Source organism: Lemur catta, chromosome 5, assembly GCF_020740605.2.
Source record: "Lemur catta isolate mLemCat1 chromosome 5, mLemCat1.pri, whole genome shotgun sequence".
Classification (NCBI taxonomy): Eukaryota; Metazoa; Chordata; class Mammalia; order Primates; family Lemuridae; genus Lemur; species Lemur catta.
The window spans coordinates 108371063-108443151 of NC_059132.1; the positions used below are offsets into that span (position 1 = coordinate 108371063).

The following is a 72089-nucleotide window of genomic DNA, read 5'->3' on the forward strand; positions in this document are numbered from 1 at the left end:
GGCCAAGCTGTAGTTTGAATTTCTTAGACTCTTTACATTTCTGACATGCTTCCAATATCATTACTTGGCAAGGCAAGTATCTCTTTAGGGAATCTTCCATACTTCCAAACATATGGTTCTGATTATCTGCAACCATCCCCTTCTCTGCTAACGTTTAAAGTATATGTGCATACAAAGGAAGAATTACATGTTTATTAGTAGTACTGGTATTTATTTGAGGATTCTGTAGAGAGTTTTTATCACAGAAATTTCTTATTTAATAGAATGCACTCAAATCATATATTTTTACTCAAATGCATAATATCTAGTCTATTTCCTCTATTGAGAGAAAGTTTTAAAATATTGCCTTAATATATATAATTTAAGCTATTGTGTAATCAACACTATTAAACCCAAAGACATTGAAATAATTAAATTACTTAAAATTATAATTCATCTTGAATATCTTACCTTTTTGAACAAATGTTTTTTGATTACACATTAACTGCTAAGACATGTGTGAGGAGCTGGGAATGTAACAAACACTAAAATGTATCTCCTACCATTAAGGAGTTTACACTTTTTTGAGTGAAAGGGACCGATGAACATAATACAGTTCAAGTATTTCAACAATAATGGGTAAGTTTAAGGTTATTTATAAATAGAAATTGTCCACAAACTTATTGCTTTTATTGTCAATCTGAAGACACCACAGAGTTAAAATAGGCTAGGTAAGAAGAAATCATCAGAAAATTTAAAAAAGAAAAATAAAAGAAGAGTAATTATATCACCATGATCTCTGACTTTGCAAAATGGGGAGACAGTGCCACAATTCACAGAGATATGGAACATAGGAGGAGAACCTGATTCCATGGGCAGTAATTAATAGAAGCAAGAAGGTCAGAGAGATAAATATAGAGGAATCTCAGGTACAAGAACTGGCCTTTAGCTACAGATTTGAGAATTATCTGCATTTAGATAAAACTGATGCCATGGGAATGAATGTGCATATTGAGGGAGACTGTATGTGTGAAGATAAGAGAGTCTGGTCAAAGCCCTAAAAGGCATCAACAGTAAGAAGTTGACACCAACAGGTTAACAGAAGAGGACATTGCAAAATGAAATCCGAAAAGACTAAAAAATTGGAGGGCAAAAAACAGAATGCAGGGGCATGAAATTCAAGGCAAGAAAATGTTTCAAGAGGTTAAGAGATAAAGAGGGTTAAGTGGTGAAGAAGTAAAAGATGACAAAGACCACAATGCGTCTGGGTATACTGGGACATTGCTGCATCAATACTGTTATTATCTTAAGAGAACTCTTAAAAGTTCAGGTGGTCCACTGGTGTCCATCACCCATTCATTCATCCATTCAAAGATATTTAAAGAGCCCTTTGTGTTTCAAGAAATGGAGTTCTTTAAAAAGGAAAGGTGGAGTCCTTCAGGTGCTTGAGATATAATGAAAACAAAACAAACCAAAAACTATGCCCTTGTGCAACATCCACTCTTGAAGTGGGGAAAACAGACAATAAACATAAGTGAAGAGAAAGGCACATTTCAATGTATTGAAGAATGAATGGGACATGATTAATCTGAAATAATGAATATACACAAACATTAAAATAAATTGCCTAATATATGACCAAGGGATTTCTTTCATTTTTATTTGCATTTATTTATTTATTTATTTTTTAGAGATGGGGGTCTCACCGTATCACCCAGGCTGGTCATGAACAACTGTCATCAAGAGATCCTCCCACCTCAGCCTCCTGAGTAGCTGGGACTCTAGGCATGAGCTATAGCACCTTGCTCATTTTTATTTTTTTTAATTCAAGAAAAGAGAAAACAGAAATGTTGACGCACCATTGAATTGACGCTAGTAGAGAAAGGGGAACTCTAAATAAGGGAAAAATCAAGCAGATAAATCCTGAAGTACTATTCAACGAAGAGGGAAAGGACTACATTTCAAAGTACCAATGGAGACAGAGTTAAGGCAAAAAAGTGACATTGCTAGCATGGAGAAAAGACGTGGAGTCCCAGATGTGTTGAAAGTAAGTAAAGGAAGTTCCACTTTATACTTTTCAGGTAAAGTAAGAGCTCTCCTGCTGACAGTGCAGGGTGGAGTAGAGCAAAAAGTCTCCTACTGACAATGAAGGTGGTGGTATAGAGATGAGGAGGTTAGAAGGGTGTGGAAATTCTTGAATTAGCTACAGTAGGGCATGAAAGAGAGAACAGACTAGATGAATATAATGTTATTTAAAATAAGCACATCAGGTATGTAGTTTAATTGAAATATACAGTTCTTTCATTTTAATATCTTTGACAAGTCTACAAACCTGCAGTCCTTGCTAGGATTCCTCTAAACTTCTAATTTAGGAATTTCTTTAAAATTGCAAAAACGTATACATTTTATATATATTCTTCAGGTGACTTCAAATGTGGTATGCAATTTAAGAATTGGAATGGCTTTCAGAAACAATCTGAAATACACGTATTGTAATATCTATGTTTTTTTGATAATACTGCAAGCAACTAATATTTATTTTGTGCTTAATATGTCAGCCATCATGCTAAATGCTTTACAAGCATTCCCTCACTTATTAATTAATTGTATAAATTGTTTTGAATCTTCCTTTTATTCATGCTCCGAAAGGTAAAACAATTTGTTTAAATTCACACAGTAAGTAGCAGTGCCAGATTCCAAACCCAATCTGATTAAATTCGGAGCCCACAGATTTTACCCACTACATCCTCATAAGTTATTAACAGAAATCCCTTTTTTTGTTTTGTTTTTAGTAGAGACAGCGTCTCGCTCTTGCCCAGGCTGGTCTCGAACTCCTGAGCTCCAGCGATCCACCCTCCTGGGCCTCCCAGCGTGCTGGGATGACAGGCGTGAGCCACCGCGCCCGGCCTAGAAATCACTTTTTAGAAAACGGACCAGAGATCGTTATACTCACCGCACACGCTGGAGGCTCAGAGCGAGGACTGCGGGAAGGCGGGTTCGAGGCGTCGTCTTTCCTGCACAGGCGGGTCTGAGGGTTGGCGCCACCCTGAGATGAGTCCGCTTGCCGCTTCTGCTTCCGCTTCCGGGGCAGCAGGGGAACCGCTTCTGCTTCCGGGATCCCCACCCACTACCCAGGAAGGCGTGCTCTTTAACGACATGGTGTACCGTTAATAGCATCAGGGGGGAATGGAGTTTCCTTGATGAAGCTCCAAGAGAGCCGTACCGTGTGATGCGGGAGAACTGTGCACTTACAGCCTCGCCAGGTCGTTGGTGTGGAGCGGGGCGTGCGCAGGCACCTTGGGTGCGGTGTTTCAGTAGAAAGTGCCGCAGCCAGGGCCGTACCCAGAATGCTCCTCCCTGCGGGATGCGTGTCCTGGTCCTGAAAAACGTTTGTACCTGGCTGAGCGCCAAGAAACGCTGTCTGGGCAGAAATGGTAGGTTTGTGAGGTAAAGGAGAATCAATTCCGGTTTAGTGCGAACTTGCACCGACACCAGAAGGAACACAATGGGGAAGGCAAAGTGGACAGGGCCTTGGGAAAGGGCTGCAGTTTCCAGGTGTCAGAAAGGCCTTTCCCCTGTGTTGGAGAAGGACAGGCCACTACCAACTAGGGAAGCCACGCAGCAGCCCTGAATCTGGGGAGACCTTTCACGGTGGAAAAAGTCATTACAAGTACAGTGAATTTGGAAAAGCTTTTCAGCCACGAATACAAACTTATTCAACATCAGGGAATTCACAATGGAGAAAAGGCTGTAGGAGTGGCAAATGTGGGAAATTCTTTAGTCAAAGTTCCAGCCTCATTCATCACTGGAGAATGGACTTATGAGTGTTAGCGAATGTGGAAATTTTCTTTAGCGCAAGCTCTGGCCTCATTCAATACCAAAGAATTCGCTTTAGATCCAGGCCTCACATGTATGATGAATGTGGGAAATCCTTTAGCCAGGGCTCTATCCTTAGTAATCACCAGACAGTTCACACTGGAGCAAGGCCTTATCAGTGTGGTAAATAAGGGAAATGTTTTCAACAAAGCCTTGGCCTCATTCAACACTGGAGTTCACGCTGGAGAAAGTCCTCCATGTTCGGTAGGAAAGACTTTGTGAGGAAGCCGTCTACCTGACTTGAACCCCATACATCTAACATCCATGGTGGAGAGATTCCCCATAAGTTCCAGGTAGGTGGGAAGCTTTAAGGAGCTGCATTGTACTTTCTAACCTGTGCAAGCCAGGGCCCTTGCCAGATTAGGTCACTGCCATTTCACCTCTACCACCTGACAGGTCCCCACAGTATATATTTGTCACCCCAGTGTAATAAAAGAAGGTAGATGTTTCTGCTCTCCCAGTCTCTGGAGAAAATCATGAATAGTGTGAGCTCTTAGGAGGTGTCGTTCCTTCCTCTCTGACTAGCTAGGGCATGATCCTGACCCATGTTGTCCAAGAAGATCTAGTCTGGGTATTACTGGCAACTTGCAAAGAATTTTACCTTCTTCAAGTTGTGATTTAATTTGCATTATGGCCAAAGGCCACCAGGGAAAGAACATTACACTTTGTGGTCTGATTTGTGGCCTGAATGCCAGAATATTTTTGTGAGACCAGAGGTCATCTTGAGGAAAGGGAAGTTGTTGTGACAACCTGCAGTGCTTTGGGGGAGAAGGATGAATTGGTTCCCTTTTTCCCAGAGGTTGTCACATAATTCCCAGCACTGTTGAGGAGAAGCTGTTTCCCAGACACTGCACAGGAATCATGTGCCCCATGTACAAAATTTAGTTTGCTGGTGTCACTTGTGGTAAGACTACATACAGGGACCAGGCTGAAACCTGGGTTAGTACAGAAACACTGGGTGTGATTAATAGGGTCTTGAGAAGACTGCACCAAAGTAGAGAAAATGTACCTCTTCTGCAACTGTGTCCGCAGGTGTTCTGATGACTATGGCTGTGTGGGATGAGTGGGTACACTCCATACTGGTGTTTTTCCTGGAGTTGACGTCATTGTCAGAGCAAATGAGGTTTTATTTACAACTGTAGTGACCTCAAGGCCATTGCTGCACAGTCAATAAATGAAAATAGAGAAATGGGAGCTCTCGTAATCCAGGGATGTGGCTTTTGTCACCCCATTAGCATTTCTGTTGACTCATACAGAAAGGTTGTTTATTGCTTGCCAATATTTCCTGCCACTGATGGAGAGCTGAACTCCACCTCCAAGGCATGGTGGAGTTAATGTAGGGTTGCCAAACCTTATAGTTTTCTAAAAAAGTAGATCTAGACTTTTATTTAAACCATTTTTAAAAATTGCATTGATGTATAATTGATATACTATAAACTACACATAAGTGAAGTGTACAATTGGGTTAGTTTTGACATACATATAAACCTATGGAACTATCATAATCATGTTAACAAATATATCCATCACCCCTGTATTTACCTTTTGTCCTTTTATAATCTTTCCCTGCCCTCACTGGCCTTCCAGGCAACCATTGATTTACTGTCTTTTAACATTGGAATCATAAAATGTTTTCTTTTTTTAGTATTCTGGTTTTCTTCATGCTGCATAATTATTTTAAGATTTATAAATCTTAAAATGTTGCTTATGTGAATAGCTTGTTCTTTTATTGCTGAGAGTATTCTGTTTTATGGATATATCACCATTTGTTTATCCATTCATCTGTCAGTGGACATTTAGGCTGTTTCTCTTTGGGGGCTATGACAAATAAAACTGCATATTTAAAGTGTACAATTTGATGTTTTGATATATTCTTAAATTCTTCAAACCAAAAGTTTCTTCTTGGCCTTATAAATATAAATTTATTTATATAAGGACATAGTCTACCTTTTGTAAAGGATATTTTCATATGTATACACAAATGGAGAGGAATGTATTATGAAGCTCTATGAACCCTTCCGCAATCTTCCATCATCATCTGTCATTTCTTGGCCATTCTTGTTTCATCTGCCTCCACCATATTACCAGGTTATTTTACTTACAATCCCAGATATCATGCCTTTTAATGCATAACCTTTTCAGAACGCACTTCTACGATATAAGTGCTCTTTCATAACTCTAATAACTACCACACAAAATAAAAATATTTTAAAATATTAAAACTGGGTAAGGCAAATGAGCAGGCAACTAACCAAATTTTAAAAAATAACCAATAAGCATATGAAAAATCTTCAAACTCACTAGCAGTAAAGATATACAAATTCAAATGGAAACAACTATTTAATTTTTTTATCCACATGTGGCAAAGATTTAAAAGAGTGAAAGTATTACATAGTTAGAAGGGATATAGTTACTCTCAACCTGTTGGTGGGAGTTTACATTGGTATCACATATTTGGAAGGTAATCTGGCATATCCTTCTAACTTAGAAATTTAACCTTTAGGAATTTAACCTAAGGAAATAATTAGAAAAGTTTTTAAAAGTGTAAAAATGTAAATACACAATATCAAAAAAATAGGATATTAGTAAATTAACTTATCAAAGTTTGGCATATCCCTTCCAGGAAAAAAAATTGTCATTTAAAGTCAAGTGTGGTTACGTACCTGTAGTCCCAGCACTTTGGGAGGCTGAGGCACGAGGATGCCCTGAGCCCAGGAGTTCAAGTCCAGCCTGGGCAACAGAGCAATACCCCCATCTTTAAAAAAATTTAAAAAATAAAATAATACCATTAATAGGACAGCAAATACATTCCAATTCCTGTGCCAATTTTTATTTTTTTAATTTATTTTTTTTTTTTTTTGAGACAGAGTCTTGTTCTGTAGCCCGCGCAAGAGTGCCATGGCGTCAGCCTAGCTCATAGCAATATCAAACTCCTGGGATCAAGCAATCCTCCTGCCTTAGCCCCCCAAGTAGCTAGGACTACAGACATGTGCTACCAGGCCCAGCTAATTTTTTTTTTTTCTATTTTAGTTGCCCAGCTAATTTCTTTCTATTTTTAGTAGAGATAGGGGTCTCACTTTTGCTGAGGCTGGTCTCGAACTCCTGATGTCAAGTGATCCTCCAGCCTCGGCCTCTTACTGTGCCAAATTTTTAAAAATCTTATGAATAACTTCACTTGCCATGGACAAAAATGATAAAATAAGTAAAATATGTATGTTGTACTATGAATCACATTGTTATATAAATACAATTTATTTGTATGTTTAAATGTGAACATTTTGTTTCATATTATTAGCCAAGTCATGTATATTTTGGCAATCACAGTATAATTCAATCAATATTTAGTCAATTATATTTTACTTTCTATTTTTTAATTGACATATTATAATTGTACATAATTATAGGATACAATTTGAGGTTACAATACATGTATATGTTGTATAATCAAATTAGGGTAGTTAGCATGTCTATCACCTCATATATTTTTAATTTTTTGTGGTGAAAAATTCAAAAACCTCTCTTCTAGCTATTTGGTAATATATGGCACCTTACTGCTAACCATAGTCACCCTACTGTGCAGTAAAACACCACAACTTGTTCCTCCTATCTTATTGTAACTTTATACCTGTTGATCGACCTCTCCCCATCCTCCTTCCTCTCCAATTCCCTCCCCAGTTTCTTTGGTAACCACTGTTCTCTCTACTTCTTTGAGATCAATTTTTTTTTTTTTTTTTAGATTCCAGCTTATGAGTGAGATCATGTGGTATTTGTCTTTCTGTGTCTGGCTTATTTTACTTAATACAATGTCCTCCAGGTTCATCAATGTTGTTACAAGTGACAGGATTTCATTCTTTTTCCATGTCTTAATAGTATTCCATTGTGTATATATACCACATTTTCATTATCCATTCATCTGTTGTCAGACACTTAGGTTGATTCCATATCTTGGCTTTGTGAATAGTGCTGCAATGAGCGCAGGAGTGCATACATCTCTTCTGCATACTAATTTCAATTCCTTTGGGTATATACCCAGCAGTGGGATTGTTGGATCATATGGTAGACAGTTATAATATTAATAGAACAAGACATTTGAAATATAATATTATTATGTTTACAAAAATATGATCAAAAAAGAATTTCCAAATGTATATGTACCGAAATATTTATAAGACTATAATTGCTAAAAATAACAATAATAATAATAATGAAGACAATACAGTGTCTGTAATGTGAAGTTACAAGAAGAGCATTTTCTGGTATTATTCTGCAACTAATCCATTATACCTTAGCCTATTAAACTTTAATTATGATGGGCTGGGCACAGTGGTTCACACTTACAATCCCAATGATTTGGGAGACTGAGGCAGGAGGATCACAGCCCAGAAGTTCAAGGCTGCAGGGAGCTATGATTGCTCTAAAAAGTATATATTAATATATATTATTATGGGTAAACTATGCTTATGTAGGCCCAAAATATCATGAGATGATGAGACATCATGTCGACAACTTACTCTCAAATGGTTCTGGAGAAAAAACATTTCCTATACTATCTTTTTAAAACGTTTCTCTAAGTTTGAGATCATTTAAAAATAAAAAATAATTTTAAAAATCTAACCAGGTGAATTCGTAAATCACATGTGTAGCATTACAGCTAATTAGCACAATTCACAGATTACATCTCTTTGCTTAATTTCATTTGTAACAGACCGAAGTATATTTTTTAACTCTACACCTTGTTATTACATTTTCACCTTCAAAGAATGAACAAATTCAGTGTTTCATAGGCTCACATATCTTTACCAGATGTAAATGTAACTATATACTCATTATGAATCCATTTATCCAATCTTACATTCTTGAAGGGCAAATGTAGAATTTGTTAGAAATTAAAAAATAAAAATGGATATGCAGTTTACTAAAAATATTTTACATTTGCCATTTGCTTTGTGCATTTTACTCAAAATGTAAATTTCTAAAAAGGAAGAGAGGCAGAAGTATTAAGAGTGAAATTCTATGGTGTGTGATGATTAGCAAATACATTTGCCATTTCTAGTGTAGTTGTGTGGTTTTTGAAACTGAATGAAATTTGCAAAAAACTAACTTTAAAAATCAAGTTATTAAATCACAACTTTTCTTTATATGCCTGGCTGAAATCTAGAATTGTTTTGCCTACTGGACTTTACAGTCTGGAAATTATATCAAAAAAGAGGTTAGTTTAGCATGAGAATTTATTGAACCCATGCTGGCTCCTAGTGGTGACCACCTTGTCCCACTAAGCTCAAAAATAATTGGTTCAATATTCAAGCATGAAATGATGCTGCAGATGGATGTCAAAGTCACCCCACTACAACTTCTGGAATTTATCTATGCTAACCTCTTCCCCAGGCCCACTCCCCCCACCATCTTGACTTGTTTTTTGAAAACATAGCCATTTATACATTTCTGGTCTCTGACACCTGTCACATTCTTCTCCGAGTTTGTTCATAGCAGCTCTTCAATCACAAAAGAAAATGCTTAGTCATCAAAGAATGTTATTTGTACTCATTCTAAAAGTATCCAGATGATCTCTTTCAATCTAAACCCCTTGTGATCTTCAGACCAAGTTTGCATTGTTCTTTCTAGTTCAAATAATGTCCTCCTGGATAAACAAGACTACAAATAAAATAGCAATGTGGAAGCTATGGCTACTCAAGTATTCCCTATCATCCCTTACATCAGCTACTCTATCCCCTCCCTATCCTCATAGAGATATAGATACTTTGTTCCACATATTTTAAAGAGCATTTTTATCACTGTCCCCATGATTTAGAAATCTCAATTCATTGGAAGCTTTCACCTTCATAAATTCTTCAGATCTTGTGGGGTTTTTTTTTCATTCTTCTACCGATCTTCCCATAGCCATCTCTTTCATACTCCCTTCTCGATTTCAGTGTCACTTCCTCAGAGACCACCCTTCACACTGGATCTCATGGAATCCTCCCTCCTCCATCCATGTCACCCCAGTTCTGGTGATTTTTGTATTATTTATCACTACCTGCAATAATTATTTTTTCTGTTTCCTTCAGCTTGAAAGTGAGTGCCATGAGGTAGGAAAGCTACTGTAACCCTAGGTGCTATACTGACCCAGTCACATAGTACTGCGGTCCCCACCCCCCAGGCTGTGGACCAGTACCAGTCCGTAGCCTGTTAGGAACCGGGCCGCACAGCAGGAGGTGAGTGACAGCTGAGGAAGCAAAGCTTCGTCTGTATTTACGGCTGCTCCCCATTGCTCACATCACCACATAAGCTCCACCTGTCAGATCAGTGGTGGTATTAGATTCTCATAAGAGCATGAAGCCTACTGTAAACCGCACACACCCGGGATTTAGGTTGCATGCTTCTTATGAGAATCTAATGCCTGATGATGTGAAGTAGAGCTGAAGCAGTGATGCTAGTGTTAAGGAGCGACTACAGATACCCACTATCATTAGCAGAAAGGTTTGCACAATGAATGTAATGTGCTTGAGTCCTCCCAAAACCATCCCCCCCAGCCCAGTCTGTGGAAAAACTGTCTTCCACGAAGCCAGTCCCTGGTGTCAAAAAGGCTGGGGACTGCTGACATAGTAGATACCAAATAAATGCCTGTTGAATACAGTGCTGGTATTCCAAACATTAACTGCTACAGCACAGACATTCAACAAGCTGACTAGATGCTGGCTAGGAACAATGGGAGGTGCCCTACTGGGGTATACAGATGGAGAAATAGTCTTGATTAAATGAATAAGTGAGTCGGAACATATGTCATCTGCCTCCTGTCCAGGACTTATTCTTGCTTTCTCTATTGCCTTGTTTAGAACACTCTTCAAATTCTTATCTATAATAGTAATCATTTTTAGCTGGGAAGCTGAACTTTATTACTGCAAACCTCACAAATATTTTAATAGTATTTCTTTATATTGATCCCTAGTCATGATTTCTTTCTCATGTTTTCTCTGAACTTTCTTAGTTTTGACAGTCTAACTTTAGTCCCCACATTTCTCTCTTTGGCCAGTAGGAATACTGATACGCCAAAATTATTTTAAATCTTGGTGTACAAATCGGTTATTTCTTTTGGATTAGAATTTAACACAGAGTCATACTTTTGCTTCATCTGTCTTCAAACACTGAAAACTGACAATAATGTAAATCAAGTATTTTTCACATGCTTTGTTCTTTCTGTTGAAAGCAGACAGAATATACCACCCCATGACTATAAAGCTTTCACTCTGTGCCAAGTGTCACTCACCTGCTCTACTCAGATTCACCAGATAAGAAGTTGTTTAAAGTCAAAACTTAATTCTTCTCTTCTTTGATTCCTGCCACTAAGCACTGTACCATGACTGTAAGTGGAATCATTAAGTTAAATTGAATTAATATACATCTGATTTATCCAAGCTACATTTCAATATGTACATTCACATTTTTCTTTATCCTTTTTTGTTGGCCCGAACAAATTCTCCTTTAGATTTTTGGAATTCATTTGTGCATATGCTTTCTACTACCCTGTCCCTGCTTTCAGATCTATTTCTTTAATATTTCTGTTTCAGATGGCCTTACCCTATCACATTCCAGTTCTGACTGCCATCTCACTAATTCACAGTAATAATTGAGATCATGTTTACCTATTTATGGTAAAATTTAAAACTCATGTTATTCATTACTCATACTCACATTATATAACCGTTTTTCCTTTGCTTTCATTTGAAAGTTACCAGGAAACCTTTCCGTAGTATCTGGGTTTTAATTTTATCTAGTTATTTTTCTCTTCCTCTAAACATTTTGCTAAAATCCAGTCTCTTGAAAGAGTTCGACCTTTGCCAGGAACTCACTGAGATCAACTAACATTTGGCGATCTTCCTAGTCCTGTACTAAGTACTTGCACATACATCTTGTCTTTAATCCTCATGTGGACATTGCTATTATCTCCTTCTCAAATTTTATGTAACTGACCAGAAAAATTAGGCAACTTGCTTCTGGCCACACAGCTGGTAATTGGTAAGCTGGGACCATGTTCCCCGCCTTTCTATAAATACTAAGGAAGACTTCCCTTCCCATTCTTTGTTCTAAAACTCAATGCAGGAAAATCTTGTTACTCAGCACCACCTAAACATACAGTTACTTAACATCCAAGATTTTATTCCTACTATAAAATTCTGAAATTTGCTTAAATATATCAAAGATTTCTTCTAGAAATATTATTCATTCCAAGACAAGTCAGAAAAAGTTGGTAGTAGACAATGAGCATCATAAAATTTCATAGACTGTCAAATATGTAGCAGAGTAACACAGTGCCAAGACACAGAGTGGTGTCATGTCGGGCTGCTCTGCCATTTACTAATGGTGAGAAGTCAGGCAATTTATTAAATATCTCTGAGCTTCAATTTCCTCTTTTGTAAATCAGAAGAATTAACAGTTCCAACCTCACAGCATCATTCTAGGGAATAAATGAGATGTGTGTAAACCTCTAGGTATAATGCCTGTAACTAATTAAGCCCTTAATAAATGTTAACTATTATTATTATCATCATCATCACTATCATCATTATCACTATTTTGGAGACTCCAGAAAAGTAATATATATCTATTTAACAATGTCACACTACAGTAACCCTGAAAATCCCAATACCTCTTCCAGAGATCTCTGGGCAACATTTAGTACCCATAAATTCTGCTATTATTCCCTTCACAAAGACAGCTGTGTAGTAGAAAATGTACTCCCTAGGAACAGTTAATCTAGCCTCTAGGTATGACCCAATCGATAATAACTGTGTGACATAAGAAAAGACACTTAACCTTAATTGCTTTAATCTCCTCATCTATAAAATAAAGGAATTGGAACAAATCATAAAAAGCAAAGTCTCCATCCAGACTAAAGTTCTGAGATTCCCTTTTGGCCAGCTCTGTCTTATGATAAATAATTAACATCTATGGTAGCAAAGAATAAATTATTCTCCAATTCCAGTTCACTAAATTTATTTCTAGCTCTCTGGGGAAATTATTACACTCCAAAAATAACAAGACACAAGCACAGCAGTTCCACTGTCTAGTAGAAATTAATTAACTAATGACCTGGAAAAAAATCAATGTAAAGCCAAATAGACATACTATGGTAGCACATTCTTTGGAATAAGTATAGTCACCTGCCACTATTACTTCATTCGTCCTGAATAAATCCCTACAAAGTCTCTACATGGCATATAGCAGAAACATTTTTGTCTTAGAGCAAAAAACTTATAGAAAACAAGGACTTTGTACATTTTGCCTAAAGTTACTCTTAACATTGAGGAGAGATCTAGAAGAAGAAACTGGATTTGTGAGCTTCCAGTTCAGTGTATCTGAGGATGAGAAATAGTGAGATAAACAGATGGGGAATAAGGAAGGAGATGGTTTTTTCCTTCCTTTATTCATGTCTGAACTGCCTCCAAAACACAGATTAGGCCAATTCCCAAAAGGTCTAGTCTTGAAAAAAATATTTAGTAATAGTGCTATTCTCTCCACACAATGAAACTGTGCAAAAACTGAATTTTCCTTCATGGTAGGGCACTGGGAAGATAACTGGGAAGATACCTGATCTTATCTCACTATCAAGCAAGTTTCGTGCCATTGTTACGGTTACTAAACGCTGCCTTTCCGGCACAACCACTCTGCCCCAGAGCAGAGGGACACCTTGATTCCTGCGCAAGGCGCTGAAATGCCTGTTCATGGTGTCAACGGAAAAAAAACCAAACTCTGTAAAATAATTTTAAAGAGATTTATTCTGAGCCAAATTTAGGACCATGACCTGGAGCCATGCCCAAGAAGCCTTGAGCAAGTGGCCTCGCTGTGGCCCGGTCACAGTTTGGTTTTATACATTTCAGGGAGACAGGTGTTACAGGGAAAGTCATAAATCAACACATGGGAGGCATACATTGGTCTGGCACGAAAATGTGGGCTATCTCGAAGGGTAGGGGGCTTACAGGTTATAGGTGGGTTTAGAGATTCTTTGACTTGTAATTGGTTAAAGACATGAAGCTTTGTCTAGAGGCTTGGAATGTTCTAACATCAAGAGCTGTTTATCAGAGACAAGCCACCAGACATGTATTTATTATGTAAAACGAGGACCTGCAGGTTTGTCTTACATACTCTTAGGCCTGTTAATGGGTTACAAAGGATGTCCCCAAGAAGGGAGGGGGGCATGATGAGGCATGTCTGACCTCCCTCCTCATGGCAGGCAATTTAGTTTTAGGATAGTCCCTTGGCCAAGAGGAGGTCCATTCAGTCAGCCGGCAGGGGCGGGGGGCGGGGGGGGGGGTGGTGGTGAGCCTTACGATTTTATTTTAGTTCACAATGGAAACTTGTGCAAATGTTTTCTTTCTTCCTTCCTTCCTTCCCTCCTTTCGCTCTTACTCTGTCTTTCTCCTTCTGTCCTTCCTCTCTTGGTCTTGGTCCCCACCTGCCCTCCCTCCCCACCCACTCTTTGTAAGCCAGACTATTGCCCCTCTCTAATTCCACAAGATACCTAAATTACTCACACAGTTACGGTTAAACCCATAAAGCCTATCAGTAGAAATTTTTGTATCATTAACTTGTGCAGTTATTTACACAGCACATAATAAGGTCTCATTTTGGTTCAAAAAGCTGACAGTGATTAGGAAAACTTAATGCCAAAGCTGAGTGCAAGCAAGCCAGCATATTTACATAAAAATCTTAAAAAGACAATTTCAGTACCAGGAATCAATTGAAAAGCCTGATAATTTGAGTTATCTTAACATGTCCAAATATTTCTTTTAATTTTTTAAAAGTAGGATTTTTTGTTTTAAAAAAGAGGATCTGGAAATACACACTTGCCCTGACTTCCTCAATTATATGTGATCTATTGTGTGTTAGTCAAAGAGCAAATGAAAGGCTAAAAGGCTGCTCTGATCAGGTACAGCTCCAGAAGTTTCAGCATGTTCCAAGATTAATGAGAGAATGCTCATAAAATGTACTCAATAAACTGTAAAGCACTTAACTAATACCACTTATTATTCTCCAGTCATCTTGAGAAAACCAGTTCATAAATATAAGATAGTTCCAGGTCAATGATAATAACTTGCATAAATTCTCTGTTATCCTAAAAGTTAACCTAGCTGTCCCCATTTGAAATAAATTAATAGGCCTCTGACATGAAAAGGATCAGTTCAGGTTCCATATCCTAATATACATTATTTGTTACTGTTATCTGATCCAAAATAACAGAGACATACATTGCAAATTTCATACTATTAGCAAATGTTATAGCCAGCCTTCATAATATTTTCTAATGATTTTATTAATAAGTATGTTGTTGAAAGGTTACATGGGCCTGGCGTGGTGGCTCATGCCTATAATCCCAGCACTTTCAGAGGCCAAGGTGAGAGGATTGTTTGAGCCCAGGAGTTCAAGACAAGCCTGGGCAACATAATGAGACCTTGTCTCTATAAAAAATGGAAAGAGTGGCCCAGCATGATGGCATGTGCCTGTAATCCCAGCTACTCAGGAGAATCACTTGAGCCCAGGAGTTCAAGGCTGCAGTGGGCTATGATCATGCCACTGCATTCCAGCCTGTGTGACAGAGTGAGACTCTGTCTCTAAAAAAAAAGAAAAAAAAAGGAAGGTGGGGGAAATACATGGATTTTTACCAATATTTCAAGAGCAGAGAGGATATGGTGTGTGGGATGGGCAGGTGTGAACACAGCAACCTGTGTTCTTAGCTCTGCCCTCCTCTATCCCATTATCCACCTGAGCCAGTGTTCAAGGAGCTCTGAGAGTCTAGTCCTGCACCCTCACACACAAGAGTAAAGGGGAAAGTGGGGAAAAAAGAGAAGGAGGAGGTAGGAGGGGGCCTGGGTAAGGAAGGCCAAGCAGCTTTCTCAGCCCTAATGTTATAGATGAGAAGGTGAGGATTTGATTTTGTGAATGCCCACATAGTTCCTTCACATTGGCCTCAACTAGAGCAAATTCTCCTGACTTGCACATCACAGCTCCTAGAAATTTCTGAATCCAGTTTTCTCCTGCGTGTTTTAACTTTCAGAACCAAAAATATATTCACTGGTTAATGTTTTGGGACCTTAATTTATAAAGGCTATTAAATAGACTACCTTAAAAACCCCCAGAATTTATGAAACATAGAAAAAACATACGAAAAGGGTCTCATCAAAGTCTAGGCACTGGGCTTCTGAAAATTGTCATCTCCTGGTACCAGGTACTGAAGAGTAGGGTCTAGTTTTACAAAAAATTCTCAAATCACTAATGACACATGAGTAACATACTCACAATCTGGACTTTAAGTGTTTCCTCCACAGAAAACTTTGGTCATTCACATGAGTATATAGAGGTTTAGGTTGGTTTTGCTGGGACCCTCCCAAGAAGTCTTCCTGTCTGATAAGACCTCCTATTGGATAATCAAAGAATGAATAAAGTTGTTCTCTCCACTGTGCATGGGAAGCTCTAAAAAGTACATGGAATCCTTTAAGTGCAAAAAACTTGCATTTTGTCCTCCCCATCATACTATGAAATTTGGAAAGACTAATCTGATTACCCATCTCTGACCAAGATTGTTAAATTGCCAAACATAAAAAAGGGCCAGCCCTAAAGGATTTTCTAGAATACAACCCAAAAGTTCAGAAAGAATAAACAACCTTCCAAAGATGGAACAGTTCAGCCAAGTACAAAGAAGTTTCCTTCCCAAAATTTAAAAACCAAATGTACAAGCTAACATTCAGTATTATATAGTACATATTTTTTTCGTTATTATGAAGAGTATAACAAACTCGAAAACAGAAAATGCAGATGTGAATAGGGGATTGTCATCAGAGGTTTCACTGATGTTCTTCCCCTTGATTCTGTCCTGACAAGTCGTTCTTGTGGTTGGCATCACGATGGAGCTTTCCCTTCCCTTGATGTTCTCACCAGAGCCTCTTGAATTTCTTTGCTTCTTCCCAATCTCTCAGATTCTATAATAATAAAGCAGGCTAAATGCAGTTGCTCTGGTTCCTATCCCCCTAACTGCAATTCATTCTTCAAGCACAATGAAGATAATTTTTCAAACCCCCAAATCTGAGATATCTCTCTAGTTTTTAAAGCCTTTCAGTAACTTCCTGTTGTGTGAAGATGAAATCTGAGATCCATTTCATGGCTTACAATGTTCTTAGAGGTCTGGCACTTGCCTTTTTCTCCAGCCTCATCTTCTGCCATTTCCTCACCCCCACCAAGATCTTAAGCTCTAGCCTTTCTTTTAATTGTTCAAATACACAGTGTTCTCCATTTCTTCCAGGCCCTAGGATCTTCAGGTCCCCCTGTTTGCATTACCCTTTCTCCCTCTGCCCCTCTATTCTAATCCTAAACACCTTTCTGGTTTCAGGAGAAGTAACACTTTGTACAGGAGACTCGCCTCTCCCGCCTGCTGTGTGACGTCCCTCTGACAGGAGCTCACGTGCCTCTGCTTGCGCCCAAACTGTTGTCTGCCTCCCCAGCCAGTTTACAAGCTCCACGGGGGTAGGCCCATTTGTTTTGTTTACTGCATGTTCTCATGTTCTAGTGCAGAACGTATCTTTGATGACCAAGAATCATTTGTTGAATAAGTTGTACAAATTATATAGACAGAACACAGTAAGTAGGAGTTACTTTAGAATAGTTGGTTACAACTGATAGATACCAGCCAATATTGAAACACCTGTAAGAGATAAATTTCTTTTTCTCTCCTTCCTGTCATAGATTACTGCCGCATGACCAGTGGCAGCTGTAACCCTGACCATCCAATTCTACTCGCATTTCCCTTGCCTTCCAGCTCTTGCCATTCATAGGAATGCCTTGTCAATTTCAGGCCAGAAGCCTGGCTCAATGCTTAATGCATCTATCAGTTTCCATCAATAAACAGACTTCTGTTTCCAAATTACTAAATCTATGTGTTATGGGCTGAATTGTGTTCCCTCCCAATTCATGTGTTGAAGCCCTAACCCCCAATACCTGAGAATGTGACTGTATTTGAAGTTAGGGCCTTTAAAGAGGCAATTAAGTTAAAATGGGGTCATTAAGGTGGGCCCTAATCCAATATGGCGGGTCTCCTTATAAGAAGAGGGAATTTGGACTCATAGGGAGACACCAGGGGGACACATGCCCAGAGCAAAGACCATGTGGGGACCCAGTGAGAAGGTGGCCATCTGCAAGCCAAAGGGAGAGGCCTGAAGAAACCAAATCTGCCAACACCTTGATCTTGGACTCCTAGACTCTAGAACTGTTGTCCTAGACTCTAAAACTTCTGTTGTTTAAGCCACCAGGTTGGCAGTATTTTGTTACAGCATCCCTAGCAAACCAATACACCATGAAAAGTTGGAAGTATCTATGTTCTAGAGTTGAAAATCTATCTTTGCCATCATTCTTTCTCCAGTTTCAACTAAGTTTTTATCTCTAAGTCCAGAAATAAATATGAACACAAAGGAAGAACCCTAATAAGAATAAACTCATTGATGTGTGTCAGGCACCATTCTGGGTGCTTTGAGGACTGTCAATTTATTCTCCATTTAACAGCTCAGAAAACAGGGACAGGATCAGAGAGGTTGATAACCCCTCCCAGATCATGAAATTAGCAAAGGGAAGAGATTGCATTTGAATATAGATCTAAGAGAGCTGAATATAAAAGAAAGCAAAGTTTCTTCATCTGCAAAATGGGGATAATAATACCTTACAGAGTTGGTAAAAGGATTAAATGAGATAACATACCAAATAAGATCATAGTAGATACTCAAAAATAGTCAGCTCCTTCTAGCAAAGACAGGACAAGAACACAAAAACTTCAGTAATGACAGAAACTGCCTTCAGCAGTGTTTTCATCTTCAAAAATGAAAAAGCCTATTTTTGTATTGATTTATATGTAATCATTTAAAAATTGAGTAAACATATCTGTCAGGTGAGTGATCTGCCTCTCTCTGAGCCTGGGCCTGTGAGTAAGTGCAACTTGGACAGTCTGTGCTCACCACTGGGCATGAGATAGAGGAGAAATCAGGTTAAGACTGGGCTGTTGTAACAGGTCAGAACTGAGCCAACAGACACTGGTGTGTGTGAAAATATTTATTTAATCAAAGAATACTGATTTCAATTCAAGTCTATTTTTGACTGGTATTTCTTAAACAAATTACTATTCAGATATGGCTAAAGTACTGCTCAGCCACAATTATCTAAAAATAAAAAGTCTAATTTAAAAAAAAAGAAGTACTACTCAGGAGTCCTCCACACCTTGAGACAAAGCCTCCTCCTTCAATTTTCTAGATAAGTGACCTTGGCCAAATTCCCCAAACTCCCCAAGCCTGTTTTCCTCATCTGTAAAATGACCACAATAATAACAACCTCACAATTTGGTTGTAAATAATAAATTCAATTATATATGTATGGTGCTTAATGATAATAGCATTTATATAACATTTGTGATGTGCCAGTCATTAGTCTAAGCACTTGACTTGTATTTATTTAACTTAGTATAGTCTTCACAACAACTTTATAAAATAGATACTGTCATTATCCTCATTTTACTGATGAGGAAGCTCAGATTCAGAGAAATTAAGTAACTTGCCCAAGGTCACACAGCTAGAAGGTGATAGAGCTGGATTCAGATCCATGCAGTCTGATTCCAGGGGCTGTGCTTGTATCATTAAGTGATATCTGCTCCTGAGTAAATGTTCAGTACTCAATACTTGTAGTTGCATTAAGTGAATAATCATCCCTTTTAATTTTACATCATTCTATTTGTTTCCATTTTAAGAGAACTTTGTTCAAAAAGCTAAATCAAATACAGCTCTTTATACGCCAGGAAGCCACAAGTCAGTAATAATATACCCCACCCTCCAAGCCTTCAGGCCTTGGCCATGTGATAGCTGCTCCCCTAAGCATCCTTCTCCTCCCACTTTCTTCACCTGTTTTCCTGCTCAGCTGTCAAATCTACCATGGAAACACCAATCACAGTGACACAGCTCACTACTTGTGAGTGTCTTCAAAGAGGGCTATCTTTTCCTCTGGCTATCTTCCAGCATCTGGTGCAGAACCACCCAAAGTGTGTGTTCAATACATATAGAATGAAGAAAAGTACAGATAAATATGAGATATGTGTTCAAGAAGAGATGGAAAATTTTAACAAGATGGTGAGATTTCCAATATACTGCTATTATCTTTTTATGCAACAGTGAGATTAGAAGAAATACATGATATGGTATTTTTTAGTAAGAATGATCTGATATTTTATATTAGAAGTACATTTTGACTTAAAAATATCTGCAGGACATTATATATAATATGTTCTAAAGCCAAAAAGACACTCTTTACCCAGTAAACACATCCCTCTCCTCTTGTGATTTTTGATACACATTTCTCAGCTTCTATGTTTATAGAATTATTCAATTTCATTTACATTAGCTATATATTTCTATCATAACAATGATTTTTGTTATTAAAACAGAATTCTTAGCTAAAACTAAATTAAATCTGAGACAAATCATTTTTACATAATTTTGTGAAAACATTCTTATTCATAGGTTATACAGGTTGAGTGTCCCTTATCCAAATGCTTGAGACCAGAAGTGTTCTGGATTTAAGAATATTTTTGGACTTTGGAATATTTGCATATACATAAGGAGATATCTTTGGGATAGGACCCAACTCTGAACACAAAATTTACTTATGCTTTATTATACACTTTATACACATAACCTAAAGATAATTTTATACAATATTTTTAATGATTCTGAGCAAAAAACGAAGTTTGTATTAACTATTTATGTGTGGAATTTTCCACTTTTTGTGTTGATGCTCAAAAAGTTTTGGATCTTGGAGCATTTTCATATTTCAGATTTTTGAATTAGGGATCCCCAATCTGTACCTGACACACGCTTCCTAGTGTGTAAAGAGGGGCCACAAGAATGCCTCATATGCAATGCCCTGAAGTTTAGATTTAGGATTTTAAACATGAGAATATGTAAACATGATCAAATCTGTATTTTAGAACTTTTCCTGGGAAAAGTGTAGAAACTGAATTGGATTTAAGAAATTTGGGGATAGTTAAGTGAAATAAGTCAGGCACGGAAAGATAAATATCACATGTTCTTACTTACATGTTGGAGCCAAAAATTAGAGCTCATAGAAGAGAGGATTTTTTTTTAAGAGATAGGGTCTCACTCTGTTGTCCAGGCTGGAGTACAGTGACAGGATCATAGTTCACTGCAGCCTTGAACTCCTGGGCTCAAGTGATCCTCCCACCTTGGCCTCCTAAAGTGCTAGGATTACAGGTATGAGCCACCATATCCTGCCTAGAAAAGAGGATAACCCTATCCCTAACCCTCAACATAAAGGAATAAATGTTTGGGGTGACAGATATGATAATTACCTTGATTTGATCATTATACATTGTATACATGTATTGATATATCACTCCGTATCCCATAAATGTGCATAAGTATTATATGTCAACTAAAAGGGAACAAAAAACCCTCCTTACAAAAAAAGAGAAGAGAAATTTGAGAGCAAAGAAATAATTCAGGAGGCTAACTGCTGTTGCTATGACAGGAAAATATAAAGGTCTGAACAAAGCCAGTGACGGTGGAAATTGAGAGGAAGGAAAAGGATCAAAGAGTACTAGCCATGCCCTAGACCCCAGTCCTTCCTATGTTCTGAAAAAGCTGTTCCTCACATTTTTCTATATCTTATATGTATTATTTATTAATATTTCAGCAGCAATAAGCTGTAACTAATATTTATTGTGTTATTACTCTGTGCCAGGCACTGTAGTAGTGCTTTATATGCTTTACCTAATTTAATTTTCACCAAATTTTTATAGAAACTGTTACTTTATAGTAAGAAATCTGTGGCAGAGAGAGTTAAAGCCACTTGGCCAAGGTCACACAGCTGGTCAGTAGCAGAGACAAGATCCAAAGTCACGCTGATGCTCTCGCGCCTCACCCACCCACCCCCAAACTGCTTCCCGTTCTTCTAGTTCTCACCCTCCTTGACTCCTGGCCTTTTAATCTGAGTCAATCCTCCTGTCCTATCTTAAAAGAAAAACTTATTTGCCCTCTAATTTTTCCAACTACTCTCCACTCTGTTTCTTTCCACGTACTGTTGGTCTGGAGTCCAGGGCAGTATCTATCTTCTCACCAGCCGTTTTCTCCTTACATGTCACCCATTTGGTTTCTGTGCCTTCCAAATTTACCCATCCTAATTGCTGTCCTGATAAATTCAAAGTATTTGTCCACCCTTATTTCCCTTGTACTCATCAGAGCACTACGCATTGTTAACCACTCCTTTCTTCTTGAAACTATTTCTCCGCGTAAGAGCTACAACACTCTGCTCTCCCAACACACTCCCTCGTCCTGCCAGCAGTTCTTTTCTGTCTCTTTTGCCAGTTCCTTCCTGACGAAGGAACTGTTCCTTTTGTGCATGCCGTTAGAGGGGCTGGGGTTTTGTTTGTTCCTCTTCTTTCTTTCTTTCTTTCTTTCTTTCTTTCTTTCTTTCTTTCTTTCTTTCTTTCTTTCTTTCTTTCTTTCTTTCTTTTCTTTCTTTCTTTTTTTTTTTGTGTGTGTGTGTGTGTCCTCTGCTGTTCTCTTTCAGTGTGATACCTCAATTTACTCTTCACAACACAATTTTAATTATCATGACAGAATATAAATGCTTATCTTCCTAGCTCAATTTCTCAACATTTTTTTTCAAGATCTAATTTCAAATAAACTTTAAAGGCTTTGCTGACTGGCTTACCAACAACATATATTTTACACAGCCTCCCCAAACACCCTTTCTTTGCTGGGCCAGTCACCTGCCCCAGTGTCTCCTTCTGCAAGCAGGTGGACAAGATAATGCAAAGGAGTCATTCTGCTGTTAGTCTAGGTCTTTTGCCCAGCTTCCATTTCCCCCAAGTGCTTAGATTTCTTTGTTCAAGGAAATAAATGCCAACCAGTTAAGCTTATAGAATTAAAATTGAAGCCTGCAGCTGATCCAATGAGAAAAAGAGACTAGGTCAGAGGAAGAACCCTCAGCACACAGCCAGTACTCCAGTTCCTGGAGGGCGAGGAACCTCTGTACCAAACTTAACTCCAAGCCTCCAAAGCGAGTATGACTCAACGAGTAAGCATTCTGTTGAACCAACAATTTGCCAAGCTACCAGCAACTCGAAGTCCTGTGCAAGTAGATGATGACAGTTCTCGCGGGGGCACTCTCAAGATGACACACCATTGACACTGATCAGAAACACCAGTGCCAAAGGGATTCTTAAAGTCCCAGCCTCGAAATGATACGATTCAGGGTTTTCGAGTCAGAGCACAGTCCACTCTTCATCTCCAATATCGGTACAAGTTGGTCAAAAACAAAACTAAGTAAAAAACAATAGTGTTAACTACCTCTGCTCCCCACCCGCACTCCAGTGGTCACCAGATGGGAACTCACACGAAACTTTGGAGACAAAAGAGCAACATCCCTAAATTTTTTTTCTCTTCTTGGGGAGGGTGGGGGGCGGGCGGGAGGAGGTATCCCAGCTCCCAAGCCTCTGCTCTGCTTTCCTTCTGTGGGCTTTGTCTCGAGGACACCGAAGGAAACTCTTTTTTGGAAATCAGCTGTCTGCTTTGCTTCTGTCGGCTCGCTGCCAGCCGCAGCCGGAGGCTCAGGAGAGGCTCCGACCCGGGCTGGGCTGGGAGCCTCCGAGGCAAAGATCGCGAAGCTTGGCGGCCCAGAGCACTCAGGGGCAGGTGACACAGCCGTGGCTTCCCCGGCGCTGGCTTGACAGTTTCATCCCCGCCCACTGGCGGGCGAGCGCGGGGCCGGGGTGCACGCGCGCTCAGGGGGCCATAAAAGCCGCGGCCGCGCGGAGACGCGGAGCTCGCCCACCGCCCGCCCGCCGCAGCCGCAGCCGCAGCCACCATGCACGTCAACGGCAAAGTGGCGCTGGTGACCGGCGCGGCGCAGGGCATCGGCAGAGCCTTCGCGGAGGCGCTGCTGCACAAGGGCGCCAAGGTAAGCGCGGGGCCAGGCGCGGAGACTTCTGCCCACCCGCCCTGAGACTCGCCCGCGCCAGGGGCTCTCGGGGAGAGCGGGGCCGCGCCCCGCGTGCCCACCTGCCGCCTCCAGAACCTGCGAGGCCGTGGCCCCTGAGCAGACCTCGACGGCGGCTGCGGAGAACCCAACTCTAATTGCTGCCTGCCAGGTCCAAGAGGGGAGCCCCTTGTCTGTTTATTGTTTGTCCGTCTGTCTGTTGCGTGAGGCTCAGCCTGGATTCCTCCTCTCTTGTCTATAGGTAGCGCTGGTGGATTGGAATCTGGAAGCAGGTGTGAAGTGTAAAGCTGCCCTGGATGAGCAGTTTGAACCTCAGAAGACACTGTTCATCCAGTGCGATGTGGCTGACCAGGAACAGCTGAGAGGTAAGACAAGGAGCGTGTCCTGAGCGAGCAAGGACCTGAAGGCTGCCCTGGCCAGACTGCCAGCCTCCGGCGGCTCGGCTCCCTCCTGCAGAGCAGCTACCTTGAAGCTGCAAAAGAGAGTTTGGACTGTTAACGTTTCCTACTGACAGCCGAGAGCCACAAAAACTAAGGAAAGGCAAGACTGCTTGAGAAATCCTTTCAGTCATTTGGCAGCACATAATGTAATCAAAATTCCTTTGTGTATTCAAAGACAGTGCTGCTACAGTAATCATTAAGTGATTGAAATTTCAGACGGAACTTGGAAAGTTAAAGTAGGCTAAGGGACTCAGCAAACAACTTCTCCCAGAAAGCTGGAGTCCAATGACAATCAAATGTGGCAGTGTTTTCCTTTTAAACTTTTTGGAATACAAGTTTAAGGATCATCATCGCTGAAGCACTATGTTTTTAACACATTTTCTCTGGCTTTTTCCCTAGAGATGGTACTTTAATAATAATAATAATAATAATCACTGTGCAATGTTAGAGGTGCAGAAGAAACGTCTCAATGAGCCTTTCCTCAATGCTTTCTTGTTTCTGCCTTACTTACTTAAAACAATCCAATCTACTTGTGAAATATCAAGAACAATATAGACATAGACAATAAGAGCTTTGATTGTATAGAGGCCCAAGAGACTTGCATGAACAAATAATTTCAGGGAAAAAATAGAAATGTAAAATGTTTGTATTTCACAAAGTTTTGTTTAAAGAGACTGAGTAAATTGTTAGGGACATTTTTAATCAAGGGGTCAGATAACTTTCATGAAGTTCACTCTAGTACTCCTGTTCTTAAAGGGACACTGAGGTATAAATTTATTTTAAAATATAAAAATAGTCTGTAAGAGAATGAAAATGGACTGGTGTATTAGCAGGGAGCATACCTACAGTTAAGAGAAATTGTTTTAAAGAAAATTATATAATTAAATCTGAAAATGCTAATAAAGACCTGTAACAAAGATTACAAGCATGAGTAGAGCCAATGTGTAAACACAGTGCTAATGCAACGTATTTTGCCAGAGGATAATTTTGTTGATTGCATGTGATATTTTGGATCAAGGATAGAGTCAGGTCAAATCTCAACATCCATGCTGATGGAATAAGGAAAAGTATAGATAATCTGAAAGCCATTTTTCTCTTAATTTATGTAGTTTCACATGTGACATTTAACCTCAATTGTTTTGCTTCCAGTATTTAAAATTAGTACCTTGGATGTAAACACATTCCTTAAGGATAAGTGATTGTGGAGGAGGAAACTCAGACACATAATGAGTGACCAGGGGAAGGCACGTTGGTCATGAGAAATCCACATGTTGTCTGGAAATCACCATTTATTTGCATCTAAGGAAAACGTGGCACTGATTTTTCCAATTTCAGGATTTAATGTTGTCTATGACTTTATAAACTTTAGACACATTGAAATAATAAAAATACAAAGGTGAAAAGGTTCTTGGAGATGATCTAGACATAACTCATTTTACAAATGAACAAATTGCAGCCCAGAGAGTTTAGATAAATTATAAAGAGTACTACAGCATATAAATATTAGCAAGAGCTAGATTGTAAATCACCTGAGCCCAGAACTCAGTAGGCTGTCAGGAAGAACATGGTGTATTATATATTGGTAAGGACAGAGTATGCAGGAATGCAGTGGAGAACAGCATGAGGAAAGAAAATTAAAGAAGCAATTAGACATACATATTTAACAACCTAATTTCCCATGAGGTGGGGACTGTTTCTGTGGAGTTATGAAGAGTAGAACATACTTAGAAGGGAAGGAAAAAAACAAAAAATTAGTTTCCTGGAGGACCTTTTCTGGAAACAACTTTAGATCTTAAGAAACAATTTAAAAATTCCATGAAAAAGTAAACAGTTTTTATGCTGTTGTTTCCTATTCTAGTATAGTAAGTGTAAAGGATGCATATTAGAAAGTCTTGATAATGTTTTTAGTGATTAACTTGCATAGTAATTTATCCATTTGGGAAATGATTAATCCATGTCTTCCCTAATATGTTTAGTGGTTGTTAATAATTCTATGAGTTTATTTCAATCAAAATAAAGTTTATGTTGATCTATGTTTTTTCAAAGATCTCATATGCTGACCTGGAGATCTGAGAATACATTTCTGTCTTATGGAAAAAGAACCACAATTGTTACCTATAATCTAAAGTAATAGAACTAGAATGAATGGTCAAAGGCCCAACAAAACATGGTAAATCAATAGAACAATGTAAACGGCTGTTTTTAAAAATGAGTCTGTCAATATTAAGGTGGTAAAACCTAGTTTACACTGGCTAAGGAGAGTTTGCAGGGACTGGGTATGTGGTTGGACATTCAGGCCTCAAAATCCATGCAGACTTTATCCTGGTTGAACATAGTTTTACACCAATTAGCAATACAAAGTACTAAGAATAGTTAGATGGAGGAAAAAATCATCAAATAAAATCAACTGAATGAAAAGTAGACCTTTATTTAGTACGATATGGAAACTCTCTGAAATGCTCATAATGGATCTGAGTATACAAGAAAACTTGTGTTAATATAACACTTTATGAAGATAATATAGCTTATTACAAAAGGCTGTTTGTCATAGTCTAAGCTACAGAACTTCTTAGGGTCAGAGAGATGCTACCCAAACTGACTTCAAAGAGCTCTTAGGTTGGGATGCTCAGTTCTCTAAAATTTATCCCCTAAAGTTACTGATTATAGAACTTAAATGTGCATACAAATCATTTAAGACTATATTAAAGTTAAGATTCTAATTCAGTAGGTCTGGGGTGTCTGCAGGATTCCGCGTTTCTAACAAGCTCCAAGGTAAGGCTGATTGATGCTGCTCCTCCAGAAACCACACGGTGAGAAGTGAGGAATTAAGTCACAGCCCGTGGGTGTAACTTTCACATGAGGGTAGATAAATAAAAATCCATGTCATGGCATAGGATGTGATTTAAAATGTTTACATGGAAAATAAGAATGTATCTATAATGCCTTTCTTTTTTAATTAGATACTTTCAGAAAAGTTGTAGACCACTTTGGAAGATTGGACATTTTGGTCAATAATGCTGGAGTGAATAATGAGAAAAATTGGGAAAAAACTCTCCAAATTAATTTGGTAAGCTATCATAGTCCTGTTTATTGGCTAAAATTATTTAATAGCATGATGTTTATAAAGCAAAAAAGAGTCTTACATTCACAGAAACAAAACAATGACCTATAATACAGAAAAAGTACAGTTACAGAACACTAGAAAAAAACATTTCCTTTTACAAATAGGAAGACATTTAATTATGAAAGTATATGTCTTAAAATATTAAAAGGAAATATGAAAAAGACACAACTGGTTGCTTGCCTCAGAGGCTGGCAAACTGTAACCCGCAGGCCCCATGGCCTACCACCTGTTTTTGTATGACCTGAAAGCTGAAAATGGCTTTTACATTTTTAAATGGTTGAGAAATGCAAAAGAAGAATAATATGAAAAGTATGAACATAAGCAATTCAACTTCCAGTATCTATAAAGCTTTACTGGAACACAGCCACAGCCATTTATTTATATGTCGTCAATGGCTGTTTTCATGCTACAACAGTGGAACTCAGTAGTTGTGACAGAGACTCTATGTCACACAGTGACTAAAATATTTACAATCCGGCCCTTTACAGAAAAAGCTTGCAAACCCCTGATTTATTTATTTAAAAAATAAATCTTAATTAAATTCCAGGAATATTACAGAAAACAAAGGGAAAATGGAACTTTGCAATCAGTAAGATTTTTATCCTGAATGTCAAGGTGTGTGTATATATAATTTCCACGATGTTTGATGACTATTTAGCTCTTGCTTAAAAAGGTAAACTTAAGAAATAAAATTTTCTGTTTTATCCATTATACCACGAGTTTGTTGATTTTATCATTTTATAAAGGCTCTTGATGTAAGATATTGGGGTTTAGTGAAACTCAAACCTTAGCTAAAGCAAAATGTGAGATGGGCTGTGACAGGTCACCCTGCCCTTGTTAAGGCCATTACTAGCCTTGCGGAGCAGGCGAGTGTGGAGTATAATGGGGCTACTGTGTGTGTGTATAAAAGTGTGGGGAGTGGCCTCCTACTTCAAGATTTCCTCCAAGGAGATTATAAACTCCTGAAAAACAGAAACAGTGTTGTGTTTTTCTTCATTCCTCTCACTAATCAACACAATATCTTAAAGATACTACTTAGTCCATAATTTTCTGGCATAAATTCAAATTCCCATGAGTAATTACTTAACTGCAATAATAACTTGGTAGAGGTAATAAAAATTATGCTGCCTCATGAAAGAGCTTAATCTGTAAGCTTCACCTTGATAAGCACACAGAATTGCTCCCTAAACTTGACAGATGCCTAAAATCCTTTAATCAACGATGGTGCTATATTAGAGTACAAACACCCCTCCTTAAATTTTCTTTTAAAATTTTCTTCTAAAAATTTACTTCCAATATTCCAGGTCCATTATATTTGAAAATAACTTGAAACTAGCATCATATTTGAAACTGGCCATTGTATTTAAAATAACTTGAAACTGGCAAGTTTTCCTTAAAATCCTTCTGAGCTTCTAATTTATGTATACATATATAAAGTATATGTAATATGCATATAGTATGTAGTAAAATAAATGAAATATTTTCTGTAAATAATACTTAACATCTCTTGGCTAAATCTTTGTTATGGTACATGAATGTTTAAGATACCATTGAATTTTCTTACTTAATACCTAATTGAATATTTGTGTCTCTGTGCTTAAAAATGATAATTAGCTTATAATTTTCATTTCTTTTAATGTTCCTGTTTGGTTTGGATGTCAATTATACCTTAGCTTACTTTTATCTCCCTGATCTGTAAGTTTCTGAACAGAAGGTATTCATATCTCAAATGACAAATAGCAGTTTGCCTACCTCTTTCAGTAATTCTGTAGCTTTGGAATCTATATATTACAAACCTTTTAATATTCAGAGCATAAATTGGTAGTGATTATAATTTATTGATCTTTTGATCTGATTTTTGAAAAGTTATACTCCTGCTTACCACCTGTGATGTGTTTGACCTATTCTATATTTGCATATATAAAACTGGTACCCCATCATTTTCTTTTGATTCACATTTACCTAGGTATATCTTTTTCCATTTACTTACTTTGAAAATGTAAGTAACCTTTTATGTTAAATTTGTCTCTCTTCATGATGGTATATTGTGAGAATTTATTTTTAAAATCACATTTGGGATGTGATTTTTATATTTGTGAAATTAAGCCATTTATATTTATTTTTACTCTTCTATTTTATACTTTAATATTTGATGTTTTCTTTTTGTTTTGATTCTTTTTCCATTCCTTACCAAAATGCATTGGAAAGCTTTAATGTTCTTCTGCTGGTAAGAAAACCATACATTTTATATTTAACCTTTGGTGATTACCTCTGACTTATTAAGAACCATACTTCATTACATCCTTTGGCCACCTGATAACACAGTAATTTTGAGTATATAGCCAACAGAAAACTGCAGGAATTTTTAAGAATATGTTTTTATAGACTTATGCTACTTTCCAAAAGCACATAAAGTCATGAGAATTTATTTGAATCAGGCTATCCCAGAGAAAAGGCACAAATTGCATAGCAGCCTTCTGCCTTTGGCATTGCTGCTGATGTTTTAATTCTTTCATTAGTACTATCTACAGATATTTTTATAAGTAAAGGTTACTAGGATATAATTCCTATACTCAATGTATTCATAATGGACACTTCCTGTATCTATTCTTTGAGAAATTAGCTGTTAGAATCAGTATGCACTGATTAGAGTGAATATAAAGAAACACGAAAGTAGTGAAGCAGTTATTACAAAGGTATAGGATTCGAATTATCTGTCTTCTTCTAGCTGAGAGAGCATATTTGCTTTTATGTAGCCTGTGTGAATAAACACCTGCTCCAAGCTGGAAAGTACCTACATCATATGCAAATAGGAAATTCTGGAAGACCAGGGGAATTTTACCGTGACCCCTTTGGTTACAACTAGCTCTCCTGGATCCCTCTCCATTGAAATTTAGCCAGTCTTTTTTTTTCCCCCCTTGGGACTGTGATGACATATGCTACTTCTTAGGTTAACTTCAGGGATTAATGACATTTGTTTAATTTTTTATAGAATGATGCATAACCTTTGTTACTCATCTATAACTTTAAAGTGTGTTACTTTCCCTCCTACCTACACCCATTGCAAGGGTAGATTAGAGTCTGACCAATCATTGTCCCTTCCAACTTGATTATCTCTGTTAGTACAGCACAAATATTTGTAGGTAGTCTATATAACTTTTTTTAGACTCTGCTTTGACTGTAAGTTGGCTCCTTGGATCTTACACAATTATATGTTTGTTCTTTTATATGTTTCTCCATTTACTGCCCAGGCGAGAGAGTAACTACTTTGTTAGAGGACTTCACCACATATCTCTCCCTCTTCTGAAATCTTATACAACATATCCATGCCATTCTCAAAGAACTTACCAGTTTTTCAATTTTATTAGAATTATTTTTATACATATGTAATTTATGTTAGTAAACTATACATTCTTTTAAGGCAAAAATATTGTGTTCTTACAGAGTAGATGTTAATTAATATTTATTGGATAAACTGCCAATACGTGATTTTTGCATACATAGGTATTCATTTCCATGTTTTAGTACAATGTTTAGATGATTTGCTGCCAACAGTATCATCCTTATCAGAATAAGGAAGAGGTAAGTTTGGTAACTTACCTTTTGCTTTTCCCCCTTAGCAAACTCACCTCTTCCTTATTCTTCACTATGCTGAGCTCATCATTCTTCCCACACAAGAGATACACGAAACCCCTTCCCAGCCTTTTGTTTCCATTAGGCTCTTCCACACTTCCTCTTTAGTCTGAAGCCAACAACAGCAGCAGCAGCATTATTTATATATGCTCAGAAGTCAAAGGAATGTTCAGGAAAGAATGAGTTTTTGCAAAACTATCAAAGGTCACTCTGGCAATTGGGCAGAGGTTGACTTGACTTTGAATATTATTCCAAGTTAAGTCCACCTTAACTTTTTGGGTAATTCTGCAGTGTACTTCTTTAACTTTTTGAAGCTTTAATAAACCTAAATAATTCATCCCCACTGAGGTGGGACTCATAATCTAATTTAGACATACAACTAACATGTACTGAATCCCTTAGCATATTCAAATAAAAATTAAACAAAACAGATGGCTATTGCTGGTGATTTTTTTTCCAGAAATACATTTGTTGCCTAAAGATTTGCACTGGAAGAGGTATATATGCATTTTGAATTAGTCCAAATTAGAATTTAGTCTTAAATCTACAGTTTATGAACTGTTTTTTAATTTCTCTGATATTGAATTTCACAGTTTGTGAAAGAGAGAAGGTAAACTCCCTACCTCTAAGGACCATTAAGCTTAAATAAACCATAGTTTAATCTAGGTTTTGATACTCTGGAAAGGAAATGCAATTTATTGAATGAATTTATTGAATTGAATGCAATTTATTGAATGAGTATTCATTCAATAAATTGCATTTCCTTTCCAGAGTATCAAAACCTACATTTTCTCACTATCTTATTTTTATATGTGGTGAGTTCCTCTGCCTTCCTCTATCTCTAAAGAAGCGGAGGACATGGACAGAGACATGGAGGGGAATTTTGGACAGTTGTTTTAAGTTATTGAATGCTTTAATTAGTGAAAAAAATTAAGATTTAGAATACAACCCAATTACAATTTCAGTATTAAATATAAAAGTCATCTCTTTGTAACCAAAAATATGGAGTATGCATGTTAATTAGATCATTTTGCCAATAATTGGATTTTTTAGTTCTCTATGTGAAATTATACATAGAATAAATAAATATGTCTGTGATCTAGGGTAAGGAAGAGATTCTTATAGTAGAGCAGAGAGGTGAGAAATATCATCTCTGCACAGCCAGAGCAAAGACCTTGTCTTGTACATTGAGTCTGTGAACGCTTTCCTTTGAAAAGCTACTCAGTTCTTAACCTAATAATAATCCTTTACCCTTCTCCACCAAAGACCTAGAAATAAATCTTGCTTTTTAAAAAAATTAAAAATAACACTTAAACATTCCCAAGTTTTCTATCTGGCTACATCTTATAGATGTTGAAAACACAAAAGCGGAGTGTCAGCAAAGCTGTAAATACCTGAGAATAAAAGCATAGCGCCAATACGCATACACAGAAATTCTGTTCAGACATGCTGGAGGCTTGGGCAGAAACTAACAGAATCTAATTGACTTCAGTAATTTCAGCCATCTACATTTTTTCCTTCTTATATAAACAATTAATGTTTTGTTTTTCGTTTTTAAGGGGGATCATGGGAGATTTTATTCATTCTCCCTAAGCCTACTTAATATCAAACTGACACATGGCTTAAGTGAATACAATCTTCAATTTACTTTTTTCTTCTGGAACTACTATTAGGTAGGAGAGGCATCTCTGAATGCTTGTCAAGAAAACTCCAGAAGGGCTTTTTAAGATAAAACAAAGGTACACACCAGTGTGTGCCTTCAGTTTCAGATTCATTACTTAGTGTAGCATTTTCTGGGCAGCATTGTAAAGCATGAAAAAAGTAGGAATTAAGATGTCAAAAGGGAATTTTCACTTTTTGTAAGTCTGAGCTGGAAAGGAGGAGTTCTTAAATCTAAAAGGAAAAAGTAAGGCTTCAAGTACCAACTTCATCTCACAGGTTGTTTTTGGTTATGGTGGATTCTTAAATGTTAGAGTAAAAACAGGAAAAGTGTCTATACATGGAGGTAAGTAGCAAAAGAGTAAACTCTGGAAAGGATAGCTGTAAGCAGTGATGAATAAAATTAAGTGATAGACCATTATGTCCAAGTCACTGAAAATCCCCACTCAAACTGGATGAAACAGTTACGTGATTTCACACAACACAGAGCTCAGGATCACCTGGTACTGCAGTTCATGGATATCATATGGGCCCAGGTCTCTTTGTCTCTCCCACCTGCATCCTTTACGTTGACCTCACCTTCAGGACGCTAGCAAACGTGAGTTGTCCGTTCCAGTCATGGCACCCGTACGCACAATGAAAAGGGGGAAATGTAACCATTTCTCTGTGGCTTTCTTAAGAGCAAGTAAAAGTTTCTCAGCAGTATGCCACCTCCCAGCTCCGGCTTAATGCCCCTCAAGTCTCACTGACCAGTACTGGGTCACACGCTGGCGCCTAAACCAGCCACTGTCAAAGAGAATGGGATTTCCATGCTGTAATTAGATCAATCAGTGTCTAGTCTACATCTGGAGATATCACCTTCCTCTGTATTACACAGAAAGTGGTAGATACAAAGTAAAATAGAATTTTTATTGGAAAGAAAAAAGGAGAAAACTGTAGGAAATCAGGATACCCACTATTCTATATTCCAAGGTCTAAGCGAATTAAACAGAGCAGATAACTGTGAAATACTTGGACATGAGAACCATGTGCTAAGAAGAAGGTTAAATAAATTTTGTATCCAATATTTAGAAAGCAAAAAGCATGTATAGAATTATTGAAGATGCTGAGAATTGAATTAAAATGCCAAAACACTATTGGAATACAAACTATATTGTAAAATCTTGTATTGGACAACTAAGTGAAGTGAGGTGTTGCAGAGATATGATAAGCTCTGCAACTGTTAGGCAAGCAAAAGAGAATCCAGGGTCAGTGACCAGCTTTTAAAAAAAAGAAAAAGCCTTTTGAAAACTTTTCATTGATAATATTTGCAGAAATCTCCCTATGTGTCTGGAATAATAATAAAAACTTTGGTATGTGAAGGGTAATAGCTATGTTGCTTTTCTCATTTATGCCTCTGGATTAGGTTTCTGTTATCAGCGGAACCTATCTTGGTTTGGATTACATGAGCAAGCAAAATGGAGGTGAAGGCGGCATCATTATCAATATGTCATCTTTAGCAGGTAAAGGCAATTATTATGTTAATAGTTAACACTTTCTTAGTGGTAATTTGGACCACAAAAATAAATCTATTTATCGTCAACTCAGGTTTGAAATCGAAATTTTGTTTGATTTTTTTTTAATACTGCTCTGGAATTTTCAATTGCATAATATCAAAAGTTTGAACTGTATGTTTATTTCTATTATTTTAAATTAAGGTTTTTTAAGTTATCTTACTGCAGTACTACTTTAAAAATTTATATATATTTTCCCAAAGTTACCGTTTTTTTAGAGATTTGTTATGAAACTCCTAGGCAATCATGCATGTGAAAGCCCCTTTGACAGAGTAAAAAGTACTAAAGTGAAGTGAAGATATCTCTACTCGCATATGATTTTAGTAAGACTGTGTAATTTTAAAATATGACATATATAGTAGTTGGGATATGCTAAACTAATCAATAAGCCCAAACATGTCATGGCTTACATATAGCATAAGCTTCTTCCTCACTCGTGTTACCAACCCAGGGCAGGGTCCTTGTCGCAAGCCACTCTTCTGTGTGCAGTCATTTGGAAAACCTGGCTGACAGAAGGTTTCCCACCTTCAACATGGAGTTTCCAAGGTTACTCTGGAACTGGTGGACTCCTTTCTCTCTAGCAGGAAGAGAAAAAGAACATGGAGGAGGCCTGACTCCCAGCCAAGTAATGGCAGACCTCACTTCTGTTTACAATCCTGTAGAGAACTTGATCTGTTGTTTCACCTAACTACAAGAAAGTCTGGGGATTTAGTCTGGCTTTGTGCCTAAGGGAAGAGTGGATTTCAGTGGATAGCTAATCATCTTTGTCACACCTTGCAATCGTAAACTATGTTTTATTCAGAATGATATGATTTCATATCAGCTGATATCTCACTCCTCAATAAGTAGCTATAAACCTCTGAAAGATGTTTTTAGAGCAACTTAGTCAAGTGACTTTACTTCTTAAAACTCTAGGAAGAAACCATCAATGGTTCTTGAACAGTTCTACTGAAATTAAGAAGTTTAATAAGAAGCCATCTGATCAAGCAAGTCTTAACTATCCATGTCCAAAAATAGAGAGACTTTCTTAAATTACCTGGTTGGTTTTTTTTAATAGGGTGATTTCAGAATAGAAATTCACCCCTCACTCCATCTTCTTTCTACCTCCTAGCTCCATATTTGGGGAGTGAGGTTTGAAGGTACCTGTGACTGAACCAGTGGTCTGATTCTCAGCATTTTTCTCATTCCTCTAGGAATTATTGTCACTCTATCCTTAAACCATGATAAAGCTGCCCCCAGTGGAGATTTAGAAATCTTCTTTAGAAGTTTTCAAAAATAGACTAGCATCTCATTTTCTGGGTTGCTTAAAGTCAAAATAGCATCCCTAAAACCTAATTCTACAAATCGTTCAGGGTAATCTGGTTGTTTTTCCTAATATGACATCTACCTATAAATTAGAACACTTCAATTCTAAGGATACAATGAACAATGAGAACATGGGCTATGCTTGAAGGAGATGTGGGCTCCAACGAGGGCCAAATTTTAGGTTCTGAGAGGCTGAAACCCTAAAGGCAAATTGGCAAAGTTAAATATAATAAAATAATAAGAAAAAATATGTAAATGGATGGGGAATTAACAAGAAACACTGAATATTTACCTAAAAGTTTAAATATAAATAAAAATCCTGGGCTGTGATCGTGAGATAATTCTGTGGATTCTCACTAAAGCTAAGAGGGCCAACAAAGCTTGGAGAACCCAGAACGCTATGCAGGGAGCCCTGGCCTTTGTATCCTGGGGGCTCTGATTTCAGGCTTTGGAAGGCCGGACAGCCTCAGGGTTGGATCAATTTAGGGCTCTGGGAGAGATTCTGTACCACAAGGGGGGGGGGGCTTGCTTGCCCCAAAGAGAACAATTAAAGAAATACAATGTAGCACTACTGCCTTTTAGCCAATTAAAATATTTAAATACATAATAACAGCATTTATTGAGCACTTACTGTTTGCCTGATACAATTTTAAACACAGTGTATGCATTATCTCATTTAATCCTGACAACAACCCTGTGAGGTTGATTCTATAATATCCATTTTGAAGAAGAGGAAACTAATGCAGGAGAGTAGAAGCATTTTGGCCGAGCTTTTACACACCCAGTGAGCAGCAGAGCTGGCATTCACAAGCAAATCGCCGGATACAAGTCTCCTTAAGTTTTACCACCAGATTATCTACCTTTTCTATCTATGAGCTTATCTGTAAATCTCCCTCTCTATCCACGTTGACCTCAGCCTAACAGGAAAGTAAAAGAATCTGAACTCCTGTGACTTGAATAAACATCACGATTTGCTATTCTCTTCAGGCCTCATGGGCACCACTTTAATCTCAAGGTTACATTACTAAACCTTCAGTGAAATCTTGAGCTTTTGCCCCCATTTGGCCCTTATTGTAAAGTCCTGAAAATATCTGGGGAGCTTACCAGAGTCACAAATCAAAACAGGCCATTGAGAGGAGCAATTTAAGGCTTATAATGTAATGTCCACTTCACTTCCTTGACTAAGAGCTTGCTTTGTCACACTACTCGCCCGTAGGTATTAATTCTCTTCTTACCTAGATATGGCATTAGGAATCACGCGTGGGGTGTCCTCTCTTCATGCAGATAAAACAATGAATTGATATCAATTCAGTGATAAGATTGTTTTGGTTTTAAATGAATTTTCTGGCACTGTTACAATGTAATAACTATCATCCCATCATTCCAAAAGTGCTTCTCCCTCTGATTTTCCTCCCAATATACAAAGCAGCCCCATTTTAAATGGTTAAGTAGCTTAAGTGTGTCTTTGTCCACTCTGCTTGGTTTGTCACCTTCTCTATTTTCGGAGGTTGTTCTCGGCACCCTGACTTCATAATGCCAGCCTCACACCTGGTACGTTCATACGGCTTCCTTGTTGCCACTGGGCAATATGGACAGTCCCTGCTATCTCGCCTCCCACCCAGGGCTATCATTAATATGCCTTCATCTCACAAAAAGTCTTAAAATGAATTGCCTTGTATTTTATCCACTGACCAAGAGCTTCCATTCTTCCTATAAAATTAGTTTGATAAAAAAAATTCAGGCTATTGTAATAATGGTAGAAGGTAAAAGAGGAACCCTCAGTCAAAAACTGTATGCCCTTGAGGCATAGCATGTAGGAAAAGGTCAGAGGACCTAAAAAATCTTTGAGGATTTATCAAAGTTGAAGTACGTGTGATGTTTGTTTCCCCTGTGTTTTCCAAACCTTCCTTCCTCACAGACTTTTTTGCTCTATTTTCCCCCTAATTCTCACTCTATTGAAGGAATAGCTGTGGGTAATATTCAAATATTAATATTCAGCTCAACCAGGGTCTGTCCTCATGATCTCTTGCATGGATTAAGTGGAGTCCTTCACTGTCATAGCAAAAGCTCAAGTTGGCACACTGGTTTGGGCAGAGAAGTTAATGAATAGTGACCACTGATGCAGACAGAGTATCAAATGCAATTAATAGGTTTAATAAACAGAGGAGTAAAGTGGAGAATGATTCCCCCGTGTACTGAGGGATGGGTGTGCTCCAGTCTGGAGCTCCAGAAGTTGTTCTGATCATTTTTAAACACATGGACTCATCTGTACAAGTTTTTGTTTATAAACATAATGTACAAACATGTACTCATTTCATCACATCTATCCTTAACTATTAAAAAAAAAGTTGGAGAAGAATAACAGAAGAACGAAGTCTGGTTTAAAGCAGATAATTAAACAGCTGTGTTCCCATAAGACATCCCCTGAGAGTCAAACGCACTTCTTACATATTTAGTTACTTCCAACTGTGGGAAAGGAAAAGGAATTGTCACAGGAAAAGGAATATGCCTACTGATCCTGCTCCCAGGTCTCAGTGTTCACTCAGGATTTTCTGTGCCTCAGGAGCAAGTCACTCAGTGGCACTTTGTGAAAGATACCATGAGTGTCTTACTTACTCAGAATGTAACATTAAAGTCTCAAGAAAATGCTTGAAAATCATAGAATATTTTTAGCATGTCTTAAATAACAGCCTAATGACATATCTACTTGTGCTGTCAGTTTTATATAAAATAATATAATTGCTTGTAGTTTGTTAAAGTAGAAGTGCTAAAATTACCACTTTAAGTAACAAATTCAAGTTAAACATATGTTGAGCATTTGCAGAAATAAAATGGAGATATAAAAATAACTGGGCAAACTTTCTACCTTAAGAGATACATCCGTGTCTCTTATCAAGAGGGCAGAACCAAATAATTACCATGGCATGGACCATTTAAACATAAGCATAACATTTAAGTTGTGAGGCCTTGGGACTCCAACAGCCTGAAGAATGGACTAGAATATCCGGAAATTTCAAATGAGATAAACTTTCTTTCTTCTCCAGGCCATGCGTAGTAAAATCACGTTACCACCCTCTACAGCTGCTCTTGAGATAAGGAAGGAGCCTACCACATATTTAGCAACTGCCAAGTTCCAGGCATTGTGGTAAACTATTGGCTGTCTGATCTCCCCATTTAACTTTTACGAGTCCCTGCAATAGAGGTCAATTTAATTGTCTCCGATTTATAGTTGAACAACTAATCACATACAGGCTACTTAAAAAATGTAGGCATTAGCAATGGTAATGAAAGCTATTTTATTTTGTTCTATTTTAGCCTATGTCATGAAATGGAGGAACCGTTCCTAAGTTGCTTGGATCTTAATTGCTCAGATGCTCACTGTCATGAGTACGTGAGCCACCCTTCCTGCTTAGTCCTGGCAAAGTTCTCTCTGCCAGTCCATGGAGACAGGTGTCCATTTTGTTGTCTTTTGGCTTAAAATAATCAGGAAGACATGTATTAGAAGTAATCAGTAGGAATGGTTAAATATTTATAAATGAGCCTTTTTGAGGAATAGATCAAAGATCAAGGGTTTCTCAGCATGGGAATGAGAGGGCTAGCAGGAAATGAATAGTCTTCTAGGACAGTGCTTCTGAAGTTTTAATGGGCCTGGGGACTTCGTCAGATGTAGAATCTGATTCAGTGAGTGGGTCCTGAAACTCTGCTCCCAGGTCACGCTGGCCCTGGGACCACGCTTTAGGAAGCCAGCCGCTAGTGTGCAGACACTCTTTGCGTGGGCAATGAAGCTCATCCCAGGTTCCTCGGACCACAGCGTGGGCAGTGAGGGAGCTTCCAGAAAGGGTGATTTTGGTGGAACACTAGGAGCAACTTTCTGAGAATTAATCACTGGAAAGTGCTGTTGGATTTAGCTTTCTGGAAAGACTTTTACTGTAGAAGATGTGGTGGTTTTATGAAAGCTTATGTCCCTTTTTAATGTCGTGTCACACTTTAAAGCATAACTTAATGACAGACACAAGAACGAGGGAAAAAGCAGCATCAGATAAGGTGTTCCCTTCTGTGGAACACCATGTCATGAGGAAGTGCACGAGTCACGTCGGGCAGCTTCATACATGAACACAGATAAATAGATCCTCACTAGTTCCCCTTTTTCCTCATATTAGAGAAGTGGTGGTTAGAGACAGACAGACGGGTAGGCAGTGTCTTTTTTGGTTGCAAAGAAAATGCGAAAGAAAAGATTTGGATCCCGGCATTTTAGCGCAGCTGTTGAGTTCCAGGTTACCCTACGAGCATCAGCTTCCGTAGAGTCACAATTCATTTTCCAAAGCTGAATTTTTTTAGCATTTTTATATAGTCCATTTTGTACGGTTTCTATCTTTCTAGAAGCAAATATGTTTGTGGATTCAGTACACTTGCCATGTCCGAGAAGATCTCCATTTTGCACCCGATCTTTTTTGAGTTTTTACCTTCTACATGATGTAGGGATTAAAACTGGCTCTTGTAAATATGGGTAAAAAGAATAATTAAGGATAGAAGAACTAATGTGGAAGTGGAATTTAAATTTTATTTTTCTAAATGACTTTATTTGTTCTATGAGGATATATGTAATTTTTAGGTATTTTAAATGTTTTATAAATATATATGTAATTATCTAATCAGTTGGTTGTTGTTAAGTGTTATTATGCTGAGTGGTTTTAGAAAATATTTCTTTGTTTTGTGGGTAAAATTTCTCTCCTACTGATTTTTTTTTTTTTTCCAAATTTACAGTAAGGACAGACAAACTCTCTACTAATCAGATTTGCCATATTTTGAAAAGAGCTATTTTGCATCTCTTTAAGTAAATTTGCATAATGGTGGGCCTACAATTAGTATTGAAAAATACTATTCTTTGCTTTTTTCATACAAGGTGTCCATTTTTAAGCACAAACAAGACATTTCTCACAACGTCAAACAAAACAGCATTTCTTTAGAGACTATTCTCAAGGTCACAATGCTTTGTTTTATTGTCGTTCTTAAATCCCTTAACATTGTGATGAAATAATAACCTTGTACTTTAAGGAATTAATTTGCAAGATGTTTTTGAAAACTCATATTCATTCCAGCAACTGGTCCTATAGTTATTATACTGGCAAAACGCCCTGTGAATTGGAATGAAGTGGTGTGACTATTCAACCAGTGAATTTCCACCCTCCCTGACACCAGGGGGCCTCCCATTGGTTTTACGCATTTCAATTGAGTATGTTTAAAATATTCCTTAATTATATTTTGCACTTAAAAGGCACTAAGCACATAGTTCTTACATGAATACACTTCTGTAAATCCTTTTGATTTAGGATTAGCAGTAGTCCAGAGTTTGCCAAGGTTTGTTCAGAGTTTGCCAAGCTTCAGAAATCAAACCAAGTTAGGACACTGTACCAGATTTGTGGCATTTTAGTGCAACTGATACATTTTCATTAAAAAATATAATGTGCATGAACAGGTACATAAATTGATAAAATAATAATTTGAGATGTTTCATCTGAAGGGAAAATGTTTAACTTTATATTTACATAAAAATAATAGCAAATAGTAGTGTTTATTATGTGCAAGGCACCATTTTAAGTCATTGACATACATTAGTTCATTTAAGACATGGTAGCTACTCTTACTACCCTAGTTCACAGAAGAAAACACTGCAGCACACAGCAGTTCCTCTCTAAAGGGGACGTAGCTCACAGGGCAGGATTTAGGATTTGGCTCAGCTAGCGTCACACCGAAAGTCCAAACCACTATGCTGTAATCCCTCTCAGTAAATTGGTTTAAAAGGATTAAAAGAACATTGTTTTAAATAGACTTCATTTTATACAGCAGTTTTAGGTGCACAGAAAAATGAAGGGAAAAGTATAGAGAATTCCCGTATATCACTGCCCCATACAAGAATAGTCTCCTCACTCTCAGCACCCGCATAGGAGTGGCACATTTGTTACAACTGATGAGCCCACACTGGCACATCATTGTCACCCAAAGTTCAAGGTTTGCATGAGGGTTCACTCTTGGTAGTGTACATTCTATAGGTTTGGACAAATGTAGAATGATATACATCCACCACCATAGTATCATACAGAATAGTTTCACTGCCCTAAAAGTGTTCTGTGCTCACCTGTTCATCCCTCCCTCCCGCTAGCCCATGGCAACCACTGATCTTTCTACTGTCTCCATAGTTTTGCCTTTTCCTCAGTGTCATAAAGTTGGAATCATATGGTCATAAAGTATGAGGCTTTTCATATTGGCTCATTCACTTGGTAATATGCATTTACGTTTCCCCCATGTATTTTCATGGCTTGATAGCTCACTTTTTTAAAATGCTGAATAATACTCCATTGTCTGAATGTACCACAGTTCATTTATCCATTCACCTACTGAAGCACATCTTGGTTGCTTCCAGTGAAGAAAGCTGCTATAAACATCCATGCGCAAGTTTTTGTGTAGACAAGTTTTCAGTTCCTTTGGCTAAATGCCAAGGAACTGGATTGTATCATAAGAGTGTATTTACTTTTTTAAGAAACTGCCAACTTGTCTTCCAAGGTGGCTGTACCATTTTGCACTCCCACCAACAATGAATGAGAGTTCCTGTTGCTGTACATCTTCACCAGCATTCGGTATCTTCAGTACTTAGATTTTGGCCATTCTAATTGTTGTATGGTGGAATCTCACTGTTGTCCTAATTTGCAATTCTCTAATGACATATAATGTTGAACATATTTTCTTTTTTTTTTTTTTTTTTTTTTGAGACAGAGTCTCACTTTGTTGCCCGGGCTAGAGTGAGTGCCGTGGCATCAGCCTAGCTCACAGCAACCTCAGACTCCTGGGCTTAAGCGATCCTACTGCCTCAGCCTCCCGAGTAGCTGGGACTACAGGCATGAGCCACCATGCCCGGCTAATTTTTTTTTTTTTTTGTATATATATTTTTAGTTGGCCAGATAATTTCTTTCTATTTTTTAGTAGAGACGGGGTCTCACTCTTGCTCAGGCTGGTAAACATATTTTCATATGCTTATGTGCCATATGTGTATCTTCTTTGCTAAGGTGACTTTTGCCCATTTTTTAATTGAGTTGTTTATTTACTTTTTGTTGGGTTTTAAGGTTTTTTTATATTTTGGATTACAGTCCTTTACTGGATATTTCTTTTGCAAGTATTTTCTTCTCAGTCTTTGGCATGTCTTCCTATTCTCTTGATAAAAGGGAAAACCACATTTTTATGTGGTTAAATAGTAGGAGAGGTAACTTTTTAGTAAAATGGCGGTCCTCCCACTGGTTATATGCATTTCAATTTACTATATTTAAAAGATATTTTCATCATACTTTACATTTAATGGTGCTAAACACACATTTCTGAAATGAATTCACTCCTATAAAATCTTTGGAATTAGCATATTCTGTAAAGAAAAAAAAACTATTAGGAAATATGACAAAAAATAGTTCAAAGCGCCCTCTCTAGAGTTCAAGGCAGGGGACGGGTCCTTGATGGAGATCCAAAGTTTAAGTTTGAGAAGAAAGAGAGAGTGTGTATGTAGTGTATGTGTGTGCATGCATGTGTGTATATGTGTATATATATGTGTGTGACACAAAGAGGGAGAAATTGAGAGAATGAATTTTCACCCATGGGAGTGGATAAAACTACCTAGGGAAAAAGTGTACATAGAAAAACAAAGAGGGCCAGGGACAGCTCTGGAGTTTTCCGGCAGGTTTATAAGTCAGGTCAAGGAGGATCAAGCAGGGAACCCGGAGAAGCAGCTGCCAGCGAGTATGAGGTAGAAGGAGAGCAGCCCAAAGAAGGAAGTGTTTCCGGGAGAGCATGTCTGACTATGTCAGTTGCTGCTGAGGAAGGGATGGAGCCAGATGAAGCACAGAGACTTAGCCTTAGCAAGATGCTGCTCCCTGGCCAGCACCATGAGAGGTGTGCCTGGAGTAGTCCGGGGAAAGCCTAATCAGAATGAGTTCTGGAACAAATGGGAGGTAAGGACAGTGGAGACAATGAATATAATGACTCTTTTGTGGACTTTTTATCTTAAAGAAAAATGAGGTGGTAGCTAGAGAAAGGAATGAAGCCAAAAGAGATATTTTTAGAGAGGTGATATTGAGACTCATTCATATCTCAAAGAGTGATTATCATTTGATTCTGCACTTGATACCAGTGACCACTTTAAAATACTTCATCATTAATTTTTATGACACAACACTTGGCTTGTTTTCTTTCTACTTCTGCTGGTTCCTTCTTCTCAGTCACTTTGCTCAGTTGTCTCTTGAACCAGAGATGGCTGTCATGTACAGTTGTATAGGTTGTAGACTGTAGAAACCTTGGAGGGCATAATTTGCAACAACTACCATATGAGTGGTATCTCCAGAGTCATGCCAGGCACCTGCAGTCCTATCCTATGTTTTGACTCTGATCACCAGCCTCAGAACACAATTTTTATTTGAAACACATAGAAACAACATTATATGTTGGTGTTGTGAGTCTGTAGCAAGTAGTAGAAGTACGGTTAACCAACACTGACGCTAAACCACAATAGCAATAATAGTGTATTTGCAAAGGAAAAGTGGATCTTGAGATACAATAGAAAATGTTAGATTTCTGAAAAATATCCATCTCCAACTAAAATCATTGTCAAAAAGAAAAAAAAAAAAAGCCAAAACACAATAGCTTTTCTCCCTCCATTTAGCCTCCATTTTCAAAGTAGCAAACTTACAAAGTCAATTTCTACATCCACAGTCAATTGGCAAGCTGGGGAGAAAGCACTGCAAATCACTAACCCACTCTACCTGTTCAAAACATAAGAAGCAATGCTTAAAATCCACATGTATTATTAAGATAAAGAAAAAATTTCTGTCTAACTAAATTAACTACAACTGGACTAAATGCGATAATTGAAAAATAGAATTCTCTTAATTTTTAGTACACTAAAACTGGAAACAGTCCCAATGTCTATTAAATAGGGGAATGTATAGTATATGCAATTCATTCCGTACAGAGCAATACCGTTCAGCATTAAAAAAAGGGAGGGAATGAGCTAAAACATGGATGAATCTCAAAACAATTATCCTGAGTGAAAAAAATCAGACAAAAAAAGAATTTATATATGATGACATTTATGTAAAATTTTAGAAAATGCAAACTGTTGTGACATAAAGCAGATCATTGGTTGCCAGGGGTGAGGAGAAGGGCAGAATGAAGGGATTCCCAAGGGGCACAAGGGAATTTTTAGGGTGATTGATATGTTCATTATCTTGACTGTGGTCATGGTTTCATAGGTATATACATATGTCAAAACTTATCAAATTGTATACTTTAAATATATGCAGTTTTATTGTATGTCACTTATACCTCAATAAAACTGTAAAAAAAAAGTAATCTTGGTTTCTGAATGTCTGAAATTGATTTATGTATACTTTGAGCCAATATTAGAAAGTGAAAGCAATGCAAGAGTAAACATTTTGCAGGATAGCAGTGAAAATGTCATTAGAACATTAGATTCATAAAACCAAGTGCCATTTTAAAAATGCGAATAAGTTCTTTGACATTCTGGTTGCATTACAATTCAGCTTTTAAAGGAAAGTATATATTTGATGCTTGTTTCTTACTAGACCAACAAAACAGGATTTGATTTATCTCGCCCCTGTGACACACCTTGAGCTAGCTTGGGTTCAGAAGTTCACCACCTCTACCTATGTAATAAAATGCATTCCAGATTCCTCTTTGAAAACATTTATGAACAATGCCTTTGTACTTTTTGTGGCTGTGTCAACTAGCTTATCTCTGACTAAGGTCCACACTGCATTTCCTGCAATAGGTGAACATCATCCCACAACCACTGCTTTTGACTCATAAACATTTAAGGAATGGATAAAGCAGGAACTAAAAAGAACAAAAAGCAACAATGCCTGTCTACACTTATTTATTCCCTTTACTTCATACTCCTAATATACTTGTGTACCTTGCGGAAACACAAATTCTTGTTGACTGACACTGACGAACTTAATTAACTTATACATTTTACCTAACCCAAAACAGCCACAACAACAAGAGAACCAACATGTTATAATACTTTGAGATCACTGGGTATAAGTGCTACCTGTGATCTACCATCCTCAGGGATTTAAACTGCTCTTGAGCAAACATACTTTATAAATGAGACCTGGCAGGCACCCAGGGAATGGTTTTGAGGTCTGCATTTATTGCTGGACTTTGGCACAACACCCTCAACTGATTGGTGGTGTTCTGGAAATAGTCAGCTGGGTGGAGATGACACATCTCAGCAGAATAATTTGGTATTATTAGCATGACACTTGATATTAAATATAGCATTATAGTAACCAGAGATCACTGTTTCTTGACTCAGGGAAATCACAAATTTAAAAAGCACTGAAACAAGTTAATCCAAGAAATTAGTTAAAACTGAATACAAAAATAACTAGTTAAATTTGACTGTTGATTAGAGAATTAACAATTATAAGAAATAAGATAGATAATATTTACTACAGTAAAATAGGTTTTTCTCGTTGTTTTGTTTCTTTTGGGGGGGGAGTTGATCTAGGTGGGAGTTGATCCAGGCAGGGGTTGGGGGGAAAAGATGCTATACATATAAGCTATAATACTGCTTTATTCTTCCAGACCATGAATTTAATCAGTTACTACTGTATATATGTGGAAAATTAAAAATGGAAATATTCTATAATTGATTAAATTTTATTGTTGACTACATACTTATGAAAGGAGATAAAATAGGCCCATAATTTTTATTTCCATCTTCCTAAGTCATAGGGCAAGAAGATCTAGGTATCTACTGAAGATTAAAAACAAAAGAAGTTAACTTTTAATTTTCTTAAGCTCTTAGAGACATCATTCAGGACAGATTGCTGACAGGAAACTGCATACCAATTTATTGTGAAGACTATAATCTCCAAGACCTCTTATGCAGTTCAATTTTTTTTCAGTCATTTTGGAAGCCTTAAAAATGTAGAATATATACTTTTTAAAATTCAGATGTAAAAACTGAAAATTAGGTGGTAATTTACTAGCTTTAAAGATGATTATCTTTGTATTTTAGATAACACTGATTTTCCTTGACTTTCCAGAAAGCCAGGGAGACACAAAAACTTACATATTGCTCTTGGCTACGTTCCCAGGTGTAACTTACCCACTATAAATGCTGGACAGTGTAGATCATGAAAGGAACAAACTACGCTAAGGCTATTGAGTTTTAGGAAGTTACTGCTTTTATTTTAGTGTATTATCCAGATTAATCTTAAATTGAAATAGCCACAAAATACTCATTTGCATAGTCATTGTTGGATGTAGTCTGCTTATTTTTTAATCAAATTATTTAAATGTCTTATTTGTTTGTTTCAGGACTCATGCCTGTTGCACAGCAGCCTGTTTACTGTGCATCAAAGCACGGCATAATTGGATTCACACGCTCAGCAGCGGTGAGGCGACAACAACCATAGTATCTCTTTTCTCTTTGTGTACCTTATGAAACACAAATTCTTTAAAGTAAAGGGGAATAAATTGAGAATTCAATATATCTGGATAAAAGATAGAAAAATAATATTATACTTCAATCTTTATTATAAAGAAAATAGTTTTCGGATCACATAAAGGACCAAATAAAGAATGGATCATTTTAAAATGAAGTAAATTCTAAATACAGATGTGTTATTGAAAAATATACTAAGGATAAATAATGGGGAGATACTATTTATTTTTAAAATTGACTCCAAATTTAAACATTATTAACTTCCGGCTTTCTTAGATAGAGCATGTGATAGGTTCCAGACGTTACTTGTCACTGGAAATACTGTTGCCACCCAACCAGATTCATTTGCCGGCCGCCCAAGCAGCAGCCAGGATGCTGAGTCAGCAGGTTTTATGGCGGAGAAAGTGTCTTTATTCCGCACGGTGCTCAGCAGGGAGACAGGACAAATTTCTCATATTCGCCTCTCTGAGAATTCGGGAGACAGGGTTTCTAAGCGTAGTTTGGCAGGCAAGGGATTAGGCAATTACATTTGTTAATTGGGGCAAAATTATAGGGATGTAGAAATCATCATCTTGTGTTGCTCTAGTCCCTGGAGTCATGATTTCGGTTGCGTCAGTTACTTGATCTGGGCCGCTGGTCTGGGTGCGCCAGTCGATCCACTGAAACCCGGAGCCTAGAAGATATCTTAAAAACTACCTTTAGGTTTCGAAAAGGTGATGTTATCTATGTAGAAAGTGAAGAATCTTTTTGAACACCAGCTATGGGGAGAAGTTAAGAATCGACATGACCACCAGCTGCATGGCTCCGGAGTGGCGACTGCAGAGGCACAGTTACTAACTATTATCATTATTTTTAGCTAGGCCCTCACCACAGTTCTCGCCTGCACCTGTTACTGAAGGGTGGTTTCAGTAGGATGGAAGTGAGTGAGAGCGTGGAGCTGGAAGGAGGGGTGGGGCCAGGCATTTCCTTGCTAGAGTGGGCAAGGACGGCATCTCCCATGGAGGCCCAGGGTGCAAGGTGCACAGAGCTTAAAAAATATTTTAGAACTAATTGACCACATGCCTTGACAGCGTGAGATGAGCCTGCTTGCCTTTTTGTGCTGTAATAGCCAAGCAGCCTGGCTGAAGCCTGGCGAGCAAGGAAAGTAGGCTGAGGTATGACTGGAGATACCAGCAGGAGGCAAACCAAGAGGGGCTCTTGGGCCAGGATTCTGAGCTTGGGTTTTATTCTAAATGTACCCATCGAAGGGTCTTTTGCACACAGGAGCGAGCGATAAGATCAGATTTCCATTTTAAGAAGTGCATGCTGCCCACTATTTGGAAAATGCATTACAACGGACAAATAGAGAAGAGGAAAGAACAGTTGAGGGGTATCTGAGTGGTTCATCCAGGTGAGACAAGAGAGGGGCAGAGAGATGAAGAGGAAAATATTAAAAGAAGAAACACTAGGGAACAGAAAAAACAATTTATAAATGTTCAGTAAAAAAAAAAAACGATGATAAGCCATTCTCACACAATTTAAATTGATTGGAAATTATTATTTAGTTTGCAAAGACCTAATCTTCAAGTCAACTTTTTATAAACACATAAATATATTACAAAGAAAAGTAAATCTTAAAGACCAGAAATTTTGTATTTAAAATTATACAACTGGAAACTTCTACAGTCAATTCTCATTATCCACAGTGGTTGTGTCCTATGAAGTCACTTGCAAACACTGAACTAGTGACCACTGAACCGTGGCTTTTAGGGGAAATACGGGCTTAAGTTCCTGAATGCCTCTGGTCACAACATTTTGATCAAGTGATCAACACATAATCTTGTTTTATGAGTATTTCTATTTAAAGATAACTTGTTTATTGTAAGATTGAACTCACGGCTAAGGCACTTATAACTCGGGCCTGAATGAAGTTGATCTAACACATGTGTCTTCTCTAAGGCACATCACAGCCTTCTCACGCTTAGAAACACTACCCAGCACTTCCGCACTGTGTTTGGGGGCCACTTTAAACAGCAAAACCTCCAACAAAAAGCACAAAAATTAGAAAAACATGGCAAGGCAGAGTGTAGTCTTGTTTAACCTCAGATCTCTCACTGCTCCGTCTATGTCCACAAACGACCACAAAAGCTCCACAGGTGTTGATTTCTGGGGTTACAAATAAATTTTAGCAAGTAAGCAGATTCGCAAACATGTAATCCATGAATAATGAGGATTTACTGTATTTTTTTTTAGAAATAGTTCAAATAAAATCAATAGATTGAAAATTAAGCCAAAGAATGTTAGTCTGAAAATACTTCAATGGTTTTCCAGATAGTGCAGATGAAGAATTCTTTAGAATCCATCAAAGTCCTAAAAATTTTCACTGAAAGTATTTTTTAAGCAAATATCCTGTTTTACATGCACAGTCTTTGAAAGGAAATTTAGGATATCAATTCTAAGCCTCAGCTGCTTAGCTTCAGGTTCCTGCAGAGTTCAGTAGATAAGAGCAGCTTAGGTAATCAAGTATTTCCAGGAGTTGTCCAGTAATAGTTTTTTAAAAAATTAACTAGTTGAGATATATTAATGTATTAATTCCTGAGAGTCTCTTTAGGTGTATGTTCTTTTACTATCTTTCTGCTTACCAGTCATTGTTACACAGTTGGGAGGGGACAGCTCATCAGTATTTTTTACATCAGAGTCGTTTAAATAGCTTTAATAGTCAGTTTGTCCTATGCTAAATGTTTACAAAACTGCTAAAACCTCCAACCTTTTGCTTTTGATTGGCAGATGGCTGCTAATCTTATGAACAGTGGTGTGAGAATGAATGCCATTTGTCCAGGCTTTGTTAATACACCCATCCTTGAATCCATTGAAAAAGAAGAAAACATGGGACAATATATAGAATACATGGGGCCCATCAAGGCTATGATGAAATACTATGGAATTTTGGAGTAAGTAAAACTATACCTTCCCTTATGTGATGGATCAAGGTACTATTTAGACAAGCAATAAAAAGTGAAAAAAAATAAGCTTTAAATGTGAGAAAGTAATACAAGCTTCAAAGTTTTGATCTGGGGAACTCTCTGGAAGAAAGGTTTTTTCCTGAGTTTCTGAATAGAATGTGTTTATGTGTTATGAATTTAGCTTTGAAATATAGACAATGCCTCATTAATACCTTCAGCCATAATCATATGTTTTAAAAGGTGATATTTAGTCACTTTTGAAGGCAATGATATCTTATCTGCCTAAATTCCAAGCACTATTCAAATATGCCCTTTGTGAAATATTATACGGTTCCATAGCTTCAACCATTTTCATAAGACACAACTGATCAACTGCCTGCCCCCCCCCACACACACACACAATGAATTTTTTTTTTTTGAGACAGAGTCTCACTTTGTTGCCTGGGATACAAGTGCCGTGGTGTCAGCCTAGCTCACAGCAACCTCAAACTCCTGGGCTCAAGCGATCCTCCTGCCTCAGCCTCCCAAGTAGCTGGGACTGTGGGCGTGCGCCACCATGCCTGGCTAATTTGTTTCTATTTTTAATAGAGACAGGGTCTTGCTCTTGCTCAGGCTAGTCTCAAACTCCTGAGCTCAAGCCATCCTCCTACCCTGGCCTCCCAGAGTGCTAGGATTACAAGCATGAGCCACCATGCCCAGCCACACACAATGGATTAAGTCTGACTTAGAGTAGCTGGGGGTTTCCCAGTACAGAATATCGAAACAAACTTAGGGACTTCTGAAAGACTTAAATAAAATGGTACATGTAAGGTTCTTAAAACAGCAACTGGTAAAAAATAAGATGCTCAGTAAATGTTAGCTATAATTCATCATATTTCTACCCTGATAACATTTCTATCTGGTGAATCTAAGATCTGCTGATATGATAAAGGTGAGAAAGTGATCACTTTCTCCATGTAAATAATGAGTATAAATCATTCCTGCCAAAATGATAGGTTAGACATGAAAATCTACCACTAAATTTATCATATAATTTAACTTCTAATTGAATAAAAATTGGAGGTAGCAATAGCTTAATGATGTATATTTCCCTATTTCATATTCAAGGTAGTAGATTCTTTAGAAAATAAGATGAAGTGATAATATGCCTCATTCTTTCATATCAAAATACTAATATTTCCTTTATTTTTAGCCCATCAATGATTGCCAGTGGATTAATAACACTCATTGAAGATGATGATTTAAATGGCGCTGTTATGAAAATCACAACTTCCAAGGGAATTCATTTTCAAGACTATGATACAACTTCACATCTTGCAAACACTCAATGATCAGCCTATATATCAGCCATAACTGAAAATAAGCACAAATGACACAGACCATCTCTTCATTTGGACATAGCTTTTTAAATGAAATATTACAGTTTGAAGCTTTCCTTAATGCATTTGATGTTGATTTTCTAAGTTTTTATTTAAATATATGAATAAACATTATGAACTATCAAAAATATTGTATGGGCCAGAGCTAGGTTGTGATCTCTACAGTTTAAAAAATGATCAGAACAAAGGATATTCAAAGAATATTCTGCCTTTCAGAAAATGTATTTAAGTCTGTGGTTCGTAAATATTAATGTTTTCCAGAACATCATTTCAAAGGAGATACTTGAATTGTTATGTAAATCAAGCAGATGTAAAAAACTCATTTTATATTTTCACACTTTAAAAGAGGGAAGCTACTTAACAATGTCAGATGTTTAGTGATAATAATTTTTACTCTTATACCATCATTCAGTTGAACATTTCAGCTCTTTAAGTGACACATTTGGAGGCCAGTAGATAAATAAATTACAGTGTGAATATATCCCAAACGAAAATCTGATGTACAGAAAAATGACAGAAAGTACTTGGTTGAAACTGTTGATGCGCAGTTCAGCCTCCCATCTGGGAAACACATTTCTTTCCTCTTTGCTTTCTTCAAGAACTTTAATTGACTTCAAAAAACCTCAGGAATTAAACTTTCAATAGTTATAGGAATAAAGGATAGTGCTTCAAAAATTTTGTATTTAAGATACATTCATTTAGAAGACATGTGCAGATGTAATTTTTTTTCAGATTACTACTTTGTTGATTTGTACCAATTTCAAAAGTGCCCACCCTTCAATAAAACTCTTTTACTCTAATCTCCCCATAAGTTACTTAGTCTTCTATGTATAGCTATTGAGGAGATGAAGCCAATTTTGCCACAGCTGAAACTGTAAATGTTTTTGTAAATATGCTGAAATTCATAATAAAACAGGTAAAAATAGCTGTAATGTTTTGCCCTTTTTGTCGTTGGGTATTCTAAGATAGGCTCATTAAGAGCACCTGCTTTAGGTAACATGCTGCAAGGAGTAATTAATGCTAATAACAATGAAAGCACAAGATTTCCAAATCAATCATTTTCTCAAGGAAATACTGTATTAAGTGACTCACTCTGTTAAATCCAGACCTCCCAGCTTGGAGCAAAATCCGTCCATGTGAGGTTGATAAGGCTTTCCTGGAGATACAGGAGTGTTAGCAAGCTCACTCTGTTTTAAGTCTGCCATAAAGAACTATTGCCTTCACTTCTAAGGAGTAATTTGGATATGAATAACTGTAGTCTAGAGTTGCACATAATGTATTTGACAAACACCAAGAAATGAATTTCAATGAACATCTGACAGAGATAAATTGTAATTAGTCACAAATTTGGCAGTGGCCAATCAGTGAATGGTATAGATATGTTCAGTCTCACTTTTCTTATATATTTTCCCACTGTAATGTAAAGCTATAACTTAAACTTTTCATTTATGGATAATTTTTTGGACTGCAGTCTTCAATATACTTTGTGCTTGGAATTAATTTGTTTAAATCAATAAATTATGTAGGCATTTGAACTCAAATACTGAATAGAACTGAAAAAATATTAAAAACTTATTTTACTTTAAAACGTTTCTTCTATAAATAGTTTTACATAAATCTATAATGTTATATGATATTTCTGTATACTGGTTGAGAAAAATAATTGGGGGGGACACCTTGATTTCCTTAATTGTCTTTTTTAGTGAAAATCCTAATGTAAATAATATGTACTTTTTTCAAATATATTTTTCTTAATAAATAGACTTGAGAGAACCCATTCTATTAAGTGAAGTATCTCAAGAAGGAAAAATAAGCACCACATGTACTCACCAGCAAACTGGTTTCCCTGATCATCACCTTAGTGCACATTTGGGAATAACACCAATTGGGAATAACACCAATTGGGTATCGGACAGAGGTGGGGGCTGGGGGGAAGGGATGGGTGTATACCTACTTGATGAGTGCGATGCGCACTGTCTGGGGAATCGACACGCTTGAAGTTCAGACTCAGGGGGATGGGGGCTGGGGGGAGGGGATGGGTGCATACCTACTTGATGAGTATGATGTGCACTGTCTGGGGAATGGACACGCTTGAAGCTCAGACTCGGGGGGATGGGGGGGCATGGGCAATATATATAACCTGAACTTTTGTACCCCCATAATAAGCTGAAATTAAAAAAAAACTAGAAATATGTGGACACTCAAAAAAAGATGAAGACTTGATAATGACATTTAAATGTCCAACAAACTTAATTTTATCATATAAAAATAATTTTAGATACTTGGGTATCATTTACAAGTGAGTATATAATGATTTCTGTTTATTTTTCCTATATAAATTTAGAATACTGAAGTCTGAAAATGTAAATTTTTAATAAAATTCAAGTTATTTCACATACTGAAGATCATCTGAAGAGTAGTTTTTCTCACACTAGAATTTCAAAAGGAAAATTTGTTGGTGCATAGGAAAAGGTGTCTGGATCTGAGGTCACAGTTTCCATCCTAAGGATCCCATCACCTTTTCTCTTGTCAGCGTCCCACCTGGCAATGACCTGACTGCCACCATCTTCCAGCCTAGCAAAACAAGAACTTGTTTTTGGCAAAAGAGTTCACTGACCTTGCTTTGGTTACGTGCCCGCTACTGAGACAGTCCTTGTGGTCAGAGATGGCTTCTCTGCCTCCCCCAGAGTTGGGAGAATTCGGGAGTGGTAGGGGGACAGGAGAGGTGGCAGGAAGTTTACCTGAACCCTGTGGACTGGCTAACAAGGAAACAGAAAATTTCCAAAAGGAAAAGTGTGTCATCATTACCAGAAAGTGGGTGAATGAATGTTGAGCTGACATAAACAATAGATCGCCACTATAGAGGAAGACAAAGATTAGTTATGTCTCAGTCCTTTGGACAAGCTTGCATACTATCATGGTTCCTATAACATGCCCAGAGCCATGTTTTTCAAACTGTGTGTGTCACACTGGATAGGGTATGATAAAAGAGAAGAAAATGAACAGAAAGCACAGAAGGCATCTCATGCATATATAATTGCACTCATTCTCAATATACAATATATTTCTTATTGTAAATCAGTGAAAAAAGGTTCAAAAGCTACTTGCTTTAAATTGACTTCAATCATTGCCTGGAAACTTGCTTTATTTTTGAGTTTCTGCCTGTGCTGCTATCTTAATTCTATGGTTACATTCAAGCTTATTAGCACCACTTCTAATTCCTCTCACTAAAATCTCATTGTCAGTGTATAAATGTCAGTTAACATTAAATTTTTAAAGAATCTCTAACTTTAACTTGGAATCATGAAAATATCTTCTAAAGCATCCTAGACTGTCTTGAGAGAAATATGAATTCCCAAAACGTAGTGAGTTAATAATGTCCATTCTTTGTATTATCAGATAACTTCTGGGATATTGTGTTTTAGTCTAAGTACCAAATTTTAAGAGGCCTTTGGCAATCTGAAGTTTGGATTTTATCTTAAGAACAATGGGAGAAATGCATAAAACTTCAAAACACTTGGAATTGTTGTCACAAGGAAGATAGAATAGACATAGTTGTCTCCTGGAAACAGAATTAGGAACAAGTGGAGGTGAAAGGAATGCAGCGTAAGGAACCACTGGAATTAGGATGCTCCAATGAAACACATTTGCCCTGGGAACAGAAAATTGCTGTTCATTGAGATGCTGTGGCCAACGCCAGCTAACCACCTCATCTCTGAGTAAGTGAAAAGTTGGACCATATGACCTTCAGAGTTATTTTAACTTCATTTCTATTCTACAGTAGGATATGATGCTGTTGCAGAAAGTAAATACCACTCATGGTGGTATTTCCTTAATCATAAAGGGTCATTATGATATTCTTGCACTATTTTCCTTTCTTCCTTCCTTCCTTCTCCTTCCTTCCTTCCTTCCTTCCTTCCTTCCTTCCTTCCTTCCTTCCTTCCTTCCTTCTTTTCCTTCCTTCCTTCCTTCCTTCCTTCCTTCCTTCCTTCCTTCCTTCCTTCCTTCCTTCCTTCCTTTCTTTCTTTTTGGAGACAGGTTCTCGTTCTGTTGCTCAGGTTAGAGTGCAATGGCATCATTACGCTTACTGTAACCTCAAACTCCTGGGCTCAAGCGATCCTCCTTGTCTCAGCCTCCTGAGTAGCCGGCACTACAGGCATGCGCCACCACACCCAGCTAATTTTTCTATTTTTAGTAGAGACGGGGTCTCGCTCTTGTCAGGCTGGTCTCCAACTCCTGACCTCAAGCAATCCTTCCCGCCTCGGTCTCCCAAAGTGCCAGGATTACAGGTGTGAGCCATCGCGCCTGGGCTCTTTCTAACTTTGTTTAATGTCTAGTTTCTCCCATTAATTTAATACCTTAAGTATTTTGGTAGGAATGTTTCCAGAACTTGCTACTTCTGCTGCTGCTGCCCACCTTATAGGCGGGCGTACTCCCAGCCTCTGGCAAGGGCCTTTTTAAATGAGTCACAGTGGTCATCTAACTTTGAATAAATCCGATGCTGATTTTATCCAGATTTTGTGACAAAGGCCATGTGAAATGTTAGCTCATTAATGGCCCGCTCCATTCTTCTTGTCCACGGGGCTGGGGTGGGGTAGGGAGGTTCCCTGGAAGAGAGGATGTTTTGAGCATCAAATAGTCTCTCAAGTAAATTTTATTGTCCTTATCTGATGACCACTAAACTGTTATGATAACACTTATCTTTTTTGTTGTTTCCTCTTCCTCTATCTTATCAGTGAGGGAATGGTATAAGTTTATGGGACAAAGGCAAAGAGATACCGAGGGTTTTACGGGGGTGAACGTGTTGAGGTTTGTGAGATTGAGTGAGAAAGTTGGCTCTTTCCAGCATAAGATATTTTTTTAATCCTTTTTTCTGATCCACTTCCACTGCCCAAAGTGAAGTTCTCATAGCATCTTACAAGTGTTAATATATTTTCATTTTTTTCATGATTGTTCTCAATCCTATAGTACCTGTCCTAGACCATTAACCCTACATACTATTGTTGGTGTAATCTGTCTAATATATGTCTCTAATCGGGTCACTCCCCAGCTCCAAGCCTCCTGCCTCCGATTTCCAGAGGCAGAAAGTCCAGACCTCCAGCCAGACCTGTCAGGACTTCTCACAATCGGACCATAGTTCACCATTCCGGCCTTATCTGGGCTACTCCTGATCAAACTGCGGGCTTCCCCAAATCCCACCTTGACTTTGCTTACTCTATTCCCCTTTTATATTCATCTGCAAATCTCCCCCCATTGAAGGGGCTGGGGGAGTGTGCCAGGCAGGGTTACAGTGGAATTCCTACAGATGGAAGAAAATTAACAGGGGCTATGTGGGGAGCAGCAGGAGTTTTAGGGTAAAGATACTAGGAAGAGCTTTGGAAACATCTCAGAGAAATATGTTTTTCATATTTACTCTAGTATAAAAACATAAGGAATAGATTTCTGAATTTAATGTTCTGCATACAGATGTTTGCAATCATTGCTGATTCTGATTCAACTGGATAATGAATACGCTTTTCATATTATAATCACAGCACCTAAGACAGCGAGGCAGGCCTCCCCGGTTCCCAGTACCCCCTGGTACACAGCAGTGCTCATTACTGGTTGGCGGATCTGAACCCTGTAGTGATGGGGGTTTATCAGTCGTAATCCAAATGTCCTCTCTGTCGCAGGACTTCCTCTCTGGACAATTGCCCTTTCTTATGTTCCAAAGCGTCCCAAGTCAGGCGCCAGTGTCGCTGGGGCTCCTGTATCTCCAAGTCATTTCACACTCAGCACAACAGAGCAGCCACAGATCTCTGCTCCCATTGTCCTACCCATCCCCCTGGGGTCCTGAGAGTGACTGATGAGGAATGCCGCCCGCCAAACAATCCTGTTTTCTGTCATTGCTGTAAAATATTCAAAACTTGAGGAAAACAAAACTGAGCAGACTATTTGGAGAGCTCCTCACGCATACAGACAGACACGAAACCACACCTTGACGAGTACAAAGCCAGAGCAGACAGAAACGGCCATTTCCAATAAAACTTATTCTTTTCAAAGACTACTCATTTTTAGAGGTTTCTAAGACAAATGCTGGTGACTTTTTTCATTTACTTGCTCTTGGCTCCTTAAGTATTTTATGGCAGAGAAAAGAGCTTGAGTCATCCTAACAGTGATTCTCCATCAGAGGCTTCCTTGAATCCGTCCTTGTTGGTCTCTTTTCCCTTTACACAGAAACAAAAAGTAAAAAGGAATGGCCAAATGAGCCCTTCCTTAAACTTCCCTTTGTTTAACTTATAGTCAATCAAATCTGCTGTATTTCAGCTTATCTGTAACAAATCTTATTTTACTGATGTTTTAACCTGCATGTGAAAAACTAACAAAACAAAATACTTTTTTATTCTTCCTTGTCCCACTACGTAAAGAACAGGAAAAGCCTGCTTCACCTTATTTTAGTGCATTTTTATAGTCCAGAAGAGTCTTTTCCCCCAATGTAAGAGAAACTTGTGAGGAAAGTTAAATAATCTTCTCAGAATATTGTGAATTCCACGAATATCAATAGATCTGCCTTGAATTTTACACACATTTATTGAAAACCCACCCAACTCCAAGCACAGTACTAAACATCCAAAAAGCCAAAAATGAATATGCCACATGCCTGCCTTCAGGGAGCTCACAGTGAAAAAAATTCAACTCTAATTTAAGCAAAATGATTGATTTGTGATAAGGACACCAAGGTGTCTTACAGAACTCAAGAACAGAAATGCAGCTAGTGGCAGGAACAACTGGAACCAGGATCTCCAAAACTGTCAGCACTACTTTCGTCTGGTTTATTGGAATTTTCTCTTTCTTCTTGTCTCTGCAGACTAGGTTTTGTCAATGTAAGAATTTTAATTTCCCTGAGGGTATATATATACACACATGTATACACACATTTATATGTATGTAAATAAAATAAATAGTAAATATTTTAATATATAATAGATACATTTTTGCATGGTAAAGATGAATCACAGCTACTGGGATATTCTTAAATTAATATTCCATTTATTAAAGTGAAAAGTTCTAAAATTTAGTTTTCCTTTAAGCCCTTAATTTTATTTTATATACTGCATATAATTCTATTTATAAATTCAGTAAAATGTGACAATCACTTTCAAGTTGACCTTTGACTACTCTTTGAGGAATGCTGAAGAATTTGCTAAGCAATCAGGATTCTTACAATTTAATTAATGTAATTGACTTAAATATTTTAAACAGCACGTATAAAGTTAAAATATTCAATTTACTTCTTAGGTGTCTGAACTAATAAACAAAAATTTCCTAGGTACTTAAACCACTCTAGTAAAGCAAACAAATGAAATTCATAACTATGTTAAATCTGAAGTTCTCTCAAGTATCCCAATACTCTCTACAACCTTAGAAAAATTCTCTAATTTCTTTCAATATAAATAACAAGTCCAAATAAATTTTTCAATTATAATTTTAAATTAGAATCAAGGGCCTCAATTGTCAGGTTCTCTAATAAGCCAAATATGGTAGGAGGTCCCCAAGACGGCCTTCAGTAACTCTCTCATATCCTGGTATTTACATTCTTACATAATCCCTTTCCTTTGACTGTGTGCTGGATTTTGTGACTCCCTCCCAGTGAATAGAATGTACGAGAAATGACGTTAGGTCACTTCCAAGATAAGGTTACAAAGAAACTAGCTTCTATCTTTGACAACCTCTCAGTTCTCTTGATTGCTTGCTCTAATGAAGTGAGCGGCTGATGAGGGTCTAGGTGGCAAGGAACTGAATGAGGCCTTCAGGAAACAACCAGTTAAAGACTGAAGCACTCAGTCCAACAACCCATGAGAAACTGAATCCTGCTAACAGCCACACAAACGAGCTTGGCAATAGATCCTTCCCCAGTCGAGCCTTCAGATGAAATTGCAGCCCCAGTTAATGCCTCAAATGCAGCCATGGAGAGGTGTTAAGACAGGCATCCAGTACACCTGTTCCTTGATTCTTCATCCATAGAAACTGTGAGATAATAAATTTTTATTGTTTTAAGTCAATAAATTTTGGGGTAATTTGTTATACATCAATAAATATTTAATATATACATTAAATATTCTAAATATTTTCTCACCAAATGTGGATATATTGCTCTTATCTTAACATCTGAGTCTTAATACTATGGGTGTAATGTACTTAACTATTCCTATATTTAATTCTAAACTTCCTTGAAAGACAATTTTGTTACTCAAAGAAAAGAACTGGTATTGCCACCTCAGTGTATGTTAAAAATGCTTATTGACCTATGACTAGGGGCCAGGATGAGAGACATGAAAGATGAGATACACAGACTGATACCTCTCCTGCCTCTGACAACAGGGCCCAAGACATTCCTTTACCTACTATTTCCATTTAATTTGAATAAATGGAATTCTGCTATCTGAGGCTTTAGGTAACATTTTATCTCTTAATTGTATGTTATATTTCTTTTTTGTTGTTTCTTTTTAGATTTAAATAATATCTATTGGAACTTGCATATCTTTTATGACTTACTTTGACTCAAATACCAGAATACTGATGCCTCCTAGTGTCTCCTGTCCACAGGATAGAAAACATGGTCCTGATCACTCCTAACATTTCCACCTTCATATCTACATTCCTGGCATATTAAAAGCCAGATATGGTGGCACAATGCCTGTAACCTCAGCTACTTGAGAGGCTCAGGCAGCAGGTTGCTTAAGCCCAGGAGCTCCAGGCTGCAGTGAGCTACGATTGTGACGCTGCACTCCAGCCTGGCTTACAGAGTGAGGCCACATCTCTTAAAAATAAAAAAGATACTGACTTCCATGTCTCAGTTTCCATTTCTAAAACTGTTATAAGGATTTCAGTTGATACATTTTAGGTGTGGTGCCTGTCTCTGGACCAATCAACAATGCTAGGAGGAAGGGATTATAGGGAAAGTTCTATAGTACCCATGAGAACAAGCAGAAAGGTTTTGGCCAGACAATCCCATAAATTTTCAGTACATAGCCATTAAAACTCATGGGGTTAGATTTATATTGCTTTAAGTGGATGAACAAAAAAGATTTTAATTCTCAGCTGTAAAAAAAAATTCATGGTAGATGAAAATTTTCTTTTGTACTCTTTCCAACTCCCAACTTTGCTAGCCTTCTCCTCAAGGCCTGCTCTTACATCTAGGTATTCTGCACAGCAAGGACTTAGCCAGGTTTGCCCTTTTTGGAACAGCAAGTACAGCTCCATATCTATTCCCCCTTCTCAAAACTTGAACTTTGCAACATGTAGGTGGAAAAAGACCCACACCCAGGGCCAAACAAGGGCCAGCCACTTCACCTCCCAAGCATGACATGATAGTTTAATTGGCATATAAGTAACTGGAAATGTTTTTGCATGTAAGCTGTCTCAGGACTCTAAAATGCAACTTGTCAGGACAAAGTTAAAGCAAATAAGGGAAAATTGTACAGATAAGAATTTTAGGCACCAAAGGAAGGTAGGATGTAGAGCCTCTGGTAGCAAGAAGCTCGGAGTTGGGGCATGACAGCCGTGGGCCTGTGTATCACTACCAGGCAAGAATAGTTAGTTGATGCTTTCTGCCACTTGAGTTGTTCTTATTTAAATATGATCATCTGAAAGTGAGAAAATCAAAGACATTTTCTCCTAGTTTTTTTCTTTCATTTATTTAAAAGAAAACCACTATAATGAAGAAGGAGATATAATAAAGGCAACAAATTAAAATTACAGTAACAATTATTGACAGATGACATAGTAGGAATAGAATCTAGAATAGAGTTGAAGATATAAAGTAAATTGATTTGTAGATAATAACTCTTCAAATAAAATTTGTTCTTTCCTCAGAATTCTATTTTCTTAAATATAGATTCATTCATGTCCTGTCTTTAGTCTCAAGATGGGCATTGTAAACCTTAGCCAAAAATCATGTGGATTTCATAACTTTGGCTGGGTATCATCTTGGTCCTTTTCCTCTTGAATTAATTATATGAAGAATCTCAGAACATCCCCATATGGCTGGGAATAAGAAGTGCCATTTAATTATATAGTACTTATAATCTGTCACATGGTTAGGTATGTATATCCAGTTCTAAGAAATGAGTACAGACTTGATTACTTTAGAGAAGAAAGGAAATTTCTTTGCCAAATTAGATATGAATCACATACAATTTTTCTGTTTGGCAAATGATGAACGCCATACCTCTGTTTTTCTTTACACTTTTCAGAGGTTGAAAGAATAGACTCCACATAATGATTGAATAATATTGGTTATAAACTCAGAATTTATTTTACCTTTGCTAACTGCACGCAGATTTTCCTTTGGAAATACCCTTTCCCCATTGTACTGTGGTCATGAACTTTGGAAGAACTGACTCCATGACGGCTCCAACCTATACTATTTTACCCTACTCAAAACAAAGATTGGTGCAATAGGGGCTTTTACTCAAATCCAGATCAATCAGCATTTGGTTCCTTCCTGGCCACAGTGATTGGCCCAATTAGAGTAAATCTCAAGACTTTTGTTCAGTGATTACAGAAAGTGACACACTCTCTCCCCTTGCTTGTGAGCCAAATAACATGTTGCCCTGGTTGGTTGCCATTGGCAACCACTTTGTGAATATGATGGAAGCCAACCTGAGGATGAAGCCAGAATACAGAGGAGGGAAAGCCAACAGAATCATATAAATCTGAGAGACTGCCTTACTCAAAACATACCTGGACTTTTCAGGTATGTGAGCCAATAAATTTGGTTTATTATTTATGCTAATTTCAATTGGAAGCCTATTACTTGCAACCAAAAGCATTCCTACTAATATGTAAAGTACCTGGGAAGGTGGTCCTATTCAGGGAAATAAATACTAGAATATAGTGAAAGTTAAATTATCAGTGTCATTTATTTTCATTCACTATAGCATTTCATAGACTTAAAAATATTGGATGGAAATCCATGCATATATGGTTAACTATTAATAATATTTGACAAGGGTACCAAGAATACATAGTGGGAAAAAATACTGTTCAATAAATGGTGTTGGGAAAATTGGATATCTACATGTAAAAGAATGAAGTTGGACCCTTGTCTTATCACATATACAAAAATTAACTCAAAATGAATTAAAGCCTTAAATGTAAGAGCTGAAACCATAAAATTCCTAGAAGAAAATATAAGGAGGAAACCTTCTTGACATTGTTTCTTGGCAACAATATTTTGGAAATGATAGTAAAAGTTCAGCCAACAAAAGCAAAAATAAACAGGTGGGAGCCCATCAAACTAAAAAGCTTCTGCCCAACAAAGGGAACAATCAAAAAAATAAAAAGGCAATCTACAGAGTGGGAGAAAATAATTGCAAGCCATACATCTGGGAAAGGATTAATATCCAAAATGTATAAGGAGTTCACACAACAAGAAAGAAAATTAACTTGATTAAAAATGGGCAAATGACCCAAATAGGCATTTTTCCAAATAAGACATACATACAAATGGCCAACAGGTATATGAATAGGGACTCACCATACTCACCATCACTAATCATCAGGGAAATGTAAATCAGAACCCCAATGAAATATCACCTCCCACCTGTTAGAATAACTATTATCAAAAAAAAAGAGGTAAGTATTGGCAAGAGCATGAAGAAAGGCAACTGTTGCATACTGTTGATGGGAATGTAAGTTGGTACGGCCACTAGAGAAAACAATATAGAAGTTCCTCAAAAAATTAAAAATAAAACTACTGTATGATCGATCCAGCAATCCTACTTCTGCATATACATCCAAAGGAAATGAAATCAGTATCTTGAAGAGATATCAGTACCCCCATGTTCATTGCAGGATTATTCACAATAGCCAAGACATGGAAACAACACACACACACACACACACACACACACACACACACACACACACGTATACATAATGGAATATTATTCAACTATAAAAAAGAAGGAAATCCTGCCATTTGTGGTGACATGAATGAACCTGGGAGACATTATGCTAAGTGAAATAAGCCAGGCCCGGAAAGGCAAATACTGAAAATACTGAATGATCTCACTTATGTGTGGAACCCAAAAAAGTTGAACTTGTAAAAGCAGTGAGTGGAATGGTGGTTACCAGGGGCTGAGGTGTGGGGAAGTGGAGAGATATTCATCAAAGGGTGCAAACTCTCAAGTGTACCGTGAATAAGTTCTAGGAATCTAATGAAAAGCATGATCACTATGGTTAATGATACCATATCATTCACTTAAAATTTGGTAAGAGAACAGATTTTTAAGTATCTTCAACACACACACAAATGGTAACTAATGAGTGGTGATGGACGTGTTAATTGAATTGATGATGGTAATCATTATACAATATATAGGTATTTCAAATCATCACATTGTACCCTTTTAACATATACAATTTATATCGGTCAATTAAGTAATTTAAATTTTTAAAAATCAGATGGAAAAACTGAGATTTAATGAGGACCAAGCACTCTTTTGATATTATATATATGTCGTAGTCAATCCAAGTGCTTTTTATGGGTGTTTGATTTCCACTTTGAAATTCCTGTTAGAGAAAGATGCCCAGAAAGGGAAGTGAGCCATTTGGAGGTTGCTTGGTCTAAAATTTTCTTTGTACTAACCAGCTGCTCTATTACATAAAATACCCAAACTTAGTCATTTTTGGAGATAAGGCTTTGAAAAATCTTAATACTCAAAGTTATAATATTAGATGGGCAATGTAGAAGTTATTATTCATTATTAAACAGCTCAGCAGTCCTTAGTTTATCAGATTAGCCTCAAAAGTGATGAGAACCCTAAGGCAGTGGAATCCAAATGTTAGCAAGTGGAGGAAGGGCATGGAAGAAAGCGTTCTTGCCCAGGACAGCATGTTGAGGAAGTAGGTCTGAGCAGGGGTCAGATCTTAAGGATAGGTAGAGGTGAGCAAAGAACAGTGGAGTGACAAAATTACCCCCAAATCAACCTCACTTACTTTAATCTCCCCCAGTGCCAGTGCGGTATGGAGAATGTTGACAAATCCCATCCCAGTGCTTGGACCACATATTTACGCGAGTATGAACCCTGACACCAACAATTGGCAAAGTAATCAGAACATGTCCTAGCACTGGAAGAGGGATCTGGCCAGGAACTTGCTACAAACAACCTGAATGAATGCCACATTTCAAACCTCACAGCTTGCCTGGCCACTCCCGTCCCGCCCTCCACCCCGCCCCCCACGCCACCCCACCCTGCCAGGGATCCGCTCAGCAATCTGTCCTTACAAAATATGTACATGATTTCTCTGCCGCACTTTCCATCCCAACTGGAAATGAACCAGCTTTGTGAAAAACTTCTACTTGTCTCACTGGAAAAAAAAAAAAAGCAATGATTAAGTACTAGAATTGCATCCAGACATAACTGAAGCTGGCTCAGCTCTTATTTAATAAACTTTGCTTTTTCAAAAGCAATGGGGCCCTCCTTTTTCCTTCCATTCTGCTATCTATCCACTAGGTCTTTGGCTGCGTTTTTTCTAACACATCAAATATTTGATGTGGGAGATGATTCCAAATATTTATGGAGTAGCTTGAAAAAAAATTTTTATAAAATCACTTTGGGAAAGATATTTTTCCCCTACAGAATAAAGGTCTTAAAATATGTTTTAATTTCTTTCTGAGAGAGAGAGGCAGAGAGAAAGTATTAAGGTGTAAAACTACCAGTTGGTATTGACCTAATATTTTATTTTAAAAATGTAATATTAATAAAACACTTTGGTGTATAAAATTATAATATTAAGAAAAAGAAATGCTATGGAAAGTTCTTAGATATGAAAAATCCTGCTCTGTTTTTCTACCTTATGGTTTGATTTCAGGAAAAAAAATGGGCACCATTCAAGCTTCATTTGAACCATGGTACCAATTTACCAGTAGATTAATGTCAAATCCTCCTACGTTTGGAATTCTGACCTTTTACTTTTATTCTGTTTAATCGGCAAATATTTAAAATTACACTGTTCAGGCTTCGAGGTTTCAAATCAGTTCATTTGCCCACAGCCTGTCCTTCCCCACTGGGGTTCTGGCAGAAATTGAGGAAGCCTGGTAGAATATCAAAGTTTATCAAGCCACAGGAACTACAAAGTCTAAATTTTCCTCCTTACTCTCTATCCCACATCCCTACTCCCACCCTTAAAATTGGTAATACAATCCAGAAAAGAAACTTGGAGTTACTAAGTCAAACAGAGTGTAGCAGAGAATCACAGACTCAGAAGAAAGACCAATTGAAATTTGTTAATGGATCTCTAACAAAACATTCATCGGTATCATGCTAAAAAATTAAAATTTAGAAAGTCAGCTTATACACACACACAAGCCACAGTTCTCACTATGGTCCCCTGACCAACTGATAATTACATTCCATTCTTACAGCCAAAGAATCTGAATCCGATTTCTAGAAAATATGTGAAATAGTTATCAGAAAGAACTTAAATAAATGGCATGAGGCAAAGTCCAGATCTTATTTTTTACTTCCCTCTGAAAATCTCTACTTCAAAGACAGAAGCTTTGATTGTCTAAGTGGCAGCCTTAGAATATGGCATTTGCTAAAATCTTAAGGGAGCAAATTCCTCATTATAACTTCTAACCTTCAGTATACTGGCATATTTCTTTTTTTTTTTTTTTTTTTGAGACAGAGTCTTGCTCTGTTACCAGGGCTAGAGTGCCATGACATCAGCCTAGCTCACAGCAACCTCAGTTCCTGGGCTTAAGTGATCCTCCTGCCTCAGCCTCCCCAGTAGCTGGGACTACAGGCATGCACCACCATACCCGGCTAATTTTTTTCTATATATATTTTTACCTGTCCAGATCATTTCTTTCTATTTTTAGTAGAGACAGGGTCTCGCTCTTGCTCAGGCTGGTCCCAAACTCCTGACCTCGAGCAATCCTCCCACCTCAGCCTCCCAGAATGCTAGGATTACAGGCGCGAGCCACCACACCTGGCCTGGCATATTTCAAAGAGGGTAAAAAATAAAAATAACTACAGATACTGTGAGGTTGTATGTGGAAAAAATACTGAATGTATTTATATGTTTTTAAATCAACTTTTTTAATTCTAAAAGATATACTATATTTTATTATTCTTACCTTTCCAGCTCTCAAACTTTAGCAGACCACTTCTAAATGAAAAAAAAATTATAAATAGTATATGTAGCTCAATGTCAAGCATCAAATTTTGAGTACAAAATGTAAGAGGCATGAAATATATACATTATCTATCACTTTTCTATTTAGTAGCTGCGAAGCACCTCTTAGACGACCCATGGGCCTACATTCTTCTACTTCCCCTCTGCCTTTCCTACATGCTTTCAAGGAAATAGACCAAGTCTTTGAACATTGGGAAAATTAGGCTCCAGAGAAAATATTTTAGTACTGTAGCAATGGGTTTTATTTTCTTATTCTAGCAATAATACTGATACTATCTTGAGTTTAAAATGTCTTTCTTTTAAAGTATTTGAATATATCATTTTGGTTTATTGTTAATAGATCACCCAGTGTTCCCATGACATACTTTAAGCCACTTCACTCACTAGTAGAGCCACGACTAGGACCTAAGCTTCCCACAGATAAGTCTAAAGTTCATTCCAGTAGGTTATATATTGGCCGGTTCATAAGGTACCCACCTCGATGACAGAGTGCAAAGGCCTCTAAATAAAAGCAGAAGTCACACCAGTTACGGAAACGTCCCCTCTGGGTGTGAACCCTGTTTCTTTCTGATACAGCCAATTTTGATTTTTAAAAATTGGCTCCTTGCTTTGCTCTACATAATTGTTACCCAAGGAAAACTATCTGAGCTGCTGCCTGTGGGTCTAACTTTAGGTCTAGTCACTTGCCTGCATGGCCTTTGGGCCTGCCAAGTCTTCATTTGCTTCTCCCTATGAAGATAAGAAAGAGGGCCTTACCAAAACGCAGGTGAGGAAGCCAAGCCTGGTAGGCAATGAATAGTTGGATTTCTGTTTACTATAAGTAATAACTTCTTTTTACTTCCATTTTTAAAATATAGAAAATAGGTTGGACTGATTCAGGATTTGCAGAATTCCAGTCGAGGATCAGATACAGTCACGAGACTGCTAACCCAAGATTGGGCAGAACAAGAATTAATTGCACAGGACTGAATGAACTGATAGGGGGTGGTCGCAGGTTTTGCTTGAAATAATGTTGATGTTTTGGTGCTCTATTTTCTGGATATATGGATATATAAAGAGTACCTTTCTCTTAAGCTATCTATGACTCATAACAATTTAGTAGACATTTTTGTAAACTAAAACGAACACTTGCAAATCATATATTTTTCTTCCTGCCTGATCCCTCCAGAATTTGGAAATTCTGATTGAGTATTCTTAATTTCATGGCAAAATAATTATTCATATAGGTTCAATTTTTTTAAAAGGAAAAGAAAATTGGGATAATAAAAAGAATAGTAACTACTATAGGATCACTGTGAGTGTTAAAGAGAAAAAATATATAATGCATTTAGAATATCTGAGTTGAGTACTCAAGCAATTTTATTTTATTCTTATTTTTTATTTGTATTATTTTATTTTTATCTGTACCATGTTAGCAATTAACCCAATAGATCCAATGCAGAGCCCAGAAACACCAGCTGGCAATGAGCACGAGTCAGGTGCCCAGTGCAGCCTGCCAGGCTCTGCTGCCACCCGACCCCTCCCGAAACAGGACCAAGGAAATTCAATGGAATTGCTTTCATTGTGCCAGCAAATTTACCCAAAGTGAAATTATTTTAATAGGCTGGCTATTCCTTAATATAAATATATGTAAAAAGTTATAAAAATCATTCATGAACTTTTCAATTCAGTTGTCAGAATATACCCTCATGTTTAAAGACAATGTGAATATATATGATGAAAAATGTGAAGAGAATCTTCATGCATTAGATCAAGTGATGAGAATGTGCAATAATAATGCAATAAATGTGCTTCCATTACTATATACAAAAGATTTAGCATTAAAAGGAAAGGTATTTCTTCATAAGTTAAATGGATTTCCTTTCAATATTTTAGTTTTAAATACATTTTCACATACAGTGTATGGTATACGATACTGAATGTTTCAAGTCTCCATCTAACATTACTATTTTTAATATTTTTCCATTCCATTTTTTTCTCTCAAAAAACTAGTTTGTTATTGTTAAATTGTTGATATAACCAAGATGAAATTGCAAAATTCTCAACTAAGGACTCTTTCAGTCTTTCTTGTTTAAGATGGATAACGTAGAATAAAAGGGCAAGATGTGTGTGTATATATATATATATATATATATATATATATATATATATGTTAAAAGATAAAATCAAGAGGCTCTAAAAGTACTGTACTGAACTTTATATTAGAAAGGAAAGTTTTAATTTTTAGGGGTTAAGGAGTTTTGAATAAGTATAAATCAAATTTGCTCTAAATTGTGTGTCTGGCTGTTAGTGAACATCTGCCCTTGGGTAAGCCTTTGTAGTCTTAACTTGCTTATTCATACTGTTCCTTTTTTTCTTTCAGTCTTAACTCACAACATGGCCTTCTTAATGTATTATAGTGAAGACCTTAGAACACTAGCTGTTTGCACAAAAATATTGGATGTAAGATCACCTCAGGGGCTACATCTACATATAAACTCAGACTGCGGTAAGTCATATAAACATTTCAGTCTTTGTTTAAAAGAAGTCATTTTTTACTATATGCCCTTTTTTTTTTTTTTTTCTGGGCAGGGTGCCTCTCCCTGCCCTGTTTTCTTCTGTTTTATCAGTCTTTTTTATTTACATAGCAGTTTCCTTCAACTTATTACTTACAAGTTGACTTGACATAAAGCTGTTCCTTTCTGGATCAGAAAAAGAAAATATGTCATGTATTTTCCTTTTTTTATTAAATCAGCCGGCCATCTAGGAGCAGAGCCCAAACCTGTCAGCCTCGCATGATATGAAACAAATATGCTTATTCTATGGAGGAAACTGAAACAGAGGTGTTCCTTCTTCATCTCTCCGCTTCATGGAAAGAAGTTTAGTTTATAGGGATTTCTGTGAAGCGGAGTCTGTACCAGAGGGGAAATGCACAGCAATTACCAAAAAACAAAAACAAAAACAAAACACAAGAAGCCAGAGTTTCAGGATAAAGTAATCACATACCTCCTAAACCTTTGAAAGATTGCTCAAACTCCGTTTGATTTTTGACAGAGGCTTTAGATGTATAGGAAGGGGAGGATAAACTTCTAAGGCAAAATGTTCTTCAGGGACCACAACTGGGGAAAAACAATGGCGGGTTGTTGGGTTGTTTTCTCAGCAACTCAGTCAAGTTTGTGCTGTAAACCTTAATAAACAGAGTGTTTACAGCACACAGTGGCCGTGAGCACATAGGTGGAGTGGTAAGTGCACTCATATATAGCTAGGGTGTTCCATTTCCTAATTTACCCTCTGAAAATAACAGGGTTGTACCCTGGCATAGTGCCCCTGAACAATTAAGAGCAATAGACAGACACTATGAAGGTGATAGGAAACCTGTGTTTTCAGTCAGCTGCTATTACACAACTGAAAAAAAAATGCATTCCTGGGTAATCCAAGACTTAAAGTGACATAATATACGTTCATCATTTAGTCCACTAAATCCACAGGTCAATTATCAAAGTTTCACAGAAACAGAAATAGGAGCTGAAATAGCTAGTGCCTTTCCTTCTTTATTCTAATGTGGAATTATTTTCTATGAAATAATCATGTACAACACCAAAACACAGCATTTCTGATATAAAGCTAATGCCTTCAACTCACCAAATGTATTTTCATAAACAGTGCACAGAATAGTTTTGTTTTGTGCAAAGCAATGGGTCTTTCATCCATTCACATGCACAATACCTAGACAATGACTTGACTACCTACTGATCTTCTAAAAACGCCATTCAATCTGGTTTATCTGGACAATTTTATGATTCTCAGAGGTGGACCAGAATTTTTATTCTGGTCTATCCTCTGTCACCTGTGCAGAATGTTAATACACACCAAAACCATCCTTGAGGACGCTATCTTCCTTTTATTAATCTCTGTGGGTTGATAGTGTATTTTTTCCCTTTTTTCACCTTGATTGAGAAACTGGCTTCCAGATTTGTCTGTTGAATGTCACCTTTTACTTGCAAGGGGCCTCTAGGCCATAAAAGCAAGACTCAGGTTCAGGAGCTTCTACACTGCACACATGCTAAACTTTTTCTCATCAGTATTTACAAAATTCTCTCATTGTCTATGGCTTTTCTTGATGGCTGGGCTCATGCCTAAATGGCAGGCTAAGTCTTGTAGATCTCTGAGATTTTAGATTCCCGCGGGCTAGATTTCTGGAATTGAAGGCAATTTCAAACCTTTGCTCTAAGAAAGTACAAACAGAATTTCCCATTAAAACTATCCCAATGTGCATCTTTAAAGAACAAAAGCCAACGGATTTTCATCAGGCTCAACGAAAATATTGGCATTTTCAAAATTTGTTACAGTTCCTTTGTAGCCCAACTCTTTTCTTTGGCAAAATCCTCTGGATTATGTTTGGAACTTCTGTCGACAGATTTTTAAATCACGGATTGATTGTTTTAATTTAAATGAAGACTTCCTACGTATGCTATGGAACAAGATTACAACAGGATCTTTGCACTTCAAAACAAACTTTATTTTAAGCCACGCCTTTTTGTGAGGTTGACAAAAGAAGGCAGTCAGATTTGGGAGCTTATGAATTCTGCAATGGAACTTGATTCATGGCTTCTAATAAAGATATTTGAATGTTCCTGCCAAGTTCAGCAACAAGGCTTGCCAGAACATAGGATCTCAAGTAAGCCTACCCTTAATCTTGTGTGAGAAAAGAAAACAGGCCCAACAGCAGCAAGCGCTGCATATGAGAATCCGTCTCTGCATTTCCTTCTCTCAGGAAAGGTCAGCTGTACCACTGAGAAATAACACATCAGTAATACCTGGTAGGGTTCAGAGCATTTAGCAAGAAGAAGCGGGTGGTGAGGTTCTGGCCAATTGGATACCTATCTACATAGGAAATCCCCTTGTATAAATTACCTCCTTATCACATTTGTTTTTCCCAGTAAACAGAGAGAGCTTCTGATTATTGAAAGTATTTGGAGTGAGAAGGATGGATGGGAGAAGGGGACAAGATCAATCAAAGGGGTATGCAATAAAAAACTCAACTGTGGTTGGCTTTCAATTTTGTTTTTGTACTTACATTGGAATATGGGTGTGTCTGGCATTCTGGGAATTTGTATTTCAGATGAGGCAGTAAAAGTAGACGTGACTCAGAGAAGCTGGAAAGTCATTGTAGCTCGCGATCTGCTCAGCTTCTCCTGGTCACCCCATTCCCTCCTGGAGATGGTCATCTCCACTTCTCCAATGATTATCTGACTTCGGTGGAGCAGAGTGTTTCTTGTTTCTTAACAAGAAAATGAAAGCAAGATTTTCCAGGGAATGATAACTTAAAATGATGATGAGTTAATTGTTTCCTAAGAAAATCAGTAGAATAAAATCAATTTGCTTCTTAGGACATTGAAACTTGTCACAGATTTCAGAGATGTTTACCCCAATATACGTGATCATTGCATACATTTTGCAAAATGAGGTTGCTTCTGGAATCTTA

General features: G+C 37.5%; 1 protein-coding gene across 1 annotated transcript; it reads left to right on the forward strand.

The window, feature by feature from the left end:
* The first annotated feature begins 23418 nt into the window (after positions 1-23418).
* Positions 23419-52364, forward strand: HPGD (15-hydroxyprostaglandin dehydrogenase). The gene is made up of 7 exons (XM_045552479.1): positions 23419-23853; positions 24134-24257; positions 27293-27399; positions 34154-34250; positions 46992-47068; positions 49885-50048; positions 51253-52364. Exons 1-7 carry the CDS (start codon positions 23761-23763, stop codon positions 51389-51391), a joined length of 801 nt encoding a protein of 266 aa, XP_045408435.1. The 5' UTR covers positions 23419-23760; the 3' UTR covers positions 51392-52364.
* The last annotated feature ends 19725 nt before the right edge of the window (positions 52365-72089 follow it).

Excerpts from the sequence above, each read along its gene's own strand:
- HPGD (XM_045552479.1), top strand. The coding sequence starts at position 23,761 with ATGCACGTCAACGGCAAAGTGGCGCTGGTGACCGGCGCGGCGCAGGGC. Across the intron at positions 27,400-34,153 it reads AAACTCTCCAAATTAATTTG|GTTTCTGTTATCAGCGGAAC; the intron begins GTAAGCTATCAT and ends CCTCTGGATTAG. Across the intron at positions 34,251-46,991 it reads CAATATGTCATCTTTAGCAG|GACTCATGCCTGTTGCACAG; the intron begins GTAAAGGCAATT and ends TGTTTGTTTCAG.